This window comes from Epargyreus clarus, unplaced genomic scaffold (genome assembly GCF_041222505.1).
Source record: "Epargyreus clarus isolate Ecla_fem2 unplaced genomic scaffold, WU_Ecla_fem_2.2 ptg000026l, whole genome shotgun sequence".
NCBI classification, from domain to species: domain Eukaryota; kingdom Metazoa; phylum Arthropoda; class Insecta; order Lepidoptera; family Hesperiidae; genus Epargyreus; species Epargyreus clarus.
In genome coordinates this window covers 5,854,888-5,926,976 of record NW_027332233.1, presented here as the reverse complement: position 1 = coordinate 5,926,976, position 72,089 = coordinate 5,854,888, and the positions used below count along the sequence as shown (strand labels likewise).

At 34.2% G+C, this 72,089-nt stretch overlaps 6 protein-coding genes across 14 annotated transcripts in view; 4 read left to right on the top strand and 2 right to left on the bottom strand.

The window, feature by feature from the left end:
* Positions 1-20,726, top strand: part of LOC140752957 (glycine receptor subunit alpha-2) — a 23,989-nt gene extending 3,263 nt beyond the window's left edge. The window contains exons 2-11 of one of the 9 annotated variants that reach the window (XM_073087270.1): positions 11,031-11,094; positions 12,751-12,818; positions 13,175-13,410; positions 14,500-14,582; positions 15,377-15,529; positions 17,057-17,267; positions 17,801-18,008; positions 19,212-19,322; positions 19,680-19,748; positions 20,162-20,726. In XM_073087270.1, coding sequence (XP_072943371.1) covers positions 11,040-11,094; positions 12,751-12,818; positions 13,175-13,410; positions 14,500-14,582; positions 15,377-15,529; positions 17,057-17,267; positions 17,801-18,008; positions 19,212-19,322; positions 19,680-19,748; positions 20,162-20,380 — 1,413 coding nt within the window. In that variant the 5' untranslated portion in view covers positions 11,031-11,039 and the 3' untranslated portion in view covers positions 20,381-20,726. Of the gene's footprint in view, positions 1-11,026; positions 11,095-12,750; positions 12,819-13,174; positions 13,411-14,499; positions 14,583-15,376; positions 15,530-17,056; positions 17,268-17,800; positions 18,009-19,211; positions 19,323-19,679; positions 19,749-20,161 lie in introns of all 9 variants that reach the window. The other 8 variants (XM_073087267.1, XM_073087263.1, XM_073087265.1 and 5 more) reach the window with 8 other exon arrangements.
* A 1,738-nt stretch (positions 20,727-22,464) lies between these two features.
* Positions 22,465-24,766, bottom strand: LOC140752956 (mitochondrial inner membrane protease ATP23 homolog). The gene is made up of 5 exons (XM_073087262.1): positions 24,420-24,766; positions 24,002-24,047; positions 23,848-23,929; positions 23,285-23,509; positions 22,465-22,899 (listed from the first exon to the last, which is right to left on the bottom strand). The coding sequence occupies exons 1-5, from the start codon at positions 24,655-24,657 to the stop codon at positions 22,705-22,707; spliced, it is 786 nt and encodes a 261-aa protein (XP_072943363.1). The 5' UTR covers positions 24,658-24,766; the 3' UTR covers positions 22,465-22,704.
* Positions 24,767-30,651: 5,885 nt separating this feature from the next.
* LOC140753164 (putative protein N-methyltransferase FAM86B1) lies at positions 30,652-33,086 on the top strand. Its single transcript, XM_073087586.1, has 5 exons — positions 30,652-30,872; positions 31,180-31,503; positions 31,707-31,965; positions 32,258-32,473; positions 32,971-33,086. Exons 1-5 carry the CDS (start codon positions 30,786-30,788, stop codon positions 33,078-33,080), a joined length of 996 nt encoding a protein of 331 aa, XP_072943687.1. The 5' UTR covers positions 30,652-30,785; the 3' UTR covers positions 33,081-33,086.
* Positions 33,087-33,686: 600 nt separating this feature from the next.
* On the top strand, positions 33,687-42,080 carry LOC140753163 (uncharacterized protein YdcI). Its single transcript, XM_073087585.1, has 12 exons — positions 33,687-34,287; positions 36,171-36,324; positions 36,744-36,973; positions 37,271-37,519; positions 38,046-38,280; positions 38,518-38,639; positions 39,278-39,425; positions 39,669-39,752; positions 39,830-39,972; positions 40,449-40,661; positions 41,014-41,270; positions 41,726-42,080. Exons 1-12 carry the CDS (start codon positions 33,815-33,817, stop codon positions 41,911-41,913), a joined length of 2,496 nt encoding a protein of 831 aa, XP_072943686.1. The 5' UTR covers positions 33,687-33,814; the 3' UTR covers positions 41,914-42,080.
* A 1,474-nt stretch (positions 42,081-43,554) lies between these two features.
* On the bottom strand, positions 43,555-56,547 carry LOC140753485 (cilia- and flagella-associated protein 65). Its single transcript, XM_073088116.1, has 26 exons — positions 56,229-56,547; positions 55,686-55,905; positions 55,209-55,363; positions 54,891-55,010; positions 54,522-54,804; positions 54,360-54,441; positions 53,958-54,138; positions 53,543-53,649; positions 53,333-53,465; positions 52,935-53,098; positions 52,214-52,381; positions 52,001-52,067; positions 51,568-51,738; positions 50,951-51,139; positions 50,377-50,453; positions 49,665-49,935; positions 49,053-49,289; positions 48,275-48,448; positions 47,696-47,839; positions 47,154-47,269; positions 46,540-46,659; positions 46,034-46,166; positions 45,233-45,370; positions 44,477-44,589; positions 44,014-44,136; positions 43,555-43,700 (listed from the first exon to the last, which is right to left on the bottom strand). Exons 1-26 carry the CDS (start codon positions 56,337-56,339, stop codon positions 43,601-43,603), a joined length of 3,897 nt encoding a protein of 1,298 aa, XP_072944217.1. The 5' UTR covers positions 56,340-56,547; the 3' UTR covers positions 43,555-43,600.
* Positions 56,548-57,369: 822 nt separating this feature from the next.
* On the top strand, positions 57,370-70,040 carry Ack (activated Cdc42 kinase). The gene is made up of 10 exons (XM_073087897.1): positions 57,370-57,739; positions 58,548-58,798; positions 59,264-59,681; positions 60,335-60,536; positions 61,112-61,307; positions 61,863-61,988; positions 62,557-62,633; positions 66,801-67,034; positions 67,491-67,610; positions 67,956-70,040. The coding sequence occupies exons 1-10, from the start codon at positions 57,653-57,655 to the stop codon at positions 69,023-69,025; spliced, it is 2,781 nt and encodes a 926-aa protein (XP_072943998.1). The 5' UTR covers positions 57,370-57,652; the 3' UTR covers positions 69,026-70,040.
* Positions 70,041-72,089: the final 2,049 nt, after the last annotated feature.

The window sequence follows — 72,089 nt, the reverse complement described above, 5'->3', positions numbered from 1 at the left end:
GCGAAGTATCTCACTACAAAGTTTAAACTGGTTCTTGACCCAAATAAAATGTGGATCGGTTTTAATTTGGCGACATGTGTACTTTAGAGAGTATGAAAATTTATGTCATTTTCCGACGTCCCAAAATACATTTAATAAAATTATTGTGGACAATAACTTTCCAGTTTTAATTTGGAGTACATAATGTATTTCTTTTTCCTTATAATCGAATAAGGAAAGATCACGAGTAACTGTTTATTTTTTACTGATACATATGTCTACGTGTGTTAGTAATTATCAATCTTAATCCATATTTTTCTAACACAGTTCGGGCACTGAAATAAATAAGTTAACAAAAATTGACAAATTTCGGCATGTGGTAGGCAAAAGTTGGTTAACTTTGACTTTTTTTAACATTTGTTTTGAGATCCTAATGTTTCCTTAAACTTAACAGATTCAGTTTCTTAATTTTAACGGTAAACATCATGGGAAAACTATACGGTTGTATTCTTTAAAAAGAACTCTCAAAAAACATAAGAATCCTCACTTTGCCAGAGGCATAGAGATTTTTTTTTTGTAAATTGATGTTAAATGTTATAATGTCATTTAGCAATAATTTTAATTTTAAATAATTTTTTTATTATAATTACGTAAAAAACAGCCGAGCAACAAGCATTTTTTTCATTAAAGTTAATAATTTAGGAAATTGGAGTCTTCAGGCGTTTTGATATTATGTATCACGCGTAACATACTTACTACAAATTTGGTATTAATACTCTGCTATACATATAACAAGCATATTGTAATAGGTATTTTTAGTATTTATAAAAATAAAACTTATGAAAAATATAGAATAGACGTGCAGAGAATGCCATAAGGCCACAAGGCATTAAGTTTTCTCTTTTGTTACACTAATTTAAGGTGTTACAAGAAAATTAAATAAATATAAGTGTTTTCGGAAAAATCATAGATCACGCCATGCATAAAATGTTAGTACATAAGTACATTTAAAATGTCAAAATATTTAACTACTTTGTAGAGACAAACATAATGGAAAGAATTTCCAAAAGCATTACAAACGTGGAATTTCAGAATTGATAAAATACCACAATGGATTAAAACAGAATATCCACAAACCGTGTTCACAATTATTGTAATCGTTACATTGGAATTTTGTTTGTGTCCCGAGCGTATTGTAGTTTCAATAAAAAGACGTTTTGGCATATCGCCTTTCATAAGTAAAATATCAAAGCATATTATCGCGAATAGCTTTTAAAAATATTCGTATTTAAAATGACAATGACATAATACATATACTATCAATTTGAAGCAAAAGTCAGCACTGACCCAAACGTATTTCAAAATAGTGAATTTTATCGGTAGTAACTAAATAGTATATAGGTACAGCCCAAGAGTATAGTAACCATATAGGGTACAGCATTTAATTATCGTGTAAAATATAAAAAATAGGTATATGGGCAATTGCCGGGCGCTTCACAGGGAAGCTTCACCCCGTAACTTTGGTAGCACTTTTTTGGTGTGCAATTATCAAAAGGTTGCCCACACCTAATCTAGAAGTACAGCTCGTCCTAAATAAGGAGAGTACTCATTATATTGACTAACAAACATAAGGATTGTGAGGAAGTTTAGCATAGACTAACTAACCTGTGAAATCTAAACAGCAATTAATGGCTTGGTTTATGTTTAGCAGTCTACTACTTTTGTACTTTCAGTTCTTATAATATATACTACTATTATTAACGACAAAAATTAAGCTATTTTAATTCACCAAGAACTTAGCTACTGGACAAACTAAATAAAGGAACTAAATCGTAACCCTATTTGTTATTGACATAAATAAGCCATATTTTTGTTATTTATAAGTTCATTCACATCGTCCTATTACCACCCACATATTTCCCTATGAGATGCCAAAATTACTAATCCGTTAAAAATATGTAACATATATTCTCGTTGGAGTTCTCCACAACTTTTAACTCATATTAATATTTTTTAAATTAATTTCTTTACAAATTAGTTTAAAACTGTTTTAAAATAATGTTATATTTTGTGAAAATTCTTGTACCGAACATTGTGATGAAAACCAAGGAACAGGAACATTGCAAATTTAAATTTTTAGTTTAACGCAATTACAAGTGAACAAAAATAGTTAATACTTCTATGACAGTTGACAGTATGAAGTATTATTGAGTAGTCTCCATCTGTAACACATTCTTCTCTGTGACGCCAGAAGATAACTACATATTTAGGGAAACATGTACAGGATACTGAGATACAAGATTTTACACTTTCAGATCTTACCACACCACTGAAAGAAAATAATTTTCAATCAATACACTTTAAAAAAATTCCATGATAGTAAAAGCAAGTGATAATTAACTATCCTCTGATCTATAGAGTTAGGATCTGAAGATTTTCCAGTTTTTGAAATCAAAATTCATAGAACTAGAACTTTTTTTTTATAATATAGGATTAGCAGACGAGCATGCAGTCCACCTGATGGTACGTGGCTACTGCCGCCCATGGACATCTGTTATCAACCCCAGATAGGATTAGATATTCCTACCTGAGGTCGGCCACAGATGCGCCGCTACCCCTGAGGACTAAGCTGGAACACCTCAGAAAAGTCTGTCTCCCTTACCACACCCTTCAAACCGGAACACATCAGCGCCTAACACTGCTGTTATAAGGCAGAAATAGGTGTGGCGGTGGTGCCGCCGGAGTCGAACCACAAAGGGTTCTACCACCTTCAAACTATGCATACAGATCACAATATCACAAAAATCGAACGTATCTGCCTAAACGTGTATGCAAACGTGTACGCAAACGTGTACACACCTTATCACCTACCTTTCAACATCATTAACCCACCAAAAGCGCTAGACGAAAACTTCATTCAAACAAATCTTAAACGTTAATGAAAAGTCAAGTCAACGTTTATGTTGATTAATAACACATCACCACCCAATTCCCATCTGACAACAATAGACTAACAATCGTTTGAGGGGCGTGAAGCCAAAATTAAACACGTTTATCACGCCTATCTGCGTCACTAATAACCCAAATATAACCGGGCTAGCCATTGCGGTAACTGTGACAACAGAAATAAACCCTTGCTCTGAATACCAGAGTGCAGTGCGTCTGTCGTGGTCCGAACTGTACCCTTACCATGAGTTTTTAAAACATCTCACTATTTTACGTTACGTTTACTCAATCCATTATTCCGTTTCGTTAGCTTCAGTAGACTGAGTAAACGTAACAATAAGTAAGTGCTCAAGTCGTTTTGTCTGCCTCACATGTTCACAAAAAAGAGAGACAAAACATAAAGCGTCATTTTGTCAATTTAGACATTTAATGTTACGTTACTGACACTATAGTTCTGATACAATCTCAACTCTCAAAAAACTCATGGTAAGGGTACTGCAACGAACGCAGCTGACGTATTGTTTCGACACGAGTCGCCAAGGTTAATACTTGGTTATCTGTTGATAATGTATTTATACTTACAACGGTAAACGAAAGTTACAACTCGAACCTAAACAGGCTAATAAAAATATAATCATTATTATTGAAATTGTAGTATGTAGGTACATCATATGTGTATTACTGCTAATTATACTTACATCGTAAATTAGAAACTTTTTATTCAAATTCAGATAATTTACCTATTTGTCTGAATTAATCTTCGATACTGTTTTGATGATTTTGATTCATTAAACCTTCGAACGTTGTGTAGAGATGGGGACAGAAATAAAAATCGTCAAATCCCATCTACTCTCCGATAAATTCAATCATGCTTAAATTTAAAAGGTTAACAATCGAAAATGACAATTTATAGTATAGCCTAACCTAACCTTACCTAATTCTGCATTAAAAGACAATGTTAAGCGATGCTGTATTGTGGATTCAAGAGTGTGGCAAGGAAGCCATACCAACCCAAACCGTTCTACTCGTAACTTAGATCTCAGGGGTAGTATGTACGGCCGACCTCAAGTAGCACTCAAATCATATTTGGAGATGATTACGGAAGTTCATAGCAGTGATAGCCTAGCGGTTAAGAAACTCGGCCTCTCGATCGAGGGGTCCGAGGTTCAAATCCCAGGCACGCACGCACCTCTGATTTTTCAAAGTTATGTTCGTATTAGAAATTAATTATCACTTGCTAAGCGGTGACGGAAAACATCGTGAGGAAACCTGCATACCTGAGAGATTTATAAAAAAAAAATACGCACTTGGCCCGCGCGGTGGACTATAGCCTAATCCTTCTCATTATAAGAGGAGACCCGTGCCCAGCAGTGGGACAGTAATAGGTTGATGATGACAGAAGATCATTGCCGGGAGTAGCCACTTCCCATCAGATGAACTGCATGCCCGTTTGCTGCTTCTTTATTATCTATTATCTTCTATTCTTTATTATTACTCGGGCTTAGTGCATCGAAATTCGATCTGGCTTTCTATTAGAACGTTCAAAAGCAATGTTTACTTTGGTTATCTGAGATAACATGTATAAAGTAACAGCAATATTTTTTCGAATGTGTCAAAGATTCGTGATCTTCGGGGCAGACGTACTGGCTGGTGGCCAATGATGCAGGGTTCCGCCGGCATACGACAATCATGTACTATCACGTGCGTCACACACTACGATTGCCGGTTGCATAATTATAACGCGTGTGATTCCAATAACCTTCAATAATATAATTATAGTATAGATATGAATTAACGCTGATGCATTCTGAACCAGGTCAGAATCAGAGCGGACTGATGTCCTTCTATTTCTGATTAGATCCGTACGAATCTTTGTACAACCGTGTCTAAGGCTGGATATGTAGATAAATACAACGGTAAATGGCGAGAGTTAATAATAAAAGCCATTATCCTCAGCACTGAACAAGATGAAGCAAGGAAGAGAAGCCACTCGTTTAGAACGTAAGACGATTTAAGAAGTCCAGTAGTCCAGTGCAGGCAAAAGTCAGATGATTGTTCAAAAGAAGCTAAGCTACGTTTCGCTTCGGTGTTGCGGAAGGCACGATTAGATATCGGTACTAAATGTCACTGGAAAAAATGTTACCGTTTTGGAAGCCATGTGGAAACATCCAACAAAGAATACATAACCGCACCTTCTACACCAACCCATATTAGAGCAACCGGATTTTATATGCACCACACTTTCTTACTATTCAGCAACTGGACGTAAAATTGTTGTTTCCTAGTAGACTACACACTGTAAGATGTAAAACTACGTCATAAAACTAAAGCACTTTTGACATTGTTGCATACATCATAATATACACAAAAGAAACCAAATAATGGAAAACACGACATTAAAGCGATCATACAACTAAACTCAAAGCCATTATCAATATTCCTACACGAACAGTATAATAGTGTTTATAATAATGATCAAAACGTAACTTAATAATGATCAAAATAATTACATAAAATATAAATAATGCTCTACATTTCAAACGGTACAATCAGCGGCAAATATTTCAACACATACAATTACATGCGTTGGTCACACGTAAAAAGTTATATTTTATGACATACTGTCAACAAAATAATAACTCAACAGAGCTCTAAATATTTATGACTAGTAGGTAAATTTTTCTTCATTAATTTTAAGAACGTCCGCTGTGCACGGATATGAATATATTATTTTAAATAATGTCAAATACTCATTATTTTTATTTTCAACGGTAAAATTAAATTTGCAGACACGCAACATAAATACACGTGAAGATATACCGGTTTCAGTGGCCGTGAAACATACGTGATTGTTCCTCATTATTACACATATGTATATGAAGGAAGGCACGAATAAGTGAGATTACATATTTGAGTCATTAAGCAACCCTTAAATGGCTAATTATTTGAATAAATTTATTTCCATGTGTGCATACGAGTAATCAGTTATTTGAATGGGCATACCTGTATGAAAATAAATAAAATAAAACAATTAAGCTGGTCCTCAGTGCAAGGTTAGTCCAACATATTTTAAATTTGAACTTTTAAATTTGATGTTTAGGTTTTTTTTTTTACTTAGAAACTATTTAAATACATTGCTCTGAATAATTTCGATCATTTCGTGAGTACTGTCGCTCATTTAATGGCAGAAATCTTAGCAAATCCAGTTCCAAAATAAAAAGAACAATTTTAAAAGTTCCTTAAAAAATATTTTCATCAAATTTTATCAAAAGTTTACACTGTTCGACCTTTATTTATTAAATTTAGTAGAACCTTTAATCATTCGATTGCGGCGGCAACAATTTTTTCTGGCCTATAAAGCCAGTGATATCTAATGCTGTTTCTAAGTCGAAATATGTTAATCCATTTATTAAAATGCATTTGTAGCAACATTTCTGTGTAAATAAACGGCAAAAACACTTATTACTTAGTAAAAAAATACCTTGGTAATGTAAAACTTCCTTGAAAACAAGGAAGTGGTATTCATAACCCATTCAAACTTAAACGGTTATGCAAATAAACTAAATGTGTTACATTGAAAGCAATAAATAAAAGTGCCTAACGACTAAAAAAAAAAAAACAAAAAACTAAATTCTTTATTTCAAGTGCAAACAGATGACCTACAACGATAATACAACATAATAAATTTCATTTTAGCGGATTTACAGACATGTTAACATATAAACACTGTGTACATTACATTTGGTCATGTTAGACATGCGATCTCTACTAGTTTGAAATAGAGTGGAATGGTAAAACCAACCAAGTCTGAGTGTGATTTGTGAGAATATATTTTTAAAATAGTACTGCTTTCATAGCAGCTTTAGAAGTGCATACTTTGTGAAAAGGTGTTTTCATTGCAGTTTTAGAAGTGCGTGTTTCGTAGAAATTTAAAGTATCAACCTAATACGGTTTTATTCGTATAGATAAACCGAAGAACTCCCATAAAATTTAGTTTTTTTATGTTGGATGAGTCCCCATTTTTATCCGAATGCCATGTTAGGGTTATGTTTTTATATATTTTTTGTATTTATTGTTATACCGGTCATAAAAATACGCACTCTGTAAAAAAATATCTTTTAACATTCAAGTGTTAGAGAGTGATAGACAAAGAGACAGGCTTAGTAATAAGAACCCATTTTTAACATTTAAGGAAGGAACTCCTAAATAAGTTTCAGTCCGTACCTATTTTATGTGGACACACCCAAATGATACGAATGCCACACACCGGAAATATTTGTATCGCCACATCTACCACTCTACTACGTTATATTACAAAATCAGAGAGCATTCATACATGACCGATTTATAATTAGCGAAAATACTTACATCTGTAAATTATTGAGTTTTTATATGCTTAATGACATCTGCAACCCCAAACAAGACCAGTAGAAATGATGTCTAAATATTTTTTTTGAAAAGTGTAAAAAGGCACGCAATATGGGTCATTTATATGAAAGACTTACGTAATTTAAAATTGTTTTCACTGATACTTGACAAAATAATGCATAAGACACCACATAACCATATTAAACAGAGTAAGTTCTAATAACAATTACATTAGCTTTGTCAAAGTTAATTTGAAATTGATGGAGTCTCATAAGTTTTTGTAAGTAAAACTATTAAGGTTTTATGACTGCAACACGAAGAATGAGAAGAATAGATTCAAAACAACATCGATAATAGCTTATGCATGACTAAACGTAGGATATTGTTAGGTTTTCATGCATTCAACCACTCTTTCAAACTCGATTTAGCCATAGATTCTTAATTGACTCTTTGCTATTTACGGATACGGTCTTAGACTGAAAAGGATTAAACACAAAGCGCAGTCACGCTAAAATACGCGTGATGAAAAAGTTTAAATTCATAACAAAGTCACGCTAATACACACTTGATTTACACGGGAAAGGAAAACATCGTGGAACCTGCATGACTGAGAACATAATACTTAAAAAAGTTCTCAAGGGTGTGCCGAGTCTACCAATCCGCACTTGTCCATCAGGTTGGACTGTGCCTAAACCCTAACTCCTCCACTATCTGAAAGACCCGTGCCCAGCAGTGGAACAGAACAGTTTGACGATATAGTCACGCCAGCAAAATGCATGTTCCTAATGATGTACATATTAAAGAAGTTATAAAATATGTGAACATATATTATTCACATTGTTGCTCTACCTTGAACAATAAGTTAACCTTCCAGATTGAGAAAGTAGGTACATCTTTCAATGTTTCCATGACCATTGGACTTAGAGGTAATCCTTAGTACCTTCACCAATGCACACACTTCACTCATCGTAATTGTATTTAGTATCGATCGAGAACTGTACAATAGAATAGGTACGTAACTCGGCTATTTCTATAAACAACACAGATTAAAATAAAATATCTTTATATAGACGATGTTTTACGGTTTCATTTTTTATTAACTCTGCTCTAATTTAATAAAATGACATTACAATTACAAAATAAACGTTTTGTAAATATTTATAGTATATACTACTTGTAGTTTTAATCTCTCATAGCTATTATTTAGTGTAATCCTTTTTTGGCCATATTATAAGCAACTACAAAGAATACAAAGAATACAATTTGTATTCTATTATTATTGATAAGTGTATCGCTGCTGGATTGCCGAGTAAATGAATAAATAAATAAAAAAAGGTGGCGAGCAAATAACGTTATGGTAACTTGAGGTAAAATTATTAATAATAATGATCACTTGCTTTAACGGTGAAGGAAAACATCGTGAGGAAACCTGCATATCTGAGAAATTTTAAAAAGAAAGTTTTTAAGGGTATACGATGTCTCCCAAGTCGCACTAGGCCAGCGCGGTGTCCGGCGGCCTAATCGTTATCTTTCTGAGAGGAGAGAGAGACACGTGCCCAGCAGTGGGACTAATGGGTTGATGATAATGTTGATGATAAGGTAAAATAATATTAATACTTTAATCATAATATGAATCCGATTGGTGTCAAATCCTTTCTGGTTACACTGTATCAAGTTTCATTTTATTTATGTTATATATACTTTTCAAACTTTTAGTAAAATTTGGTATATAATCTGTTTGCATTTGTAAGTATAGTGCTTACATACATACTTCATTTAGAAAGGAGATTTGTTAAAAGGTTGGATATTGACGCAAAATACAAAAATGTATATGAAAGCAAAACGACAAAGTATTCACCTACTAAAACTTCTTTGTCTTCTTGTATTCCATTAAAACCTTGGCTTATACTTACAGCACACTAAAACTTCGCCTATTCAATCATGTTCCGGAAACCAGCTAAAGTTTGGATACGAACTTGATTGAAAAACCACCAAAAGATAATTTGCTGTTGTTTGAAGACAACTTACAGTTAAACTAGATACGTTATAATCCTTCTAAATAAGGAAATATAACGATTAACTACTTATTTACATATAAATAATCTTACCTGTTTCTTATCAAATATAATAATACATATATATAAATACATAGAGATTATTGTCTAGAAAATCTTAAATAATTCCTGTGTTTGATCCGATATGCCTACGTTATATCTTTGCGGTATCTGTGTATATCCGATTTTATTTATTTTATATATTTACGGTATTTGTTTACGCTTAACGTACAATTATCTCATTGTTATATTACAAATACTACCAGTAACGTTATAAAGATTAATTGCATATTAATGTAATCCTAATGACAATAGTGCTATATTCTACGAAATAATGTACCTACGAGTATACCATGAGTATTAAATAGATAATAAGTAGTTATCGTTTAAGAGTTTATCTCGAGAACCTTAGTAGATAGAGCCTATTATTAATACTGAATCTCTCCAATGTTTGCTTACCACAAATAGACATTTGACAATTTCTTCCTAATAGTAATATTAGTTTCGAAATTTGGTTCATAAAACAATTAAAGGAACATGCAATGCTAATAAATTTCAACCAAAAATTTAAAGCTATTTTAACTTTGTTATTTCTTTCTTTTAAATTTCCTAAAATATGATTTAGGTACTTAAAAAAATCTATTATGCTTTTAAGTACCATGAAAGGGTATTTTAAAATTTTTATATTCAATTTTTACCCAAATATACATCAAATCAATATTTTATACGACCGATTTTATTCACCCAAATATTAAAGGTAAAAATAACAAACGTGGGTGCTATGAATATAATTTTATTTATACCCGGTGGGGGTGTGAGCCTCCGTTGTTTGCAGTAGCCGCGCCGTCTCCGCCGCCCAGCGCCAACATCCGCCCAGCCTTCAAGTGTCTATGTCGATCACAATTATTGAGTCCGCCCTCACGTAGCGGTGCCTCTGATATATAATAATACTTATACCAATTAACTAACTTCACGTTTAAGTCTGAAAACGTTTAACATCGTTAGTTTCAATAAGAATTATGTTCAGTATCTGAAAAATGTATAAACGACTACATCTTAGTCATTATTATCTAGAGTATTTTTTTCGTTATAAAGCTTTAAACCTACCTCTTATAAGGATTAATTCATATGTTTAGCCGTGGAAATAGTACAAACATACCTACATAAAATACCTTCACAATTATGAGTATAACACATGTAAGGATCATACTCACGCGGCCCTACCTACTTCTGTAGTTGACTGTATGTGTGTGTGTATGTCTGTGTTAACTGTAATAAAATCATCATTAACTTCCCAAATCTTCCTTTGCCTGGAGTCTTGTCTCAAAAGAGTAGAGACTGTAGAGTATTCAGTACCTTTGTTAGGTATATAATTTTCTTTATGTTTTCCGTTACCATTGAAACAAGTAATAGTTACTTATTTTGTAATACACAAATTACTTTGTGAAATAACTAGTAACGCAATACCGTCTGGATCTTTTTTCTTGGCGACAATTTATTCTATTTCAAAAGGACCACCTTTTTTATTTTGCGTTAATGAATTTATAAATCTACTTAGTCTACAAAACTTTTACTTGTATATCTACACCCTTTGTATATGACACTTATATCTCGAGAAATTTTAGTTACTTAATCATTCATCTCTTTCCAGTGATTAACTTATTTCAACCTTTTTCCAGCCAGATCCTGTACATGGACCAACATGCGTATGACCTGCCACACAACTACAGTAGAAACATTCCACCCGGTAAGTTCTTTCACAAGATTAAAGTAACACACAAGCATGAAACCCATCTGATATAAACTGACCATTGCTGCGCATGCACATGTTTAAGCAGCTTCGTATAGGAGAAGTATTCCTCCTGGAGCCGATCACAGATGCATTGCCAATCCTTAGCTCTAAGATCGCCTCATATGTAAGTCAGACGGCATCCTCAACCTTCTAGTGAAACATAAGTACCACTTATATAAGGAAGGAGGAACCTTTGCTGGTTCGATTCCGGCGACACCACATCTATTTCTGCCTCATAACAGCAGCGTTAAGCGGTGCTGTGTTCTGGTTTATAGGATGTGGTAAGGGAGACTTTCTACTTTTCTAAGGCGTTCCAGCTTAATCCTCTGGGGTAGCGGCGCATCTGTGGCCGATCTCAGATAGGAATATTTATTCTATCTGGGGTTGATTACAGGTATTTAAAAAACACTAGAAATAAGAGTGGTATTGGTACGTCTCCTGTGGAGCCATATTTATTCTCCCTTTCATTAAAATCCGTTATGTAAATTTGAGAATCAATATGCCAAAAATAAGTGTCTGTTTCGTAAGGGACGTTATATTTAGCGAGTTATTTTGCAACGCAGCTATGACGTGGCAAAACTCCAGCTATCCACTTATGACCGGAGGTTATTCAGCAAAATGTGATGACGCTTAGCCCATCATTACTCAAGCCGTAATCTTCGACACCGCTCATTATGACGGAATCTAGTGTTGTAGCGAATGTGGGCTTAATGACGGTATCGAATCTTGTGTTCATATTCGCGTGTTGTTTCGCTCGAGATTCGATAAGTCTGCACTGAATTTGAACGGTGGTAAGACCTAGTATAGTGACGGGGAGGTGTCACTGCTACCTTTATGTCTAGGTTAAACAGTTCTTTTGTTTCGGGAGAGTGCTGTAATCGCAGCTGGCTTATGTATTAGTCGACCATCTTATGATTAAAAATATATACTTAATTACTGGCAGTAGAACTTAACAGTAGAGCTTAACAGATACTTTTGCGCCATGTTTGTTGGTGGTAAACTAACGTCCAAAGCCAAAACAGCCCTACCAATTGCTGCCCGGTACCACTATTATATTCTGATTTAACTACATCGAGTAGTAAATCAACCTGATTTACTTTATTCGATCAGTGTCTAGTAGTATCGGTAATTTTGTACATTTTTTCTCTTCACGTCAAAAAGTAAAATACATTACATTTCATTATAAAACCTACTAGATAATGTACAAGTGCAAAAATTCTTCAGTTATACCCATGCTTTTTGCTTTTTTACTGCACATTGGCTATAAATCAGTCCTATAGTTTTTTCTAAAATGACCCTAAGGGGCCATTGATTACATATATAATAACGTACATTTTATGTCACAATATATAACATTTAACATTTCATTTAAGTCTTATTCTTTTACTTATCACTACAATGAATTCTCCTTATCGTACCAAGTAAAGTTTATGTAGTAAGGGCGGAGTGGTACAAATACAATAGGTACATAACGACGCGCGTATCGGAGATATCTCCGCCGGCCCTAACCTGATAATTCTTGCTAATATGCAACAGCTTACATGAATTCTGTTAAGCTTTCAGATTAAATGTATCTTACTGGAGTTTCATGATATCTTTTGTGTTTTCCAGCTAAAAACACGACGGTGTACGTCGGAGTTAATGTCAACAGAGTATCGGGAGTTGATGAAAATAAGGAGGTAAGTTCGCATTTTAAAACAACTTATTGCCGTTGTCAACTCATTATTGTCCCGGGTCTCCTCACGAAGTGAGAGAGGTTTAGATCATAGTCCACCATACTAAGTGCGAATTGGTAGACTTCCTTAGAGACGTCATTCCTGAGAGATTTTTTTTTAAATCTCTCAGGATGTAAGTTGCCCCACGATGTTTTTCTTCGCCATTACAATATAATTAATATAATTTTGTAAAATCAGAGGTTCATGTCTTGCGAATAAAATCCTTTGTTTAAAAGTTTGTTGTTTGGCTAAATATTTAAAATATTGTAATGCAAGTTAAATCCATGTCATCAGCAATAATAAGTCAGCAATTTATGCAGGGTTCATCTTCACAGGAGATAACCCTGGACGTATTCCTCCAAGTGTCATGGGAGGAACCTCGTCTGAAAGTGCCAGCTGGTAAACCTTTGATCGACCTGCCATGGGAGTTCCGCCAACTGATATGGATGCCAGACCTGTACATCTGGCAGCTGCAGACCATGAGGATCCTCTCCGTGCTGCAGGAGATGGCCTCCCTCAGGCTCTACTCGAACCACACCGTCTCAGTCAGTATTGGGTTCGTCCATTTTGTTTTACTACTTTTGACACCAATATTAATACCAATTCCAGATTTTAGTTTCCATATAATAAAAAAATATATGTAGCTATATATGGCATCGAATTTTGAAATATGTTCAATCTCTTTCCGTCGTATGCTCGTACCTAACCCTGGAGCATTTCTCCTCAAAAGTTCAATAGTATTTTTTTATGCATATGACTTTTAGGAATCATATTACCTCAGCCCTTTTCTTAGCAAAAGATAGGCAGATGAAATAACTTTATTATTCGTCTCAAATTTCGCTGTCACAAAATGGTAGAGATAGTTTTCATCTACTTATTATAATGTTCATACAATCATATTGTTAGAATGTATTCAGCCGCTAGAAATAACCACCAATGTCGCATTGGTATATTGTAATCTACTGTAATGTGCCAGGTATTCATATTAAAGTGCAAACATAACGTAACATAAGGTACACCGGTTTGAGCATGTATAGATTAACTAAAACAGATAAACATTCTGATGTGTCTTAATGTAATAATGTAGGTATTTGCATTATTTTTAACATCTTAAAACAAAATTGTAACTAGTGACAATATTGCTAATAAGTCTTCCCTTGACTTGGGACAAAATAAATTGGTATTTTACAAACATGAATATACCTAATAATAACTAAGCATTACAATAAATTCTAAACTGAAATAAAATAGGCCCAAAATTAACGCCTATCAAAGATGTAACTGATCTAATAATTATATTCAAATATTTATATTGTAACTTTAAAACACACCGCAAACGAACCCAATCTAACCAGAACACAGGTTCTTATTTGTCTGTGGTGTGTCATAGTGATACAAATACCACTATGATCAAAACTGTGTGACGGTATTGTCGCTGCTGTTGAAATACGGCGAGATTTGCAGGAGATTTTCGGATACGGATAGGTAATTTTCTTCTCATTTGCCTGTGCGATCAAACCCTAAAATGTTTCATCTTAACCAAATTGAGTCGCTTGGTATGTGATTTCAAACGTGCGTCATTTACAATTGTACCTACGCATTTCATGTCTATCAACTATTTTAAGTGTTTATTTTCTTTTTTCAGTGCCACAATAACAATAAAGTGCCAGATGGACTTCGTCTTGTATCCTCTGGACGTTCAGAACTGTGCCATTGATTTTAGTAGCTGTAAGTTTATATTTTTATTTAAAGCCAGTGATGATATGATGGATAGAGTAGACGTTAATCTATATTGATGAAAAATCCTCACTAATATGTACGTCCCTCGAACTGAATGATTTGCATAATAACACGTCCAACCTTCACCTCAGTTATTATTGTATGTTATTAATAAACACCAAGATTCTCTGTCATGATAACTACACGTAATAAATTAGATACTGCTTGATGGTCAGTTATAAATCATATATGTGTGCGGGATATAATCTGGGAGTTGTTTATCAAATGAATGTTATGGTTCACTCATATGCTGTGATTTATTGGAAATATATTGTATCTGTTATAATATAAAGGCGATTGTTTGGAAGGATCTTGGTTAGATAGATTTTATAAATAATTGTTAAATTAACATTAAAGTATCAATAATTATTATTATTCAATTATTTGTATAAGTTATTACAAAGTATACTAGGTACTATTATAATTTGCATATGAATATATCAACTTAACAATATAATATAAACAATTAAAAGTTAAAACATACACCCATCGATCAATGCTTACATAAGCAAAAGGATGCTACAATGTGCTACGAGGGGCTACGAGGTATCCTGCTACAAAGTGCTACGAATGACTTACACACAGCTCAAAGACCTAATCTACTTATATTCTGAAATTATCTAGAGCTGCTACTTATATTAAAAACTTAGAGCGCCTTTATAAAAATGAATCGTACACTATGGAATTATCTAGAGTTGCTACGTAAACTTGAAGTTCGTTTAATCAAATTTTATCACGTTTAGACAAATACACTACAGAAGACGTGCGGTTCGAGTGGCGGGAGGTGGGGACATGGCTCGGCGTGGTCGGCGAGCAGCGCAACCATTTCCGGCTCCCCAAATACGTGGTCCAATTCGTCACGGACAAAAGTAATCATATTCGAAATTTTGGTGAAGGTAAATGTAAATTTATTGCTTTGCGCTTAAGTTTGCGCCCCAATATTGACTAATCTTTACCGACCCACTAACCGATTCGTCCCACCGCGAACGAGGCTGCAATTAAATTAAATATCTCCTTAATATTTCAAATAAAAAAAATAAAATGAGAATGAGCAATTCCATATCTCATATTATTAAACAAGATATACGAATAAAGACCGGAGCGAGCCATAGATACAATTAAAATTAGCTTAATTAATGTCACTTAAGACCTAAATCCAAACTTCTAGATCACTCTGAGACTACAAACAGGCTAGTTTTCGAAGTTTAGCAAACGAAACGGAACATTTCAATGTCACCGACTTTTTCTTACATTCATATCTCAAGTAACTTTAAAATAAAGTTAACTTATTTTAAAGTTACTTTAGATTATTACTTAGTTACTTTAAAATAAAGTTAACTTATTTTAAAGTTACTTTAGATATGAGTAATAAAACTACAAAAGCCACCTGAAAGTTCGCTATCGTTATTTTTCGCGGTGGGAAAGTCGCGCTGTCGCGTTGCTGTCGCCGGCATGCCCTCGCAATGCTTGTGCCCGACGCGGATGTTCATTCCATTTTCCTTCCTTTTGAGATTTTGTCTTTATAAACGGTACACTAAAGTACCCTTACATCCGTGACCAGCGCAAACGATCTTGTAAATGTCTGGTTGTGCATGCATGCATGTTAGTAAATGTCCAGTCTGTAGTTGTAAGAGCCAGTTTACTCGTAAATATACAATAATTTCAAGGCATGATTTAAAATGGATGATTGTATTTCAAGCTATAAATCAAGAAAATGTATTGTATCTGCAATGTAGTGCGTACATGAACTTCTCTATAAAGGTCCTAAAGTAACGAATAATATGTATATAGACATTTTTTCACATATTGGCGCAACGTACAAATTAAAAAAAAATCTTATAATTTGAAATGCTGATAAACGTAGCATGCTATGTTTGATATCATATTGCTATTGTTGCCTGTAAATCTGCTTTGGTGTATGTAAAGTTTATTTGTACAAAAATCTGTATTAAGACAAAAGAAACCTTAGCAGTAAATCGCAAAATTACTTCTAAAAGCTTACCTTAGTAGGTTAGTAGGCGAATTACGTGTTAGGTAATGTTACTATAATTGTGCGACCCCTTAATGCAATTTTAATTGCATCTGTTTCCTATTTCGTACAATAAAATCACTACCTCCGTTGAATTTTCCCATTAAAACACTTACATGTTCAATTAACTTTATTTACTTCGATTTAGCTCGCGTTTTTTTTTATTACCAGTTATAAAAGTAAACATCAGAAAATTTCAAATCTTTCCATTTTTGTTTACTATAATATTACTAAGATAACAGGTCAATTTTAACCAATTGACATGCTCCTATTTTATCTTTTTACTTTGTCCTAAAGTTCTTGATGTGATGTTGAATAGTTGTAAAGCAATAAATTAGGTACATGTGTCAACAATCTTAGAATACGAACAACAAAAAATACAGTTTAATTAAAGAATTCGTTTCAGGTGAGCACTCAGCAGCTAGGTTACAAATCAAGCTGTCTCGAGAGCTGCGGAGCTACCTCTTGGAGAGCTACCTACCCTCGTCGCTCTTCGTCATCATCTCGTGGGGCAGCTTCTGCGTCATCCCCGAGATCGTGCCCGGCCGGATGGTCCTGCTCGTCACGACGCTGCTCTCCCTCGTCACTATGTTCGATACAGTCAGGTAAGTTACCTATCCTCGTCGCTCTTCGTCATCATGTCGTGGGGCAGCTACTGCGTCATCCCCGAAATAGTGCCTGGTTGGATGGTCTTGCTCGACACGACGCTGCTCTCTCTCTTCACTATGTTCGAAACAGTCAGGTTAGTTACCTGTCTTCATAGCCCTTTGTCATTAATTCGTGGGACAGCTTCTACGTCATCCGAGAGAGCGTGCCTAGTTCGGTCAGGCTCGTCACAATGCTGCTTTCCCTGGCCATTATGTCTCATACGTTCAGATAAACTGTTTACCATCGCCGTACTCCGTTATAGTATCGCAACTTCTCTGTCGTTTCCGATTTCGTCCTTCTAGGCCACGATATTCACTGACTAGTATCTAAATACATTTATGACACTTATATGTATATGATGTTCGTATCTGTTATTTATAGGATCTCAAGCTAAATTTAACAACAGATATCAAAATCATTAAATTAATATTTTTACTACCATTATTTTTAGCACGATGTTTTAATTAAAAAATATATATATGTTTAACAGTACCAACTCCCCTGATGCCCTGGAGCTGAAGTGCATCGAGGTGTGGCTGATATCGTGCACGCTGTTCGTGTTCCTCGCGCTGCTGGAGTACTTCGTGGTGCTGTTCGGCATCCGGTACGACAAGAGCTGGAGCAAGCGGCGCCAGGACCTGCGCCGCGCCGCCTCCGCCGTGCAGCTCGCGCCGCCGCTGCATATGAATCATGCGCAGGTTTATACGCTTCTACTTACTTATTTAAAAAAAAATTAATGATTGAGGTGTACTTTCAAATGTCATTATCCATCATTTTGCAATACTATGTATCGTATAGTGCCGTAAATATAATATCCTATCGTGGATACCGTAGGATACGGTATAGTAATGCAATACAAGGCACCACGACACGATTCAATGCAATGTTATACAGTAAATACCATACAGCACAATACAATAAAATATAGTTAACATTACCTTTAAATATCGTAAGATGATGTATACTCGTAATTTTGTAAGTATAGGTACATATAAACAGGTAGATAGAGTCTAATTAGAAAGTACATTATATATTTCGATATCACACGTATGCAATAACATTAAAGTTGGACAAATTCATTTAAACTACATAAATATAAAAAGTAATAGTTCAATTTTTAGAACACAAGAACCTACGTTCTAACACTCTAATTACACTTAATTACAAACGCGGCTTGGGCACACTTAACACTAATGATCTTACAGTATAAAGAAAGGAAACAGGTAAGTTAAGAATATATTATTGTATCGTAAAAATATTCAAATAAAAGTATGTTTTATAATGAAATTCATCTTAATTAATTTACAAAAACAAACAAACGAAAAAAACATCCATTTATCACAAAGACGCCCTTTCGTCCGTAGTACTTTCTGTCTATTTCATTTGTTTGTTAGTTCGAATTATTATAATAATTAAAATAATGTCTTCTTCCCGTGAATGTCCTAGAGTCGTTAATAATAATAGTGACTGGATTGTTAATAGGAATAATTAACCATATTAAATACCGGTAAAACAGTGATCTATCACATTTTGGCACATCCTTCGACTTTAATATTTCAATAGACATTATGTTTTATTTTTTTACACAAAACATTTATTCTATTTAGAATTACCCACATAATTTAATTATTAAGTAGCTTTAAACACGATAACATACTCATATTATAATCTCACCTATTAGTAATTTTACCTAACCAAGGGATTTTTAAGAAAGCATGTCTACCACATTTAAATCCACGTTCTAGCTTTGGGCAGATAAGCACAATAAGCTCTACTTACATGATTTAGTCTATCAACTGTTTGCTAGTCACCGAATACAAGGACTGAAAAAGCCTAAAAAACAAGGAGGATATAGGCCCGTAAAATTCTGTAACCATACATGCAATATTGCCTTCTTACAGAGGCTGAGCACGCCAGTGACGGGAACACCGCAAGGTGGTGTTTTCACCCCACAATTAAGTGTCGAAGATGAGGGTCTGAAACAACAATTTTCACATCAGACTATTCAACGGGTAAATATTTTTATATGTCATCAAAAACACCGACGTGAATAACTTGTTTGCCGTCAGCATAATAAATGACCTCCATACTCATCAAGTCACGGCAAATACCGCCTTGTTATTAAAAATAGCTATTAATTAATATCCATGGGAAAATGAAACGATCGCACCAAAATCATACCCCTTTGCATGATAGGTAGTCATTTTTGTTGCAATTAACGATATTTATTCCAAAAATATCGATAGTTTTAATACTACTTAGATGTGTGTTCGTTTGTGCTTTGACGCGAAACACAAGGAAATAATGGCTCTCAAACACGTAGGCACTATTACGTATATTGTTTTTAAACTTAGGCCACCAATTTTTAGTTAACCGGCAAGGATAGGAGAAAATGGAGAGATAATAAGGTTGGATGTGAGTCAAGATCGCTTAAAAAGGTAAAAATTGAACTAAAAACACTGCACTGTGTGGCTAACGCTAGATGCAGTAACAGTGGTTAAAAATCACAGATAGTGGTAAATTGTTGTTTTAGTTAAAGTGATGTCCGAGTAGATCGTAAGCTGGTAAGCAGAAAAATTGAATTGTGATAGATAGACACAATAAAACCCTCAGTCCTTGTTGTTGTGCTAGTTTACCCGTTTGAAAATGTTGTTTCTACAAAATTATTTTGTCTATGTCTAGGAAATACCTACTGCTTGTTTTTATGTATTAGAAATCCTATATAGATATGCATACGCACCGATGCTTCCGACGCCTCACTAGTAGGTACGTTACCCAAACTGTATTGTCCTATCCTGTTACCAAATAAGTTAAGATGAAAAGATATTATAATATAATTATTTATCCACAGGACTCTCCCATCCTGGAAACTCTACCGACAAGCAGGATGTCGAGCAGTTTTTTTTCGCGGATTGGTGAAATAATTGACAGCGGCGTCATGTTTTGTGGCGCCCAACACGGGGCGCTCGACAGATATGCCCTGATTGTGTTCCCGATGTGCTTTGTTCTGTTTACAATAATCTACTGGACCACATACCTCAGTGAAGCGCATCGAGCGATGCACAAGTGAAGTGAAATATAAATGAGCTTAATGATGTTATAAACTGTCATATTCTACAAGAATAGAAACTCTGTGCCTAATTGATAAGACTATTGTACATTGTGCTTATTTGTTTTAAAAAGTAAAATGTGACCACACGTCACATATGGTACGTGGTACCAAAAATAAGACATCAATGGTGAGTCAAAGTTATCGAAGTATAAAATACTATTAAGACATAATGTAAAAAGGAGTTTACTGAATGAAGTGTTTTATAAATAGTTTACTTATAAAAATATTCATAGTTTTTAATTTATATTCTCGAGTTTTCTTTTCAAGAAGACTACGTTTCTCTAAGTATAAACACCAATAATATAGACGCTTGGTTTTAGAATTTTATATTGGTTATAATTATACAATATTCACGCTTATGCTAGGCTTCATCTGTAGGATATTGTTAACATACTCGTACATGTTTTATATTATTAAGGCAACTGAAATAAAATTGTTTTAAAAATATAGCAGATAACTATTGGCGATAAAAGCAATGGTGGGACCATTTGCACTGTAGTTGTATAAAATACAAATATACCTATTAAAAAGCTTTGCATAGTGTGGAAATACCAATAATATACTAGATATTATATACGCCTATATGTAAATAAGTGCCTTATATTAAATGTATCAATATTTTAAAGTTTTCAGCTATTGAACAAGAACCGATGGCCTCACGTGAATACCTATTAATGGTAATACAATAATTATTTAATCAGGAGCACGGTAGTGCTCCTCCAAGTCGAGCAAATTCAATTTTAAAATGGTTTTTTTCTATTTCATGCTTTAAATCCCAGTTTCCACAATTTTAATCTATATAAATCTGCGTACTTCTGTAAAGAGAAATAAAAAGTCGATATAATAATACATTTAATTTATTCATAATTTATAATATTTCATCTTTTACGTAAAACCTATTTACAGTCATTTTACAATATGTATTCTTAAAAGTGATTTTTGTTTTATTTTCTACGTAATGTTTGAATGTTTCAATTCCTTGCTTACTATGAATTACCCGAGGCCATTCCTTTATGCAAGTGGTCTCAGTGACAAGTGCTAAAGACTTAATGGATCTCGGAGATAAAATTACGCCATTAATGTATGTTCCGCAATAAACAAGGTAAACAATTAACTTTACATGAATATAAATATTTAAAAACTCATTATACCTAAACCTACTATTTTTGTAAAATTTAGTTTGATTTAAAATAATATGTACTTAATATTACTATGTAAAATATTGCGTCCAAATGTATTTTGTTAAACAAATTTATTTTTTACATACGCTATTGGCCTAACAAGCCTTTCGTTTCACCATATAATAATATTGTATTTTTATTTAGTAATAAGTAAATTTTAATTTATTTAGATTTTAAAATGTAATTATTAAGTTACCCTATTATTCCTTCATAAGGTAATACTTAGTCCCTGCTTTGCATAATATCTTAAATTTGGTAGATAAGGTTTTAAATTGTTCTAATACGTAGATTGATCCCTGTAATAATAGTCCCTATTTTTTATTGAAAATATGCCGTCCCAATGTATGTGAAATGCGGTCTATTAAATATACCTAATTTAAGTATTTATTTTTATAAATAATTAAAAGCAACTAATCATATCACAAATGTTACCTACCGTTTTACAATTACAGTTTTACAATTTATGGACATCATTCTATGACATCATGTCTCACTTTTCTAGTCATTATAGTGAAAATTTATTGTAAAAAAATAAGTTGACTTGTATTATAGCGGGCCTTTATTTCTAGTATATTCAAAACTTTTTATGTGGTTGCAGGTCTACTTAATTAAATTTTATTTTATGTAACATTTTCTTAGGAGCGCCACTTAAATCATTATCAGGCAGTGCTTAAACCAACTGCCCCATTTTTTTAAGCACAAATATTTTTTTCCTTTATCTACAATAATTGGCAGTATAGTTTCTTAGCAGATTTTCAGTTTAATCGAAACTTAATTAAGCAATTATACTAGAGTATAGTATATCAGTCAATTAGAAAAACAATGTGCCTTTGAACCAACTTGCCTTACATTGCCTTGTCTACACTGCAGTTGTGATAATTTTGCTTCATAAATGTTTAATGTCAAAATTATGGGACAGTATTAAAGATTTTCTATTAAGCAATATATATATTTCTAAAATGTAAATATAGCTGAGATTTAAATAATAAAATAAAAGACATTATTTTAAATCTTTTTCAATGGATTTTATTTACTTCACCTTAATTATGATACACTATTTATTATCTACATGTTTTGTGTCTATGAATTGTTTCTACAATGTTATGAATATCCATAGTAGGGAGACTCCTTGAATGCTCTATACATGTCATCAGAGTTTCTCCTAATCCTCCGTCCTATTGGCTCCATGTCATCGTAGCACTTAGGAAAAACTTTTTCAATGACATCAACTGCCTCAGCTTTTCCTATTTGTCGTACAGCCATTACGGAATACAAGGCTTTCGTTTTCACACAGTCCTGAAACAAATGTTGAAAAAAATCACACATATGATCAAAATAATACTCAAAACTAGTAATCATATTTATATTTCTACTATTTTTGGTAACAGCAAATCACCAACTTTATTAATTAAAAAGTTTGAATAACATTAAATATAGACTTATACACACCTATATTTTACAGTATATACGTAGCTACCCTAAATAGCCAAACTACCTATTCTATCCATGTGTAACTATCCTCGTTAAACTGCTAGTCCGCTCTGAATATAGAAATGAATCGCATCACCCTAGCAAATTGTATGACTACACCTGCTCGGAACAATTGCAGGGCGGACCAGCAGTTTGGCGATAACTATACAATACTTAAAGATTAATAATTAAAATAAGGAGTATGTATTACCTGGTGAGCTTGTTTGATCCTAGTAAACGAAGCATCTCCTTGGGACCAGGCACTTACGAACGAGCAATGTGTGAGGTTGGCTGCACGAATCTCCGTGCAGGCCAGATGTTCCATGTTCCTGAAGTCTAGCTCGTTGCGACAGTAGTCAAACATGTGTATCATCTCATGGGCAAGGACACCTTGCACCATCCCCTTCCTTGTTGACACATTTTGGCACACCACAATCTGGATTAAGGCAGACATTATGGAAATTAATTTACAGATAACATCTCTCCTTTGGAAAGTTAGTTATATATTAGTTATATATAAATTAAATAAAATTCGAAATGACAAGTTTTAAAAGTCACCATTTGAATCATTTAAATTAACTGCCATATGTTACAAAATATACCTTACCTTATGAAAATGAAAATTGAATGGAAGTATATTTGATTACTTTCATTCCCATTTAAATATACTTCCTGGTATGATTGCAGGAACTACAGTATTGTACAAATATGAAACCGGTTTTAGGTTTTTAAAGGTATTTCTTATTTTTTAAATAGCTTATTTAAGAAACTTACTTGATTCAATTCCGGATCATAGCCTCCACTCACTGAATAATCACATACTTCGCAAGATATATGTCTTCTAATATCAATGGGACTGAAAATAAAAACACATTTAAATATTTCTATTAAAGGACACAGTTAAAAGAATATATTTAGCTCAACTAACCAACCAGAACTCTTGAGCGCTGACATCATAAGTTTCACAATTGGACCTGAAATAAATTGTTGAATTGGTAAACTATAAAGTAATCGATTTGGAATGAAAGCAAATCTATTTTATAATGTACCTAATTAATTCATAACAAAGTGCAAAAATAAAAAAAATATTGGACTATAATCTCATTATTTACTGTTTCAAAAAGTGACAATGAGTGTCTAATACGCAAATAACTTAGAAAAATCAGAGGTGTGTGCTTGAGAAGTGAACCTCGAAACCCCGGCGCAGAGGCCGAGTTTCAAACACTATAGCATTTTAGTATTATAACAGATTTTGTCACTGGACAGTTCTAAAGTCTACCTTACTTAATAACAAAGTTTACAATATATTAAAATAAACCAGAACGTAAGTCATGGGATTTACTAACTTTCTTTAACACACGTATAGACATTTTTCTCGCATTTGAGCTTTTCAATACTCTCTTTACCCTCTTTGCCTATGAGTATATTCGTAATTTTAGGTTTGAATGTCCCTCGTCTCTCCGGATATAGATCATAGCCCCAAGATTCTTGTTTTTCTCCCTTGCTCGCATCACTTTTAACCTCACTTAACTTCGTAGTGGTAGTAGCTGTAGCAGTGCTTTCTTTTACATTTTCTGTCGTCATTTTTGTCAACAATTTATTTACATCACAATGAATAAACTCCGATTTTAATGGTATTTTTAATGCACTGTATCACGGTTGATAACTATGATATGAGATAAGAACCACCTGATAATTTTTTTTTTTTTTTTTTGTTTTTGCGATGGCTTCTCGGTCTTATGACCATTTTGCCAATGTCAAGTTGATGTACGTTTAAAAACGGGGAAATTCAAAATATAAAAAAAGTAAAGATCGATTAATTTGGAAAAGGACAAGGATCAGGGAAGTTTAGGAAAATATAGATAAATAGGAAAGGAATATAAGTATTAAGTAATTATCAAAGGTTGATATTGTTTGTAGATAAATAAGATGCTAAGATTGAATATATTTGTGGATTATCAAATATTAATAGGGTAGTAATACAAAGAGGAAAAGGAACACGGAGAGAAATAAGGCTTTGCAACAAGGAAGAGCGGTCATAAAGTGGACAAGCAAAAAATATATGATTTAAATCCCCCTCATCAACACCACAAGGACACATTGCGTTATTAACAATACTAATTCTAGCTAGATGTTTGGGAGAACAGACATGACCCAGTCGTGAACGTATCAAAATAGATGTAACTTTTTTACCAAGTTTAACCCTAGAGAACCACGGTTTAGCTGGAATGTTAGGTTGAATAAGTGCATAAAATCTACCTTTAAATTTACAAGTTTGAAACCAAATTTCATTCCATGATTCTCGAAGGTAAACCTTAGGCAAAGTGAGTAAATCATAAGTATAATTGATGTATGGACAAATATCACCACATTCTATAGCATCAGTCGCAATCTCGTCAGCCCTAACATTTCCTTTGATACCGCAATGACTAGGTATCCATGCAAATGATACCTCAGTATGATTAATGGAACAATTTAAAAGTAATTTTCTAATTTCCATAATTGGAGGACAATTTTTAGCTTTAAGTGGAAATTTAGCTAAAGCCTGTAAAGAACTTAAAGAATCAGTAAATATGACGGCTCTCCTTAATTTCATGAGTAATACATACTCCAAAGCCTTCAATAAACCGAAACACTCGCCTGTAAAAACAGAAGATTCTGGTGGTAATTTAACTTTCTGTACAATCTCATACTGCTGATGATACACACCCACACCCACGCATCCAGCGTTTGACTTTTTTGATGCATCCGTATAAATAGAATGCCAGCCATTCCAATTAGTTGCCAGAACGTTATTAATTTGTTTATCTATTTCTTTACTGTATTTATTTACACCAATATTGGAACATATATTTGGAGATATGGTTATACACTTATAGTCGTATTTATAAACAGGTAAAGTAACTGACCGGAATGTTGGAGATGATAAAGATTTAAATTTTTGATAACTATTAACAATACAGGTTTTATGTTTCCAAAAAGTTGATTTATGAACATTTTGTGACAAAATTTGTAATATAGGAAATAAGGGATGTTCAGAAAACTGTAAAGATCTAAATATGAAACGATCTGATAAGTACTGACGTCTTAAACGCAGAGGAGGATCATTACATTCAACTTGTAAGGCGTTTATTGGACTCGACTTCATACAACCTGTTATTAATCTCAGACATTTTGATTGAATATTGTCTAATTTTTTCCAACCGTGTAAACATCCAGGCTCTAATAGAAATGTACCATAGTCAAGGACGCTTCTAATTAATGCATTATATAATAGCTTTAATGAATAAGGGTGAGCGCCCCACCAAACTCCCGTGAGACACCTTAAAATATTAATATTACGTTCACACTTAGAAGCAATATATTCACAGTGTGGAAGACCAGTAAGCTTCGAATCTAAAACTAAACCAAGAAATTTGGTTTCTGACTTTATCGGGATTTCATCGTTGTCAAAAAGAATTTTTACCGCAGGGATGCTTCGTTTTCTAGAAAAAATGACTGTAGTACTTTTGGGGGCAGATATGTCTAAACCATTTAAAACTAACCAAGACTTTAATGAATCCAGTGAATGTGAAAGTAAATCACAAGCAATGGGAATTGAAGCATTATTGGTGTATAAAAGAAGATCATCTGCATACTGTAACATTTTTACGGGACTTATGATGGAGTGTACTATGTCATATGTATAAATATTGTACAAAAGTGGACTGAGAACAGACCCCTGTGGGAGTCCCTTCCACACAAGTCTTTCAATACAGGCGCCGTCATTAACAAACAATTTAATTTTCCTCTCAGTGAGGAGGTTTAAAACAAAGTTTGTGAGCATCTCCGGAAGACCTAAATTATTCATCTTTTGGCGTAACACTGGAAGAAGGACACTATCGTATGCAGATTGAATGTCTAAAAATACAGCTACAAGTGACTCACTATTTGTGAATGCAAGTCGGATATCGGTACAAAATATAGCAATGCTATCTAATGTACTTTTACCTTTTCTGAAACCAAATTGAGTGCTTGAAATGAAGTTATTATGTTCAATGAACCATTCTAAACGATTTTTTATTAAATGTTCAGCTATTTTTGCTAAAACGGATGATAAGGCTATAGGTCTATATGATGTAGGTTGTTCAGGGGGTTTGCCCGGTTTCAATATAGGAATAATTATCTGTGACTTCCATAAAGGCGGAATTGTGCCTGATAACATTACAGAATTAACGATATCTAAATAATAACTACGCATAGATTCATTAAGATTTACAATAAAAGAATAGGGTATAAGATCTTCACCCGGGGCAGAGTCCTTAAGATTTGATAAAACATTATTTAATTCAGACATTGTAAATGGGGAATTAAGACCGATTTGCTCATCGATTGAACTATTAAGATGCTGAAAACATTCCGCTTTTTCAGGAGCATAAGGTGGAGCTAACTTGTCCATAAAATTAAAAGCAAGTGTTGTCGAAAGATAAGTGAAATTGGATTCTTTGTAGACTGAACGGAATCGTTTAATATTTTTCCAAACAACTGAAGATCGGGTGTCGGGTGAAACTAATGAGCAGAATGTTCTCCAACCGTTAGACTTTTTCTTTTTCAAAAATTTATGTGTATTATTAATAGTTTCAGATAATATTTTGAAGTTCTCAGGTGTCATTTCACAGCTATATTGCTTTTCAGCCTCTTTTCGCTTTTTAACGGCCTCCGTACATTCTTCATCCCACCATGGCGGAGATGAAATTTGGCAATTTTTTGTAATGTCATTTCGTTCGGGAAATATTTTATTAGCTGCCCCTTGCAACGTGCTTACAAAAGCATCATTGCAAAGAGGTTCGTTATTATAACATACTTTAGGAAGTAACGTGAATTTAGAATCTGTATAATTTTGATAATCTGCCAAATTTGTTTTATTTAATCTATATCTGGGCCGAATCATATGTTTTTGTGACAAGTTATGGCTAAACGGTAAAGGCATGTTTATTAAAATTGGATAATGATCACTGCCGTATGTAAGAGGAAGTGTATCCCAGGATAATACCGAGGCAAGGTTAGGTGAACATATGGACAAATCAACAGCACTTATATTCTCAACGGGACTAGTACGGCGTGTAGGCTTACCTGTATTTAAAATACACAGATTATTACTGTCTATTATTTCTAACATTTGTTCGCCGTAATAGTTATTTATGGCGCTGCCCCATGTTTGGTGATGACAGTTAAAATCTCCTAAAATTAAAATTGGTTGCGGTAGGGTTGGTAATATTTCTTTAATTGTATCAAATACTAGTAGGGAAGGATGAGCAATGTAAACTGTCACATAACATACATTATCTATAGATATTGCGAGAATTGGAATATCATCATTAACAGGGAGAGAGACAGAAGAGAAATTTACAGAATTTTTGACAAGGGTGGCTATGCCACCATAACCATCTGATCTATCCTTTCGGAGACATGTGTATCCAGGTATTTTAAAGAAACTACCTGGAGACAACCATGTCTCCGAAAGGGATATAAGTAGTGGGTCATATTTATTAATTAAATAAGCAAGATCAGTTTTCTTGCTTATTATGCTTCTGCAGTTCCACTGCAGGATTTTGGATTTGTGATCCATTATCAATTGTGATTTGTTTCATAATTTCAACCAGAGCAGCAGCGTTGTTCGGTGAACATGTATTATTTTGTAACAAAAGATTTATTAAAGATACTATTATTTCATTTACATTTGTTTGTTTATTTACATCTACATTTGTGTTAATTAAACTGCCATTACTGGGCAATGGAATATCATATTCTCTAATCATAGATTGATGTGTAACTTGATCATATCCTTTCTGTTGTTTAGGAGGGGAGCGAGGTTTTAAAAATACTGTTTTCTTATATGAAGATCTATTTTGTTGGACAGTTGAATGATTGGCATGACTTAACTTATTTGAATCCTGGATAACATATTGTTGCTGAGGTGTTTTTAAAGCATCTGAGTAAGACTTTGGGATAGGAGGATGCAATTTTGATGCTTCTGCATATGATATACAACTTTGAGCCATAGTTAATTTTATTTGTTTTTGTCTAACAAATTCGGGACAAGACTTGTCAGTTGCATAATGAGCACCAGTACATGAACAACATAGCGCACAATCATCCTCAATATCACACGAATCACCAGTGTGGCCTTCACCGCACTTAAAGCAGCGTGGCTTGGAGCGACACTGGGTCTTTGTATGACCATACCTACAACACTGATAACACTGGATGGTAGGGTAGGTGTACAGTTCAACAGCAAGGGCATTATAACATATATAAATATGTTTTGGTAAAATTTGACCATCAAAAGTTAACACAACAGTTTGTGAAGGTTTCCACACAGGAGAGCCATCGACCATTACCTTATAATTAAGACGTCTAATTCTTATTATTTCTCCACAACCAAATGGTACTGTTATAGATTCTTTAATATCTTCAGGCGACCATTCTACTGGCACACCTCTAATCAAACCCATTCTAGTAATACAAAATGTTGGAATAAAAGCTTTTAAATTATTTGAATTTAAACTGGAGTGTTGTAGGAATGTATTAGCATCAACATGGTTTGAGAATGCTAGGGAGATCTTGTTCCTGCCAATCTTTTTAATGCTGCCATTGATAATATTTCTAAAGGAGAATTTTTGAAGGAACCTTCCAAATGAAACGGGATGAAAAGTAGTTGGATCATTAGGGGACAGAAGATTACGTTGCACATGAACTATGTATGGTGAAATATCTGAATTTAAAAATACTTCACGATATATTGTTGTGGGCTGTATAGGATTTGGATTTACAGATTTTTCTATTGTACCAGATTCAGGTTCAACTGTTTTGTTACGATGTGATGAATTTTCATCACTATCACAGTTACAATCGTTCTTTGTATGTGATTGTGAATGACTGCTTTTCCTTTTTTTATTACAATTTTTACAAATTTTCTTATGTTTCGGACGCTTGCGATAGCTTACATTTATGGAGGCATCTGTATCTACACTAGAATCATTGTTGGAAATTGTAATATTACATGCAACCGGAGGAACTGAACCCCCGGGGTCCGGGGGTTCGTCCATAGTAAATAAAAATATGAAGAAACTAAATAATGTAAAAACTTACCAAGGAATATAATGAAATAAAAGAAACTAATAGGCTAATAGAAGTAGTTAAGAAAGATAATTTTACAAACTCCACTGATCAATGTTTAAAATTTAAAATTTCTGCTAGAAAATGCTCCCGCCGTCTTCAAGATTTCCCGCGCTTTTCCCACCTGATAATTTATGATAATGATAATGATATACACAAGTCTGAAGTCACAGATTATAGATGACAATTAATGAGTAATGACAGATTGATGCTAGACAATTTAGTTACAGATTATTACAGAAAAATTAATAACTATTTAAATTTTATTTATTTTGAAATCTGCTGCGTTTAAATTCACAATACTCAAGAATATACATTTAATTGTTTTTTTTTATTTCATTGGCTGAATAAATACTTAATATCTTTCTGTTTCTGTACTGTTGAACAATGACAATGACAATGACAATTACAATTACAAGTTGCCTGCTCAGCTGGTGCTGTCAAAAGTGTCAAAACAAAACTAATTTTAAATGAATATAAAGTTAAAAGTTGTAACTTTATTTTAAATATCTAGAAATAGATCTTAATTCCATATTTAATTATAAAGGTTCATAATGTCGAATAATGATGCACAAATTCTAGGCGTAATCAGAAAATTAACACAACATTTTCTTAGAGGGTCCTTACAATTTACAATAAGTGTAAGTGTCTTTAACTAATCTTAAAATAAACGCACTGCTTCTTCTGAATATTCTCTTTATAGTTATTCGTGGGGTCCACCTTCCAGTATATTTGTATCTTGTATTTATGCGGCAATTCTTATTTAATAGTCAGAAATAGCACTGACATATAACCGAATAATAACAAAAAATAATTCAACCTGAGGCAATGCTTTATGTAGCAAATTTCTGGGCATTAGAGGTACATACCAATTTGTTTCTCCAAAATTTACCATTTAGTTTCTACTGTTTCCAGTTTGTAAAAAAATATTTTTCAATCTATTTGCAGGCCAATGAAGTAGATATTTTGACGCCAAATGTCCAAGAAGAATTTTTACAGTCAACAATACATCTAGATAGATTAAAAAAATATCCCTTGAACAATGATTTTTGTCAAAAATTCTTTAAAAAACTAATTTCGTTATTGGAACCAGAACAAGAAATTCATGATGAAATATACAGTTTCCTTTGCTCTGCAATGGAAAAGGCCTCAATCAATAATGAATTCTGTTACCATCATTATGTTATTGATAATAACATTGACTCTCTAATCACAATTAAAGAAACAAAGAATATGGTTGTGAATGGGACAACTGGAATGAAGACTTGGGAGGTATTTTTTTAATACTTAATCTTTTATAAACATTTAACTTGGTCCAAAACTGCTATTATGAAAATAAATAAACAAGTTTGGCTATATACAAAAAATAGACATTGTATTTGATTTTTTTTTTTATATTTCTATTAAGCTCTACAAAAAAATCCATTAATATCATTTTTTTAATTAAAAATTTGGAATTTTTTGTATATTTTTAGGCAGCATTTATGTTATCAGATTGGGCTCTCTGTCACCAAAGTATTATAGCAGACAAAAAAATCTTAGAACTTGGATCAGGAGTTGGTTTTACAGGTGTAACAATTGCTAAACATTGTGACATCCAATCTATTATATTATCAGATTGCCATCAAGAAGTTCTTAGCACCATAAGGGATAACATAAGGATAAACTTTCCAGAATATAAAGAAGAGGAAACTTCGAGCATAACAGTGTTTAGTGGCAAACAAAAATCTTTAGGTATGACAACACCTTCACGATAATTTTCTATTCTACAGTTGGGTCACAGCTTCACAAAATAAATAATAACCATCTTTAGTAAACATTTCATGTGCATAATAGAATTTCAAGAAATTAAGAAATATTTGCCAAACCTTATTAAGTTTTTAAAACACAGTTTGGATCATTGCGTTATGTATTGCAATGCAAGTTAGGCCTTGCTGATAAATTCAAATACTACATGAGAGAGACAAGACTAATTTAATATAACTTTTACACTTGGATAACTAATAAAATTTGATATTTTTTACAGGTGTAACAATTTTAGATTGGAACTGTGTAGAAGAACTGTCAGATGAAATTATACCAGATATTCTAATTGGTGCAGATATAGTATATGACCCCACAATAATACCAGCACTATGCAATGTTATAAACACTTTCTTTAAGAAAAATAATAACCTGGAAGTTTACATAGCTAGTGTTGTAAGAAATGAGGAAACATTTACAAAGTTTTTGGAAGCATTAGGTAAATAGCATAGATTACTAAAGATTACTCACTCCTAACAAGAAAATGTACCCAGTTTTGAGAATTGAAATAGTTGCGTAAAAAAGTTTTGCCACGTCTCCCTGCTAAAATGTCCCTAAAATATTTGAAATAATTATTTATTTATTATGTAAATTACGCAGTATTAGTTATTTATTCGTAAATTTTCTCTAAAAATGTTTTTATTTGTCAATAATTAAAAAAAAATAACTTACTAATAAGCCGTTTGTGGATTCATTCAATTTCAAGGCGGCGAAGTATCTTTACTAATCTATGGTAAATAGAAAAAGTTTTTTTAATTAATGTGATATCAATGTTATTTTGAAAATTTAACTATGCATTCTTCTTTATTCAAGTTTACCTGTAAAAATGTATGCAATTAGTTAAAAAAAATCTTAGATAGTTGGCTAACAAATTTAATGCAAATTGTTTTAAGTAATAAATACTCAATTCAAAATTTACTATATATTTTATTGCAGATAAGTTGGAGTTGCAGTACTTCGAAATTATCATATTGAAACCTGTTTATGTTGAGTGGGATTGTAATATACAAAGGAGGTTGCTAAAAAATACAAATAAAAATACATAAAATGTGTTTTTTTTTATTTATTATTAATCTACTCTATTTTTATTAGTCTGAAATAAAAAGCAGTCTCTTAGGCCCACGTCAGACATAGCACAAACATTTGAACACAGTGAAGCACGCACGGGTATTTAAGTATTTGTTCAAAGCTTGCTTCAAATATTCGCAATTTGTCATTTGGTGTCGGTTGTTCGAGCGCACATCAAAGCGTTCAAACTTCAAATATGTGCGGAGCCTGCTACACATGCGCAAAGTCTAGTTGTATTATGTCTGGCTCCGGCATAGATAAGTAATATACTAATCTATGGGCTCCGGAGTAAGACAAAAATGCTCTGCTGTGTGAAGTTAGCAGAGCATTATTTCATTCTGATTTATCTCCGTGAAATCGCCAGAACTATTCCTGAAAACTATCAGGAACTATAGAACTCATGTGCATGCGAATAGAACTCTCATTTTTAGTGCTCTGCTGGCAAATGCTGTGCTAGTTTCACGGACACCGCACGCACTCGGGAATGTCTACAGAACATTCACAAAATAATGTCCCGTCCCGTACAGGCAGAATAAAATCTTGCAATCCTAGTTAAATGGTATAGTCTGTGTTTTGTACTTTTGGCAAGTCAGTGTCACTGTCAACTGTTGAATGTTGATATTCGTATGGACCGTTTTATCTTCAAAGTTAAAGTAAAACATTGAATAGAATAATTCGGTGTTATTGATATATTTAAATTGTTTGATTCAAAATGGAAAAAGTTAAAGCACCGACAAGAAAGAGGAAAATACAAGAATCAAATGAAGATGCTGAGAAGATTGTACCTAAAAAAAGACAGACAAAGAAAACAGAAACCGGTGAACCTAATAAATTAGTAGAAAAGAAAATACCTAGAAAAAGGGTGAAGAAAGACGCAGCGGACTCTAATGACAAGCTTTTTAGCGACTTAGTTGACGGCAACGTACAAGTTAAAGCCAAAGAAAGTGATAAAAACACAAAAACAAGATCTAAAAAAGAAATAATTGAAACTGATGATATTGATGAATTGGAAGATGTATCAGATGAGGTATTTAGTGGCTGGGACGATGTTGATATGCTCTCACATTTTGAGGGGATATCACAGAGCCTTGCTCGTAAGTTTGTCACGCTGCTGACTGAAGGGTGCACTTTGCCCTTTATCGCCAGATACCGAAAGGAGGCTGTGGACCATTTGCCACCAGATCGGTAATTATATTAAATTTTGTGATTATCTTCATTGATTAGCAAGAGCATCTTTAAACTAAATCAAAGCTTTACAATAGTTTACTTGTTAATAACATGATATTTAAAGCAATTTTTATGATGATTGGGCTCTTTAAAATCCCTACATACATAATGTTTATGTTCATCATCAACGCATTAATGTCCCATGGCACGGGTCTCCTCTCATAATGAGAAGGATTAGGCCATAGTCCACTGCGCTAGCCAAGTGCGTATGGGTAGACTTCACATACCTTTGAGATTTTTTTTTAAATCTCTCAGGAATGCAGGTTTCCTCACAATATATTCCTTCACAATTTAGCAAGTGATCATTAATTTCTAATACGCACATATCTTTGGGCACGATTACGATTCTTACGGCGCCAAAATTTGAATGCGGATCCTTATAGATCTCGACGAGACAAGACGAAAAGTAAGAATAAAATTTTTTGATATCTCGCTTAGTTTTCGAGATATCGATATTTAAAAATCGAAAAATAAAAAAAAAATATTCTTTTAATGATGTATTTCGATAGATTTTCGGAAAAGAAAACGAAAACAAAGAATAATTTTTTTCAATATCTTGCTTAGTTTTCAAGATATTAATAAATACATTATTAAAAATATTGGAATTTTATTGAAAAAATTTTTTGAAGATATATTTCATCCTTTATTATGATTATCACTATTATTATGATAATAATAATAATAAAAAAACCTAACCTAACCTAACCTAACCTAAACCTAACCTAAGCTAACCTAACCTAACCTAACCTAACCTAACCTAAACCTAACCTAACCTAACCTAACCTAACCAATACCAACTCAAATTTCAATCACCTCTAACTTCGTTGTCCCTTGCCCGATTTCTAATTATTTTATACCATCGTACTCGTCTCAACGATACCTTTTCGCACATACTACTTCCGTTTCTCTCCGTTTTCTAAATTTTTAAATATAATTTTCTCCGTTTTTCAAAAATCAATTTTTGGTTTTTCTCATTTTCCTCCGCCGTTTCTTAACGAATTCTCTTCATTTTTCTTCTACCGTATTCTGCACGTCCTCCCCTATCCGGAGATACCAGTCGCACCCGTTTCCGCCGCGCCGTTCCTCGGCAATTTCACTTTTAAAACGCAAAAAATCGAAATTTTCGAATAATTTTTGAGTATCGATATCTCGAAAACTAAGCGAGATATCAAAAAATTTATTCTTACTTTTCGTCTTGTCTCATCGAAATCTATACGGATCCGCATTCAAATCTTGGCGCCGTAAGAACCGTAATCCCCCCTATCTTTGAAAAATCAGAGGTGCGTGCCTAGGATTTGAAACTCGGACCCCTCGATCGAGAGGCCAAGTCTCTTAACCACTAGGCTATCACTGCCACTGTTTGTGTGTTATGTAGTATTACAGTATGTTTTTATTATATGTAGACTATTTTCTTGTCTATGTATCTCCAGCATTTGGCACTCCATCAGGTCCCGCTAATATCTACACATAATCCTATTTTTCTGTACAATATTTCAACCGTAAAGATGCATGTCTACAGAAATATACATTCGCACTATTTGTATCAATCTATATGATATATCACATAATGTTCGTGACACATATAATGTTTGTTGATATAATAAACCATAACAATGTTTATATCACGGCGTGCGTAAATGGACGTTTTACGCACGCTTCGCGTGCGCAAAACCCCCATTTCCGACCCCGTAATATAAAATTTTATACAACACGCGGACGAAAAATGTTTTTCTGACTCGTGTGATTGCAGTCCTCGCCTGCGGCTCGGCCTGCAAACTCACACTTGTCAGAAAAAAACTTTTCGTCCTCGTATTGTAATGTACTATTACTTGACCTTCTAGACTCCAGGAGATGTATGAAAGTTACCAAAATGTAATCCTGTTCAAGAAGAAGGTACAATCTGTACTGCAAGCTTTGAAAAAATCAAAAAAGTTGACACCGGAGGTTGAGAAAAGTATTTTGAATGCTAAATCTCTGTCCGAACTTGATTTAATTGTAAGTAAGGATTTTAATTATTATTGTTTTAATATTATGTATTGACTGATCTTACTATTTGCACTGGCGGGATCCATATTTGAGAGTAGTTCTTTTGAATTATTTGGTTCAATTTTCTTTAGTCCTCCATTATATTATCATTTTCATCTTCGTCCCATTACTGTCCCATTGCTGGGCATGGGTCTCCTCTCAGAATGAGAAGGATTATGTCATAATCCACCACGCTGGCCAAGTGCGAATTGGTAGACTTCACATACCTTTGTAAACATTTTTTTTAAGATTTCTTAGGTTTATGTTTGCCTTCACGTTTAAAGAAAGTTATAATAATTATACTATGCCTACATTCAAATCTCATATATTAATTTAAATGTACTAAATCAATATTATATTCACAAGAATTCACTTATATTTATTTGCAGTATGCACCATTGAAGTCCCATACATTATCACTAGCTGAGCGAGCTCGCAGCTTGGGCATTGAAGCTTATGCAATTAAGGCACTGAATGGTGATTATGTTGATTTAAGGACACTCTGCAACCCTGCCAATGAGGAGCTTGCAACACTTGAAAAAGTAGAAAGTCATATAACCCATATAGTGGCTGATATTATATACAAAGATACTAGAGTTCTTCAACATATGAGAGAAGTGTATGTAAAATATTTTCTAAGTTTTTATCAAGTGATTTTAATACATGTAGTATTAGCAAAATCATTCAAATTAAAACTTCATGGATATTTTTAATCAAATGGGGTTTGTCACTTACTGACCAAACTTTGAGCTTTAAGCTTAATTAACCTAATTCTAATGTCATTTCACATAGAAAGATTATTTATTTACCTTACTTGTGTCCTTTGAACAAATATCCCAAAGAAGTATAATATATTACCATGATATATACCATACCCTTTGTTTTTAGTTTCATAAACTACTTTAAAATTTTGCAGGAAAACAGAAACAAGGTTTACTTTACAAAGTAGCCAGACAAAGAGTTCTACAAAAACAAAGAAAGACGATGACAAAAAAAAACTCGACACCCGATCAGATCCTGAGACATACAAGATATATTTTGACTGGAAGTGTCCTGTCCACTTTGTGAAGTGTCATCAAACATTAGCCGTGAACAGAGGGGAAGATGAAAAAATCCTTTCTGTCAAAGTGATTGTACCTGACTGGTTTTATAATAGGCTAGAAAGGTAATTGTACTGTGAGTATAATCAGTTCCAACATGTAGGGGTGCACGATATGCACTGGGGCACTTTGCTAGTGTTTGCTAGTTTCCATATCTCAGTTGTCAGGACGGAGTAGTGTTCAGTACTTGGACATAAAAAAGGTTTTACAATACTATTGGCCACATAAGGAGGATTATGTATGTATAGTCCGTGGAAACTGCAAGCAGGTGTAGTCATAAAATTTGGTTTGGCAAAGCGATTCATTTCTATATTCGGAGCAAACTAGCAGTTTTATACGGACTATACATATGTGTATATTTTGGCTCATGCTACACCCTAAATAGCTTAATGGATTTTAACACATGATATAAATTTTAGTAGCATGAGTAGCATGCAAAAAATTTATGATTCTAATGTCTACTAGGATCATAAATTTTTTATAAATAACAAAGAGGGGTCTTTTGCTTAGTTCAACATAAACAACATATTTACATAAATGAAAAAAAGAAAAAAAATACATAGTAATTTTTTTCTTCTTTTCATGTTTCAGGTTTTGCCTAACTCTGTGGAAGAGTGGCGTTTGGGTGCGCAAGGGATTAACCGATGCATACAATCGACTGATCAAGCCGTGGGTCTCTCGGCAAGTACGATCCGAATTAACTGTCGCTGCGCAAAAAGAGGCCATTAAAACCTTTACAACTAATTTGGAAAAGTATCTGCTGACTGAACCGGTTAAAAATAGGAGAATTGCCGGATTAGATCCTGGGTTTAAAGCCGGCTGTAAGGTGGGAAAGGATAACTGCATATAATATTTTTATGTACGAGAATTTAAGGCCAAATATCGTAACTAGCATTCCAAGTATTAATTTATTCAATATATTCAAGATTTTGAAATGCATTTTCGATGCTCTGCTTGTATGAAATATATTTTTTTCTAAACTTATTCTCCATAAATTTAGAATAGATGAAATCATTCACATAGACCTTTTGAATACTATTGTAATATATAATTATTGTTGTAGGTGGGAATCATTGATTGTAATGGAGAAAAACTGGATGCTTTCACTATATACCCAGATTTGCATCGGCAGAACCAAAGTGAAATGGCAGCTAGCCGGCTGAAATCATATTTAGATAAACATAGGTAACAATAACAAATTTTACCAAATTATTATTGAAATGTGTACAACACAAAAATGTAACACACATTTACACTTTTGTGTGGTACATTTTTGACATTATTTCCAATGTTAATTCATATATGTATTTTATTATATTAATGGTATTTATTTAGAATGTTTAAAAAGTTGCAAACAAATTGTTGTCTTTCTCTTATTCTTCATGGGAAATGTTTAAATGAGTAATTAAAATTAAGTGTGATGATAATTATATATAGCTTTTTATAATATAGAAGTAACAGACGAGCATGCAGTCCACCTGATGGTAACTCCCGCCCATGGACATCTGTAATCAACCCTAGATAGGATAAAATATTTCTACCTGAGGTCAGCCACTGATGCGCTACCGCTGCTGCTGTTATTAGGCAGAAATAGATGTGGCGGTGGTTCCGACGGAGTCTAACCACAAAGGCTTCTACCACTTTCAAAAAGCTGATAGATCAGACGAAAAAGATCTACGAAACTACGAACTACGAACGATCTACGAAAAAGATAGACACTTATTCAATTCTGCCCGTGCGAAGCGCGGTCGGGTTGCTAGTAGTGTATAAATTTTGTATAGATAGTTAAATACATGTTGCTTCAAAGAAATTATGTTTTCCAGCGTGGAATTAATTGGTTTGGGGAATGGCACGGCTTGCCGAGAAACAGAACAGTGGTTGAAACGACTAAACATATCTGAACACATTCCAGTGATCATTGTACCCGAACAGGGCGCTTCTATTTATTCCATCAGCAAGGAGGCGCAAAAGGTATTCTATAAACTTGAGGGATTTTATATTATGCATAGAGTATTATTTCGTGTCTGAGATGGCGAATCTATGTATAGTCAAAATATGTCTAGCTCTAATGTAGTTTCAGTGTTTCTTTTTTGTTTCGATGTCCTTATATATGTCTGTGTCTTTAATATTGGTGTAATTTTACAAAACAAATAGTGAAATCCTTAATAACACACCAACTTTACATTTTACAATTTTGATCTTTTGTTCTTACAGGAACATCCTAATATGGATCCGAATTTAATATCGGCGCTATCTATTGCAAGAAGGGTTTTAGATCCTTTGGGAGAACTAATAAAGGTCAATATTTTTTCATAAGCATTTTTTACAAAAGCGTCCTCAAAATAAATCTTAAAATAATTAAAATGTGTTTATAGGTGGATCCGAAGAATTTAGGAGTGGGATTGTATCAACACGATATTCCTCCTAAAATGTTGGAAACTGCATTAGACAGTGCTGTGGAGAAGGTTGTGAGTCTTGTGGGAGTTGACATTAATACTGCGTCACAAGCTATGTTGAGGTAACTATCCACTTTTTATAGGTCTTTGTTTATATACAAAATTTATGCGATTGTTTTAGAAATTAATTCGTATGTATGTGATTCGCGATTTATATGACGCGTGATTCCTTGAGCGCAATTTGTGTTTACTTAAAAAAAAACAGTTCCTTTTTCAATTTCAATGGACGTTATAATCTATTTCTACCTAATTTATTATTTTCTCGTTATTTCTACTTAATAACAGCAGTGTTAGGCGCTGCTGTGTTCCGGTTTGAAGGGTGTGGTAAGGGAGACAGACTTTTCCGAGGCGTTCCAGCTTATTCCTCAGGGGTAACGGAGCATCTGTGGCCGACCTTAGGCAGGAATATTTAATCCTATCTGGGGTTGATTACAGATGTTCATGGGCGGCAGTAGCCACTTACCATCAGGTGGACTGCATGCTCGTCTACTACTCCTATGTATATTATAAAAAAAAAATCATCTTTATTTGATTTCAGGCGAATTTCTGGATTAAACGATGGTCGTGCTAAGAAAATGATCGCATACCGTCAAACGCATGACAGATTCACGAGTAGAGCGGAAATACTAAAAGTGCCAGGAATCGGGAAAGTCACTTACCAACAGTGTGCGGGCTTTTTGAAAGTGTTGGGAGGTCCAGAGCCCTTAGACACCACTATTATACATCCGGAGAGTTATAACATTGCGAAATTGTAAGTAATTTGTCACTTTATAATTTTTAAACATTTTACTACTACTGTAACGGGATTCATGATATATAGACGGATGAATCCATGCAACTGGGTCGATATATGGGCAATAAAGAGATTAAAACAGCGTATCGTTATTACCCATTACATATTAAAATGTTTGAATTCCGCGAATATTAGCCTAAAATTATATATTTACTTACATTTCCCGCTTAATAAAACAGCTATAGAAACACGATTGTGAACCAATAGTAAACTTATATACAGGATGTAACTGAATACTAAATTTTGGTCTATTTTAAATTGCGAAGAAGATGCAACTAAGTGAGCAGTAAATTTATTTTGTACATTTCAGATTCGCCAAGAAAATAGGAGTGAACATAAAGGACCTCACGAAACCCCATTTCCCTGAACAGGTGGAGAGGAAAACTCTCGGTATTGACACTGTTGCTATGGCCAAAGACCTCATTACTGACGTTTGTACATTAGACCTCATCATTAGTGCCTTCAAACAGAAGCCGTATGAAGATAACGTAATAACTTTCTGTCGGCCAGTTTACTCTATGGCAGTGCAAGCGAGCGACCAAATTGCGATAGGAACTACTTTAACTGGTAAGTTCCTTGAGGAAATTCGTTGGAATATATTCATGTCGTTCGTCAGGTTTTTGCTTAAATAAAGTAACTAAATAGATACAAAATCTATCTACTTTATCCATCTATCAAATCCACTTATTTCATCGTGTTGGCGTTGAATGACACCACTCTGTCTCTGGATGTCCTAGACGGTAACATTGTCCAAGAGATTAAGTCCGGAATACTGACAGCAGTCTTATTGAGTTATCCAACTTGTAGTCACTAATGCTTAGAAAGTATGGCAAAAACCCTCTTTGTAGGGGAGGGCTACTTTGAGGCGGTAGTTGCGTTTTATATAAAAGAGCGACTACTAGCGCTATTACTACCATAAACTATTACTAGAGCTATTACTACCAAAAAAAATAGCAAGAAAATCAAACTTATTTTAGCTCTACCATCTTGTTCAATAACTAATATATTCTCCAAACTTCCAGGCGTAGTCCGCAACGTGGTTCCCTTCGGTTGCTTCGTGGACTGCGGCGTGGGGGACAACGGCCTCATACACCGCAGCAAGTTAGGTGGTCACCACACGCCGAAGCTGGGCGACCGCGTTGCCGTCACGGTGATCGCTACACCCAAACCTAAGAAACTTCAACTACAGTTGGACAGGATTCTTGACTGATCTCATACTGTGATTTTTTATTACACACTAGCTGTGTCCCGGTTTCGCCCGCGTTGAAAAGAAATAACGCTGTTGAAACAGCGGCGCAGCTAGTTCTAAAATATAAGTAGCTTAAGTCAAAATCGGTTCAGCCATTTCAGTGATTAGCCAGAACAAACAGACAGACAAAAATTTGAAAAGAAAAATCTTGGTGTATGTACCGTATGTATATTCATATGCATGTAGGAAAAACCGGTTATTTCAATATTAAAAACAGACACTCCAATTTTATTTATATGTATAGATAATGTATGCTACATATAGAGTAAATTTCCTTACAATTTTCGTAGATAGTTACGAAATAATAACTCGTTATTTACTATTAGTTTCAAGGTGAAATGTAGGCAATTAGTCTGATAATTAAGTAAACATAGTCAATAGTTTCAATAAATTGTAAGATTAAGCCTTGAAAAACAAATTTCTCTTCACACCAAATTCTGTCACCAAATTTATTTAAGGTAGGTTTAACTTGTTCAATAGTATTAAATAATAATCTTTGTTCTAATATTACACTGATAAAATATGATTGATTGACAGCGTAATAACTACAAACCTTTGAAACATTGCAACCTTGACAATCACATAATATGTGCACATTATACATTAGGTCTAATAACATATTGTTAGAAATCTTAATAAGATATAAGTAATAAAACATTTTAATTAACTAAAGTTGATTATGAACCAATTCGAAAGTAGTAATTTGTGAAAATTATAAATCGACTTCTTATTATTTTTGAACGCACACTACTTGTAGATCTACATTAAGCTCAATAATTTCGAGTAGCACGTTATATTGACCCATATAATGGGCATGAAGAAAAATTTTGAACTCCCCTTATACAATGTAGGTATATGTCTACTGATTTCAAATATCGTATTATTTCGGCAATAAATTCAGTATTCACGGAAATAGCATTATTAAAACAAATTTTGAATTGCGTCTGCGCGTAACGTCACGATATCCCATAGAAAAGTTCAAGCAATACGGTGACACGCCAAAAAACTGACGTAATTTCGCCCCGATTAGCGTTTTAGACAAGATGGCCGACTGCAGTATTTACTTTTATTTTGTTTAATGAATCCTAAAGTTTTTATTAAAACTGGGCTATTTTTCAGAATGCTTTCAACATATTGTTTTTAAGTAAATCATTTATTCTTCGATTTTTCAATACTGCTATCATGCCCATTCTGACACTTCTGATTGTGACTTTATTAAACGTAAACCTTACTGTATGTTGTTATAAGTGTGATAATTGTTGTGTATTATTCTATGTGCCAAGCGTATCTTAATTGTTATTATAAGTGTTTTCGAATATTAAATATGAGTTATGCATATAAGACTTGAAACATTCAATTAGGGTTTTATTAAGACTTATTTCTCTAGTTTTAAAGTAAAACTGCGAATCTGTGTTAATTTACCTATGTTTTTTTTGGGGCCGAATACATTAATGTATCAATAAAATATTGTTGTTTGTTATTTCTAGAATTATTTGACTGAATAAAAACACTTAGTTATTATTTTGAATGTATTGCTTTATATTAAGAAGTTGTTTATATTTATAATATATCTTGAAATAAAACAGTTTTCTGTCAGTAACATTTTAATAACACAACATAATCACGCAAACGAATAAACGATTGTAGATCATTCTGCTTCTAAAATCGAAACCTCATGTTTCGATTTCAGATTGTAGACGTGAAATATTGCCTTGTTCACGATAGCGTCGCAAATGCCTGATGTCACCCTAAAATAATCAAACGGTAAGTGAATTGTTCCATTTCGTTTTATAGATATTAATATTTAGATATACATTTTATAATTTTGTGCACAAAATTATATGATAATGCCATTACGTGTGCGGTGTGGCCCTTATATATTTTGATGTCTTAATATTGCCTACAATTTAGTGGATTTTTAGATAACAAAGTCGAGGTTGGTCACACTAGTAAGGTTAATTAAAAAAATAAAAAATACTCACCTACCCACGACTATTTATATAAAATACAGTATTGAAATTGTAACTAAATATTTAGGTATAATTCAATATTTTTGGATACCTTCTACTAAGTTTTGGCCTCGTATCCTTTTCGGTTGCTTTAACTAACTGGCCATAGGTAGGTATCTCTTCTTTCGAATAGTATTCGATTTGCTGTTTAAACATCTTACTGTGTAGAGCATCCCTTTAATAAAAAAATAACATATTTTCTCTCTAATAATTCGTATTCAGTTATGAGTGTCATTACATAAAGAAGTAGCAAATTTACATACAGCCCACCTGATGTTAAGTGGCATCTGTTAGTCACGAACATCGGTATAGTTGAGTCTTTCTTGAGGTCACTGAATGTGTCTCCAAATCAAAACAGCAGCGCTATATTGTTATAAAACAGAAATTGGTGTGGCGATGGTGCCTTTGGAATTAAACCACGAAGGGTTCTCCCACCTCGTCATCTATGATTAAATAGTTACCACCAGGTGGTCTGCATGCTGATTTGCTATCAAATAAAAAAATACTTGACTTACCATAGTATTCCATCTATGAGTCTGATGATATCAGTTAGCGGCATATTATTACCCGTACCTTTGCCACTCGCAGTGTCATTCATATCCGAAGACAATAAATCATATGGCGGGGGCTACAAAAAATATATTTTATATTAGCTGACTCGGCAAACGTTGTGTTGAGAAATAAATAAAAAAATGTTAACAACCCTTATCACTTAGGGGTGTGAAAAATAGATAGTAGCCGATTCTCAGACCTACTGAATATGCATATAAAATTTGGTAAATATCGGTAAAGCCGTTTCGGAGGAGTACGGTAACTAACATTGTGACAAGAGAAATTTATATATAAGATTTAAATAAGAACATTTCATAACCCATTGGCATGCAAAGAGATAGGCATTTTTTAAAATGTGTAGTTGGTATTCTTCTATTAGTTAATGTAGCCTGGACTAAATTTTTATACTAAAGAGCCTATTTCCTGACACGGGGGTTTGTGCACGCAAGCGGTTCTGGTCCACTTGACACTGGCGTCATGTATGCTTTTGCTTTCATGTCCTGCGTGCGTATATAGGCGCCGCGGGACTGCGAAATCGCAGCAAGTGAGTTCACGCATGCTAGTGTGATACGTACATGTGCAATGTGCATAGCCCCGTGTGACAAGAAAAAGGCGTTAAAATCTGTAAAAGTATTAAATCACTTATATACTTTTACACCATATTCTTATGAATAAGTTTAGTTCAAAAATATAGTTCTGTACTATTGGTAGTAACAAACCCTATCCCACAATTGTCTTAGCAGCATTCTGGTACAACCATCCCGTTGTCCCTTTGAAGATATGGATACCGACGTGACCAAATAAAATGGCTGGGGTTTCTTCAAATCCAGGACGTAAGGTGGCTCGTCGTTTATACCCTAAAGTTTATCAAAATAAGGTAAGTAACACATAATAAGTAAGTCACACATAATACCATGTTATGTTAATAATAAAATCAATTAATATATTAACACACTAGCAGAACCCGCGGCTTCGCCCGCGTACAAAAATAGAATATGACATACAAATAACTGTAATTGCAAATTTGTACCTCTAAACATTTTAACGATAAAGTAGCTTTAATATTTCATTTATAAAAGCTTTATTTCATAATTTTTTCGTCACTGTGTATCTCAATTGGTCAAGCTTTCTTCAGAAACATACACTAAAACTTTAATTAGTGTATGTTTTTTTCAAAATAAAATATAGCCTATGTTACTCGTGGATAATGTAGCTTTCGAATGGTGAAAGAATTTTTAAAATCGGTCCAGTAGTTTCGGAGCCTATTCATTTCAAACAAACAAAAAATCAAACCTTTCCTCTTTATAATATTAGTATAGATATACGCAACAGAAAAATGTTACATAAGATACATCGAAAAGTTGGGATTACAAATATATAAATATGCATACCTCTAGAAAACTTTGATACCGTGTTACAGAATACACACCATGTGGCGCCATCTCTTATTAAGTAACCATAACTGATTCACCAAAAAGTTATTTAGTTTTGTAGGACTACGACGTGATACATGGACTAACCGGATGATATGTTCCCTCTTCAGTGATAATGAATTCTTGGTTACACTTTTCAGTTTTATTTCTTCTCAACATCTCATTTTTCTGATAACGTCGGCGTTCAGTAAGATCTAAAATCTCGCATGTTATGTTAGTGCTGTGAAATTTGTTATTTATTTCGTTACCAGTATATTAAACTAACGTCATTCCCACAGTATATTTTTGAATAATTTAGAAAAATACACATATTTATACATAAAACCAATATGGCGCCTAAACAAGAAGCTTGCTGGTAGAGACTAGAGAAAACTTCTATTATAAATCATAAGTCGTTTAAGATTTATTGCTTTTTATAGACTGGCCGCGAAACTATGTAACTTTAGAGTGGCGTCAAATATATTATGAAAATGTAAGTATCGTTTATTTAAATAAGTAAGGACCAGTGGCTGAAATGCTCATTATTTCTGTTTTTGTTAATAGTTTACACAGATCATTAGTACGAAAGAAAACTTAATAAATACGAGGTTTACGTGAATGTAGCAGGTTCTTGCAGTGTATAAACGGTCATTGTAATCCATTCGCAAGACCTTGGCTCGATCACTCCCCACCACGGCGTCATTACAATGTTAATAACATTGGCAATTCTCTCCCTGTACGAATACAAGTTATTATGAGGGTGGTAGAACCCTGTGTGCTTTGAATCCCGCGGCACCAATGCCACTATTATTTCTGCCTAAGTGTTAAGCGCTTCTGTGTTCTGGTTTGACACCCTTCAAGGTAAGTGAGACATACTTATCCGAAGCATTCTAGCTTAGTCCTCAAGGGAAGCGGCGCATCTGTGGCCGATCTCACGTAGGAATCTAATCTTATCTGGGTTTGATTACAGATGTCCTTGGGCGCCAGTAGCCACTTACCATCAGGTGGATTGCTGTATTCTGCTACTTGTATATTCTAAAAACGAAAATGATTTTTCCTAATAGGCATAGTTGAAATTAGTAAATCAAATCAAATCATTTTTTTTTTATTCAAAATAGGTTCCTTACAGAGCACTTTTTGAATGTAAAAAAAATAATCTACCACCACTTCACAAGGTGTTTCGTTATGGAGAAGAAGCGTACTAAGTTTAAATAGTGAATATACTTACGGTAACCAAATAAATCTAATAACGTGATCTGTATCATTGCAGACGGCTATTATCTCTCTTGAAAGAGAATGCGTAGACATTATTGGAAGTGTTATATGTTCCCTGGATAGATAAACCTGCAAAGTATTTTGTTTAAATACGTACCTAATTAAGTATTATAATTAAGATATAAATATAATTGTGTTAAATTAAATACCAACCGACAGGTCAAACATACATACAGTGAAACTAATCAATAATATTGAGGACTGTTTAATAAATCAATGAGTATAAATAATAAATAAAAGTAATTAAGAAATATCAGTCCTTGCATAAACTCGCAAGCTCGTAGCTACGGCTTCTACGGCGTAGCTCCTAATCTGATTCCTACTCAGACTACTTAGATTCCTATTTAGATAGGTAAAGTATATAAATATTTCTACTGTGTGTCGCATTGCCAGAATCGGCATTTTGTACATCGGTGTTTTGTACAATCCAAACATAATTTCTAAGCACCGTTAAAAATACAACATTTTATTTATTAAAAAATAAACTAAGCTTACAACTTCATTCTTGTAGGCAGATCTTATGACTCTTTCAACGTAGCTCGGAATATCAAGCCTCGTCTCTATACAGTTCGGCAAACCGCCCTGTCCTTTTACTAATATTTTTACCGTGTCATATCCAAACGAACAATAGAATACAACCTGAAATAGTAACTGAAATGTTGTATTTTGAGCAGAAATAATAAAAGTTAATAAACGAATTTCGTCACATATTTTTGCTTTGTGAGGTAGTCTCAATTATTCGATAAACATTTTCATTACATATTTTTAAGCCCCTTTATTATCCTGCCTGTTAATATCAGATATTTTTTCTGCGTTCTTGCAGGCAGATTACTGAATTCGTTCTTGGGACAGATATTTTTGCTATTGTGCCCATAGTCATATTATATTTGTGCTCGTGACTATAGGTACGTAAAATATTAATGGATGAGAATTTTAGGGAAAACTTAAAAACCCATCAAGCCCAAATGGGCTGTATACTCGTAACGTGGCAAAGAATGATAAACTTACAAATTACATACATACTTACGCTCCACAATCGGGTATCGTGTAGGTATAAAACATAAAAAGATTCACCTTATAATCCACCATTTCAGTGGGCATGAACGCAAACGGTATAGCCAGTTTGTCCGAGGGCGGCACTTCGGCGAAGTATTGTAAGCAACGAATAATCGTATCGGGGGTAATAGTATTGCCTCTCAGGAGACGCCACGTGGTGTAAACATCCGTTGGATTATATAACCATAGAATCTTTAAAATGTGAAAGATATTAATAATGATGCGAATGTATGATCATGTATTTGAAGGTGGTAGAACCCTTTGTGGTTCGACTCCGGCGGCACCACCGCCACACCTATTTCTACCTAATAACAGCAGTGTTAGGCGCTGCTGTGTTCCGGTCTGAAGGGTGTGGTATGGGAGACAGACTTTTCCGAGGCATTCCAGCTTAGTCCTCAGGAGTAGCGGCGCATCTGTGGCCGACCTCAGGTAGGAATATCTAATCCTATCTGGGGTTGATTACAGATGTCAATGGGCGGCAGTAGCCACTTACCATCAGGTGGACTGCATGCTCGTCTGCAACTCCTATATTATATAAAAAAAAAAATGTAACGCTCCGTGGTTCAAAAAAATATGACATGAATTACTCTTCACCGGTTTTTTTGCTGTAGGTACCTACCTACTTTAAATTGCGTAGGTATTTAAAGCCTTGCGTAGGACAAACTACAGTCGTATTCAAAACGTTATAAGTTAGTAATTAAATACCTAATCATAAAGCTATAAGAAATCTTAATGTTGTAAGTTCGTTTACTACTTATATTTAAAAAACAGAAACTATACATAAAAATGTAGATACCCGAATAACTGGGTCTAAATTATTTATTGGTACTCTTCCACAATCTAAAACTGCTAAATATTCTTCTTCTTCCATTCTTCGTAAAGGCAAAAGAACGCCTTTGGTGATGATATTCGCATAGATGTGAATATAAATATATAGAGTTCTTTGGTTAGGCAAAGTCATGACGTAGCATAATGTGTTCAGGCCTTCGTGCGTATAGCTCAAGGTCATGTGGAGCATACTTGGAGTATTGGGCTAAAAACGACAAAATATATGAAAGTAAATATATTTTTAGTAGTTGCTTATGGTTAGTGATCAAATCTTGATCCAGGTTTTTTTTTGATATTCGCCTGTAGACACGCTACGCCATAGCATGTATTGTGAATTTTTCAATATTATTAAAAAAAGTCAATATTATGCGAACCGAGCTCGTTGGCGGAAAAAACGCGTTTAGTAATCTCTAACGCCTACAAAAAAATAATTTGTCAATTTCTAGTAGGTACTTAGTCAGAAATTACGATTCTCGGGTATATTGATTATTAAAGGGCATAAATCTATACGGGCTCATTTTTTCCAAGATCAAAATTTGTTTTCACCACTTTTCCATATCCGAAATATCTCTATACTTACAGATACTATCCCTTGCATAGGAGACAACTCGACCAAGGCTCTATGCGTGCAAGTATGCCTCATCTCGTAAGTAGATATGCCAATTTGAACCTCCACCATCTCACAATCGCAAATCTTCTCCCTACGCAGACTCCAGGGAACGAGGACCGCGTAAACACAACCGAACACGAATATCAACTTGACATGACCTGACCGTACGCATAACTCTGGTGCATATAAGTTTACACTCAAAGGTTTGTTGGGTCGGCAGTCCACAAGAGCTTTGTTGAATCTAAAATAGAAATTATTGGACCATGAGCATATTTCATAATTTCATTTTTAACCAACTTGGAAAAGGAGGATGTTATTTTTTTTAGTGCTTAGATTTCAATCTTGATGATGCTCATATATTCTTAATAATTAGTACCTTTTAAACTACTGATCAAAATCAAGATGGGTAAAAGCCCATCCAAATTGGATTGGAATTGATCAGTAGTTTTTAAGAAAATTGCGAATATACAAACTGACATAAATACATAGCGGTCGAATACAGAACTTCGTTTTTTAAAGTCTGATAAATATGGGTAAATTTGGTTTGCCAGCTCATAAATAAAATTTTAATTCACATGCGCAAATATTTATCTTGTACGGTGTTTTGTAGGCAATTTTAATGTAAATAAATGGTGTAGTAAATATTTCAATAGAATGTAATAAGTAAATAAATGATACGCACTCATCCACATTGACCATATTCCATACACAGTGATTGCTTAGGATGACTGGGCATTTTACAGATATCGTACGTTTTACCTGCAAAATAATAGAGGCTAGCGTGCATTGTATCGTGACGTCACTTGCAGGCACTGCTTAAAGTAAATTTAACAAATTACATACTGAGATACGATATGTTATTCGTAGATAAATTATATTTGAAAATTCAATTCGTCCCATTAGAAATTTCAAATATTTTTTGAGTGAGCGTGATTCACCAGTCTGCTTTACCTTTGATATTCAACTTTTGATCACACCGGAGCAACTTTTACATTACCTACGCGTAGCCTAGTACCGTAATAATGTGATTAACCTTTTATGATTGGACTTTCATATTGGGGTGACGAACCGCGTGGCGGAGCGGTCACCATACCGGTCTGACGCGCAAAGGGTCCGGGTTAGATCCCCGGCCAGACAGATATCTAAATGATTAATTTAGATTTCTGTTTCTGGGTCTGGGTGTTTCTGTATTCGTCTATGTGTGTGGGCTGTGAGTGTAGAAAGCGTTTATTATTATTATTATTCAGTCAACATACCTTTATAGTAGGATATATGCCATCATACCACACGATACATATAGTTTTCTTAACAGGTTGTATCTCTTCGATCTCATCGTATTCAGTGCGAAACAACACCGTGTACTTTATATCTACCTGCCGCGGCCCCGCGCCACCCGCGATCACTGTTACCTTCACTTCGCAGTGGTTTGAGGGCTTCAGGCTGTTCTGAATTGATTTTATACATTTGTAGGTAATTTGCTTTATAAATATGTGCAAGGAATTTGTTTAATAAAGTATAGTCCGCGCCAAACCGCTAGTACGCTCTGAAGTTGTTGCGAGCAGGTGTAGTCATACAATTTGCTATGGTGACGTGATTAATTTCTATATTCAGAGCGGACTAGCAGTTTTACGCAGACTATAAAACAGTAAAACTATGAATTTATAAGATTAGATACTCGGACATCTCTACGTGGCTTGCAACTTAAATGCGTTTTAATAATGATTTAATACATAAAATAATCATATTTTGATGTATCTAAATCAGAATTGGGAAAATAATCTTATTCTTTATATCAAAAAGTTAGGCTACATGACGTTTAATCCAATTAATTGAATACACTACATTAATTAATTCAATTATCTTAAGAACTTACTATGTCAGAATCTATCTCAAACTTTTCATTGCTGTGATCATCCCCCATCCCTTGGGTGATGTGATACAACTTAGATGTGAAGAAACATGAGCCATAATTGTAAAGCGTTAGTGAGCACGGTACGTTTGTGCCAACCACTGCATCATGGAGATTCGTTGTTTTTGGCAACACCTTTAATAATTAATTTAATCTAGATATTACTAGATGTTACCTACTTAGTTCATTTCTAATCAAAAATAATCTAATTAATTCCAGACTTATGCTAAGCGTTTTTAACTGTAATGTCCTTATCATTGGACCGAGGTATTCAAGCATGGTTACACTGTTATAAATTCTGCCGGCACGTGAAGCTTACTAATTACTATAACAGGAAACCCCTAAATATTTTAAAGTTTCATATTTTGTAACAAAAATAAAGGTTTTGGATAATTACCCTTAAATCGGGGAATTCAGAAAATCCTAATATGCTAATGAAAACTTCAGTTGGTTCTCCGACCGGTCTGCAAAAGAAGATTCATTTTATTACTTATACTCCTCTAGTTAAAACTTATTAAAACTTCTACTCTATATTTTTTGAATGAAAATAGGAAATAATTATGCTCAAATCACAAGAATTACTTTTCCATTGCTAATACTTCGCACTCACTTGCCATCAATCAAACAGATACATGAACATGTCACTGTGGTCTCGTAGACCATATCGGGAACCTTCGGGAAGAACCACCAGTGAAAATGGACAATTTCTCTCGGAGGCAGTACTATGGATCCTTGGTTATCAGCGCCCAGCCACGAAACATTGTTCAAAACTCTCATACTAGAAAATGAGTAGTGTTAAACTTCATGAAAAAGTAAAAAAACTGTAGATAGTTGTGATCGAAACTATATTTCGTAAGCAAGAAAGTAAGTACTATCTTTGAATATTACCACACTGGATCGATAGTATCCATCGTTGCGTCACGGTTCATGACGAAGATAGTTACCTACGTCACGAGAACCGTGTATTACAAAAGCAATACTAATGCGTCATAGTTCGTGAGTTCGTGACGTAAGACGTGCACCACGATAGCAATGAGGACACTCCAACGCAGTAAGATATATTGGAGAGAAGTGTTACAATTATTGTTATGTATAGTAGACTTCATATAAATTTTACGAGTTCTTCACATGGATTTTGGATGATACAATGGTAGTAGGATTGGAGCTATTTTTTTTTTTATTTATTTTGGTTTCGTTCAACGCCATTTACTATCAAAATAAATAAAAAAAAACATTTTGACAAAAAGTGGAGTTAGCTGATTTGCGAATTAAGGTATCGATATGCGAAATATTTTCCCAAATTATACAATAAAATAAATATTTTCAGTTACTGTATCTCCATCCGGGTTTGGTTGTGTAGATATGCGGTACAATAGTTAGTGCACCCTGTGATAGTCGGTTGAAATTCAAACATCGCATGTGTGGCCGGGTTGAAGCCATGCGACATTACCTCCACTTGGCTTATCTCAGCATTACCAGCGAAGCAGACTCGTGTCTGAATAAATTTATGTATTGAATTATCGAAGTCACTGTGCAATTGATGGTAGTTGATTAAAATGCTTAGAAATTTTCTACTGTTCCCCGTTTATATTTATAAATACGATTCATCTACAATAAATATTTTCCATCTTAGTAGGTAAATACTATATTGACAAATATACCTACTCGTAAAAATTTTAAAAGCGTATCTTATTTTAGCTATTATTCTATTTTTTGTATCGTCACTTACTTTTTGCACCCTATTGACAACGAGGTCCCAAGTTTCATAGAAATCTCCATAAGATTTTGGCTCCAAAGCTACAGATATGATTTGCCAGCCTCGACCTTGCACTATCCCGCACATTGGCATCACGACGAAATTCCTTGATAACATCAAATATCAGAGAGTTTATAAAGCACAAACATGTAAAGCAATAAAACCATTGAAAATACAACATACGTTTTATTTGGAGCTTCAAATTTAAAAAGCATTGGTAATTCTAATTTATTCGACAGCAAGAAGTTCGTGAACGTTGTTCTTGATGGAACTGTTGGTGGAAGAACAATCTGAAGAAAAATAAATATTAAGCAAAAAGCAATCTACAAAGCAGCAATTTAAGTTCACAGCAAAGTACTAAGACCTTATGTACAACTTTCGCATGCGAATGTGTCAATTTATTTTGCTAAAAAAATGTTTACTTTACAGTGTCTTAACATTGTAACCAGCACGATGAAACTCGAAGACCTTAAAGATAATAAAAAAATAATAATGTCCTGTGCTTGAATATCGTATCCATCTATTAGTCTGAATAAAGCTGTTATATAAAATGTACCCCAGCGAAAAGCATTTTAGCCAATTAGCCTATTAAATTGACCTCAGTAGCACAATCCCAATCCGTACTCCACTCCGTGCAGGGATCCCACGTGTTACCAATGCATGGTATCCTGAACCACGTGTGTCTAATTTTCGCTATGTCCGGTTTGTCGTCATCCCGCTTCTTGTACTGATATTCACCGCACATCAAGTATCCGTATGCCTCGTTGTGTACTTTAGGCCTGTAAATATATACTTAGTATAATAACTTAATTCATTATCAACAACACAACTTCTACTTACAACACGCACATTATTAAATTAAATGAGTTGTAAATACGCATGAAGTTCATTTAATATTTTTATCTAACCTTGTCCGACTTAGACATTTTAAGCAGTTTATAACTAAGATCTATTAGGCTATATTTCAATGCTTTGATTTAGTTAAAACTTTTGTTCATACCTGAATCTGATAGTGAATAAGATTGATTCATTGGGAGGAATAACAGCTGCAACTGGATCTACTAGAAAAACGTTATCTGGATCTAAAATAAAAAATATATATGAGCTGTGATATTACCATAAAATACTGGTACATATTACAGTACATATACATAATTGAAACCTGAGATCCAGTTTATATAACCATCTTCTAACTCATGATTAGTGACACACAGAGTCTGCGAAATGTTCAGAGTTACATCACGAACACTTCCAGTGCCAAAATCCAAATATCGTTCATACGCAGACGCGGGTGGTATATAAGAAAATCGGTTCAAACTATTTTCCATCAAGTGAGTATAGCGACTTTTACGCTTCCAACTCTTTTCAAACACATGATTATCAGTATTAAACATGGGATTCACTGCTAGATCGACCGTCGCTATAATGTTTAAGAATAATGGCTCCTAGAAATAAGTATTTATTACATGAATTATCATGATTATTATTGTTATAGTATACTTAGTGTGGTTTACCGGAGATTGTGATTTACCTGATTTAGAACTAAGCACACCAATTCGCCTGTATAAATGCCAAGAGCAACGCCCGAAAAAAGTATGGTGGTAGTAATACTTTCATATGCATGAATGACACCACAGTTGCCTGTTAAAATCTGCAAGTTTTAAAGTTAAGTAAGTTAATCTGTATTGTAAAATTAACTAGTGTGAGTTGAAGTAACACTGATTTAGTAGTGCTTTTTATATGATGCATTCAAAAGATAAAATTATAATTTATCGACCAGTAATATATATCGCGGAGTATCGACTTTGAGCATAATAAATATATGTATTATGCTCAAAGTCAATATTACCTGAAAAAATCCTTGTCCAGACAACGGCAAAAGCCACTGATAGGCAGCATCTACAGCTGATTTATTAATCATTTTTATAGTTCCTTTTCGATATTCACTTTCGTTTTTGAAAATCTTAAATACAAGCTGTTTCTTATTTAAGGATATCTTAGGCCCTGTAATTGAATAATCATTAAAGAGGCAATCAGCGTCAGTTATATACATCAGTATGTAAAATAAATCATCATATCGATACCTTAATTCGCAAATCGGCCAACTCCACTTTTTGTCAGAATGTTTTTTTTTTATTTATTTTCATAGTAAATGGCATTGAACGAAATCAAAATAAATAACTGATTTGGGAATTAAGGTATCGATATGGCAAATAAATTGGACTTATTGATCGTGTATTTTAATGCAACAACGTTGAATCCACCTACAACCGATGTAAAGAACAGAAATACTCCTAATTTAAAGTTGTTAATTAATTTTAATTACCGAAGCATTTTCCAGTAACAGTCAGTCTGTAAGTATTTCCAGCTGTATCATCAACAATGAAGTAGTCTGTAAAAGATTGGTCCGGTATATTAGGTTTGAAGATGATCTTCACTTCGGCAGTGTCGAGTGGTTTGACGGGCGTAGTCGTTATGGAAATATTGAATACTTGATCCACGCTGTTTAATATGTACATCAATGAGACTCTATACGTGAGAAAGTTCTGAAAGAATAATAAAAGTTTTAAAAAGAGTAGTGACACGCTCTTGACTGATTTTTATATTTTAGCAAAGGATATAACGACTACTATTTTAGTGCGGTATAAAAATAACCATAGTAAAATTTACGAGTCAGAAAAGGCGCACATTTCGGAATTGTAGCAAGTACCGATTGTATTTAGTCGAATAGATTTAATTATACTATTTTATAGAAATAATACAATTTTATAGAAATATATAATTTTATAGTGGAAATTGTAAAAGAATTAAATTCGAAAAGTAACGTAAACGAAGATTACTAATCTATGACGAAGATAGACAAACTTACGTTGGATGTGTTTTTTATATTGACACATTTTTCTGTTACAGTATCAACTGGAACACAGCCGAAATCAACTTTTTTCGTTTCAGATATACTTTCATCTGATATCTCCAACATAATAATTGTTGCGCTTGCGTTAAATTATAAGAATTTATTATTAATGTAATGTGCGTAACGTAAGTGACGAATAACGGTCATCAGTGTCACCAGTCTCCATAAATTACAGTTTTTTTTTTATGTTATGCCAGATTTAGATACTTGCGAACAATCGGCCGAGTAACTAGCTGAACAAAGGCGACTATGCAAACACCACACACGAGGACAGATGCTGTATCCATTGATTCTCACAAATAACAATAATATGTGCATTATAAGCATACAGTCAGTAGTGGGACGTCATACCCTCCGGGTCTCTCATATGCTAAGGCAATGCTAACATAAGGGCGGTGGGCATGGAATTTCGGGTCTCGAGGATACCCTCTTTGCCCGGGCAGATTCTCAGGTGGTGAATACCCCCCGGATTCATGATATTTATTCATAATAATATAATGTTATTTAAAACATAATAAAATAATGAACAAATATTAAAAATGTCTATCATCCCCCTGTTGAGGGGGGTGATTCGGTACTTATTGCGTCGTCATACCGAGCGGACGATCGGCCTCCTGATGGTCGGAGGTCGCCAGTCCAGGGAGTTCCCGCGGGAGCGGGCGCCCCCCAGGTGGTCGATCGTGTATATATATAAGCATACTCAACAAAGGATAGACGTATTCACACAATACTCGTCCGTGCTTGGCGAGTACGTAAACCTGGCACTAAAATTAAAAAGTCATAAATAAAGGTGTTTTATACACATAACAAAATTTACATCGTAAAAGTTGATGACAAACTAGTATTATATATTATAATCTTGTTTTTATGCATATAATAATACATAATAATTCTATATATGCCTAATTATGGCAGAAATATACATAATCTCAATGTAGACTATCCTGTACTGAAAGAAATATCATTTATGAAGAAAGCTAGTTAAATACATATCTTGTGTAGCCATTACGAAAAAAGCTAGACTGTAAATAAAACAATTACTTGACACTCATAATAAAAAAAAACAAACTGTCAAGTTCTGTTTGAAGTCTGACTGACGTACAGAAGTTTGCTTGCTGTTAATGTAATTCAGGAAAAGAATCGTGGTTGTGGTGTAGCTTGTATCGTGTTACAACAAAAAAATCGTAAACAGAAAACATTGGTGGCATCGTTTTTCAATCTCACGGCTTAATTTTAAGAAATATTCTGCGTGTGTTATTAATTTACTCGTAAAAACTAGTGTTTTTCTAAGTCGCAAGAAGTAAATCGCACTTCCTGATTGAGATGTTACCTTCGTACAGATTTCTAATAAATCCGTTGTTTAGTTAGAGGAGCATACGATGGATTCGGGCACGGACTGGTTATGTGAGATCTTACAGAATGTGCAACTGGAGCAGTTTTATTTACCGATCAGAGATCAACTCCAGGTGAATAAGCATACTTGTTTTGAAAAATTATATTAATGTGTGGCATCTGATGAATAAAAGTATATTCAAGATGCATGTAGGCATATATTTATTAGTATATAATGAGGAATATTTAATCATTTTATGTACTAATAAAATCTATTGCACTTGAAAAGTAATGTAATATTATTTTTGTTTTAACATTCTTGTTCATAAATTTCAATAGCCAAATGCTTCACTATATAAAAAAAATGTTGAGCTAAATAAAAACAAATGACGAAAATGTTACAACATCTATCATGCATCCTTTTTTAATAATATGTTATGTTACTCTAGTTTCTTATTGAGTAAATGATGTTACTTGGTAAAGAATTACAATTATTAGTTGCCAAGGTTCTTCTTTTGTATGTTTTTCTCTGCTTACTTACTTACTTACTTACAGATCTCCTTGAACTTATTTTTGTTAGTATGAATGTTTTGTTACTTTAAATCTGATGTAAAAATATTATAATTTTAGAGGAAAATCTGCCTTTAAACCAATGTACCTTATAGACTTTTGACTGTACCCTTGCATATTGAGTCAATACACGAAGGACAATGCCTTTCCTCTTGCATTCAATTATGCTCGCCCTAAATAATAACAATTTACCCAATTTTTTTGCTTATTAAAGATGGAAATTTAACAATTCTAGTAGGCAGTTATTCTCAAATTTTGATATTTGGTAGGCAAAAGTAGGATTATTTATTTAAAAACAATAGGCATTAATAAATAATTTACATAACATATTTAAACAATAATAAAATTGATGGTATTAATCAACCTTTTTAGATAACACGACTAGCCCACTTCGACTATGTGCATGCTGAAGACCTGGAGAGAATCGGCATCAGTAAGCCTGGTGTACGTAGGCTATTTGATGCCGTAAGGAAAAAGAAGCTGCAACTATGGAACAGGAAATTCTGGAACAAACTTTTTGGCTCATCCAGTTCCCTCTCACGAGAGAAAACTGACATAGCACTGCGATCACCACCACAGACAGAAAATAGAACTACGTGTATAATATTGGAAAAAGACATTGTGTGCGTATAAATCTTTGTTTGCTTTTTTAGGTTAATTAGTGTTAAGTAATTGTGTACTGTACGTGTTCAATAGGGTTGCCACCTTTTTTTTTGAAGAAAAATAGTATTTCTTACAAAATAATTGAAAAACTGTACATAATACTTTTGAGGAATTTAGGATAATATAGTATATTAATGTTATAATATTTTCACTTTTTTACTTTTGCTGTCTCACAATGATATTAGAATAAAAGTAGCTAGCAGCACCAACAACTATGCCTCTACTAATGAACTGACTTTGGAGGGTTATTTTAAGTTGTGACATCTGAATTAGAGATGAAATGTACTTTCTAATGTACTATATTTCTATTAATTTTTATTATATTTCGTCTAAAATATAGTTCGGCAACCCTATTGTTCAAGTATGTCCTTGATTAACAAATAAACAAGTTATTATTAAGAACATGTTCATATTTCTGACTGCAGGTTGCATAATGAATTAGGCAATGGATCGTTTGGAGTAGTGAGGAGGGGTGAATGGAGGGTATCTGACAGTCCTAATCAAATGGTGCCAGTAGCAGTCAAGGTTTTGAAAGCTGATGCATTTTCTCAACCGGGCATTTATGATGACTTCCGAAGAGAAGTCGAAGCCATGCATAGCCTAAAGCATCCAAATTTAATCAAACTTCACGGTGTTGTGTTCCATCCACTTATGATGGTCTGTGAATTGGCCAATATGGGAGCATTACTGGATTACATAAGGGCCCAAAATGGAAAAGTGTCATTGAACTACATATCGAAGTGGTCAGGCCAAGTGGCAGCTGGCATGGCGTATTTGGAGAAAAATAGATTTCTGCACAGAGATCTTGCCTGTCGAAATATTTTATTATCTAGTCTAGATTTGGTGAGTACAGATTTATTTAAAATATAATTTGTTGAATGTGATTTATAATTAAGAACATAAGAATATTTATCATGTGTCCATATGTGTCTTAACTAATGATGTGCCGAGTCGGCCATATTTGATATTCGATTACTTTAGTACTTACTCATAAAAAAAAGAATCGAGTTAGCACTCCAGAGTAGTTAACATGAAGTCTTTAGTATTACAATTCAGTAGTATATAAGTTATTGTTCTGCCACATTATAGCTAATCTTACCGCTAGATTAACCTCGCTGTTGCTTGATTAACGGTTGTTATTTATAAATAAATAAACAATTAATTTAATGTTTCGCCTACCAAAAATCTATTTTTGACAAATTTTGCTAGACATGTTAAATTTTGATCAAAATTGGTTGACGAAAATTGGCGTTAGAGTTTAAATAAAAACATCTTGCAAGTAAGCAATTAAGCATTTATTAAGTAAAATGAACTCTCATCTTTTTAGACATTAAAAGCATAAGCATAGTAGGTACGTGAATCCTGATCAGGCGTCAGGATTTACTTCTTGCGCTCTAACGCCCTGTCGCTCTTAAATTATGCGTTCTATGTGGTTGGGGCTTAGAGCTTCATACAAAAAAAACGTAAGACTCATTATAAATCGCACCTGTAACCAGGTGAAGATCGGCGACTTCGGCCTAATGCGGGCTTTGCCCGACGCGGACGACTGCTACGTGATGAGCGAGCGGCGGCGCGTGCCGTTCCCGTGGTGCGCGCCGGAGTCGCTGCGCACGCGCCAGTTCTCGCACGCCTCCGACGTGTGGATGTTCGCCGTGGCGCTCTGGGAGATGTACACGTTCGGCGAGGAGCCCTGGATCGGTGAGTTGGTGGTATAACATGGACGGTGTAATGGGCTCAAGTATAGGCGAAAAAGAGAAATTCTTGAAACAGGGTGACAAAAATCATAGACTATTTATTGCAGAAGGTATAGGATGAGTAAGATTTTTGAGACCTCGAATAGAATTTGAAAAGTATTTCTATAATACACGTTAATGGAATTAAATTGAATCAGATGCCGCCCCTCAACAAGCCGCCTTCTCTGCTTCCGTCACGCTCAGCTAAATTTTAGCTGAAATTTATAATAAACCTGTGTTTACATGTTTGGGTTGGTTCTATGGTTAAAACATTACGCGAAACACCTTTTTTGACTTTTTTCCATAATACGCTTAAAAATCTGGGGCTCCTCAAGAAAGTGCAAAAAAATCTTTGCTTCGAAATTAGCAATACGTACTCTCACTTGATACTCTTCGTATAGCAAGTGTCAAATCGACTTTTTTTGTCGCCAAGGTTAATTTTAAAAATAAATTAATAAACTAAGACTTAATTTGATGATGCATCGTCACAAAATCAAGACTTCAAAAGTCTAAAGTTAACGTATTTTTGCATGACGCAAGGTCTGAACGGCTCGGAGATCCTCCGTCTGATAATGCGCGAGGGGCAGCGCCTGGGCGCCCCGGCCGCGTGCCCGCCCGACGTGTACATGCTGATGGTGCAGTGCTGGGACATCAGCCCCAAGGAGCGCCCCACCTTCGCCGGCATCCAGCGGTACATGGACACTAACAAGTTCGAGACCGCTGTCGCTGGACTTAGGTGAGTGATTATTGGTTCTTGGCCTATTTTAGTTGTTGTAGATCAGTGTTTAGACATCTCATTTTGGGAGTCCGAGGTTTGAATCCTAGGCGTTTTTTCAAAATATTTGTGTGTTAGAAGTTTATTATCAGTTACTTTCATTTGTGCTAGAGGATGCCTGAGAGATCTCATTAGTTCCATATCTTAATGACGAAAATATCGTGTAATTTAATGCCGTAAATATCATACGTTTTAATGAAGAAATTATGTTGTGAAAACCTTAGTAAATAGACCTTTGACAACATAAATGTTGTCAGAGGTCAATCAAGTCAGGCTTTAATAAATGTAGAAAAACATTGTCAGGTCACCTTCCTGAAAGTTGTTCATAGACATTTTCAAGGGAAATCATCTCTAAATTTATTAGTTACTGTGCATGTCAGACCAATACTATAAATGTACCATACAAATCACCACAACATTATAACACAACACCACAATGCAACTGCACGTCAAATAGCTATTGTGCACACACTAAACTACATAACGATGTATTCACATGTTCACATGACCGTTCAGCTATAGGAAGCAAGGTCAGATGACAATAGAGGCGGGCGACACCATCATCCTGATAGACAAGCGGCCGGAACTGCACTGGTGGAAGGGACAGAACCAACGGACACTGGAGGTCGGCTTGTTTCCCAGGTATTTGTTTATTTTACTTTATTTAGTCATATTTTGAATTTGAAGGGATGAAGTAATTCTGTAATCATTCACTAAATAAATAAAACCAACACCGATTGACTGATTCTCAGCTTAAATTAGGTGTATAAAATTATAAAGTTTTGTACACATTGTAACACATTTTCTGTGTTACTTATATAAATTAAACGTATTTGAAAAGTCATATTATATCATTGAATTATTGAAAATTGATATATTAAATAATAGTTAAATGATTAGTTAATTGATTGATGTGAAAATCTTTACACAACAAATTAATTTAACTTATTTCTTTGATATCGAAATATGCCAAAAATGTTTGACAAGAATTATATTGCCGATCTTGACATATTGCTGACTTCTGAGGTATTACCGGAACAGTATAGAGCTCTAAAAAAAGCCATGTAAGATCTCCCGTAAAACCATGTGATACATTGTGCGATTCTTTTAGTCTTGCAAATATCCCTAGACAACGGTGATTATCTTATATGAAACACTTTCGTTTTGTTTTTTTAACAAAATCCCGTATTAAGTACTATTTTTTTTTCAGTACCCTGGTCACGACTGTGAAGAGTAAGAATGTTCAAGCAACGAAGAAATCTCAAACGCTATCGCCGGGTCAAAGAGGTGAGTCTCAAATAAATTAATCAGTCAGTATATCAATGCAATGTGTTTTATCAATAACAATGAATTCGATGACTTATGTCATGGAGCCGATACGAGGTCATTCTGAGCCACAAAGGGTAAGGGTTCGATTCCCGGCGACGCAGACAGATAAATGATGAATTTTCAATCTGGATGGTATTCGGTCATCTTCGTGGGTGTCTATGGCACCCGTTTATTAGTATTTATTACAAGGATTCGTTTGTGGGGTAAGTGGGTAGAATTTGTTATCACAAAATTATTATATTTTGGTCTTATACATAACTACATATTATATGGACAATAACGTCATTTACAGTAATAACTTAATTTAAAAAAGTAATCTCTTTATGATATTTATGCAACAACAATTTACTTCATGTTATAAATATAATTATTAACACAACCATATAACCCATGTAATAATATCAAAAACGTAATTTGCAATTCCCCAAGCGTGCTAAGGTTACTCAATATGAATGGTTACTTTTATGGCGGTCTTTGTATGGCAATGGTGGCCGATATACGTCAACTTTTGCTTTCGTCAACGAAAGTAATAAAGTTGAATAATATTACTCTTTTATAATCAAAATAAGACGTGTGTTACGTCACACGTGCAATATTAATATTGCTAATATTGTTGTAAGTGAATAAAGCGAAATTTATTGTACTATTGTATTTACACTATTACAACACAATTTAAGACGTTATCGATATAGATGTTGGTACATTATATATTTTTGATGTAATATCAGAGTATATTTTTAAAAACAAAGTTTCGTGCGTCTATGTAACACATAATTCGCTGCTTTGCAAGAATAATGGCGCAAGTAAATAAGGTAATTTTCCAGGAGAGCCAGTTTAAAATTAAACAATGTTTTGTTTCGAAATCTTTTATTTAAATGAGAATTAAAATAATGATAAATACAATTATAAATAGTTATGTATATAACCACAGTACTGTTAGGATACATTAAAGTAGTAAATATTTGGGATTAAATTGCATTTTTATTTTTATTTGATTGTACGACCATATGTCTCATTGTAATTTTAATTTAATGCCAAATTGTATAATTATATGAAGTGCAATATATTATATGACTCTTAAATAGTTGAGGTATTAATATAACGTTTTCCTTCACTTACCTAAAATTTAAAGCTCATAGACATCGTAGCAGGTTAGGGTCAGTTAAAACATTTTGCACATAAATTCTATGAATCAGCATAACAACAAAATCTAGCAAATAAAATAGCACAGCCGTCCGAGCAGCCCGGATGTAGGGGCAAACTGAAAATCAGCGCCATAACTCAGTTTACCTGCTCGTGGCACAAGCTGAGTTTGTCCCTTTTCGGTCGTTGCAACACATATTATGGTAAAAATTGAATTGATGTTTTTTATTTTATTTTTTTATTTTTATTTTTCTCTTTTGTTTTATGTTATTGTTTTTGTTTTTCCGTTATATTTATTTTGTGTTGCAATTTATCGGAATAAAAAATGTTTCTTTCTTTCTTTCTTTCATTTAACGGAAAATTGATTTTTGAGTTGTGCCATTATTCTTGCAAAGCAGCGATATTATTTTTATGATGCACACGGTTATTAGCGACATGTATGTTGAGCTAGAAACGGTGAAATAACTTTGATAACATATCGATTTGAACGTGGTAAAATTAATCGAGGTTCGAGGACACCTTTGCCTAGCAACTGCATCAAACGCTGCAGTAGCTTCTTTGGAGGGTATGATGAGAAAGAGACACTTACACGTGGGATTATAACTTTGTCTAAGTTAAAGCCAGGGTGGCAATGCTCCTGTGGACTACTTCAGCTGGCCTATTTGAATTACATACATACAGGGGCGGTAGAGATCTCTTACCATCACGGGGACAATATGCGGCTTTGCTACATCTCTATTATGAATAAGGCCGAATGCTTACTATTTTGATACTACTGTTTTAAACAATTGAAGGTGGTAGAACCCTTTGTGGTTCGACTCCGGCGGTACCACCGCCACACCTATTTCTACCTAATACAGCAGTGTTAGGCGCTGCTGTGTTCCGGTGTGAAGGGTGTGGTAAGGGAGACAGACTTTTCCGATGCGTTCCAGCTTAGTCCTCAGGGGTAGCGGCGTTTCTGTGGCCGACCTCAGGAATCCTATCTGGGGTTGATTACAGAAGTCCAGGGGCGGCAGTAGCCACTTACCATCAGGTTGACTGTATGCTCGTCTGCGACTCCTATATTATAAAAAAAAATACAAATATAGTTTAGCTCTGGTTTTGAAAAGCTGTATTTGTTTAAAACAAAAGCTATAGTTTTTAAATGATATGTTAATTAAATATTTAATGTGTGGGCAAAACCACCGTGACATAGTCACGGATAAGCCTTAAAACATATAGTAATGCGTCGTACGTAGCTCGTAGCGTAGTTAGCATTAAAATCGCTAATCTGTGACTAAGTGGAAGATCTGGCGTGCACGTGACTAATACTATTACTATTTATGTATGTTTGTATAACGTGTCATGTAAGGCGAGGTGGTTAGATATTGCGGGTAACCAGTCATAGATATGTATTACAAGAAAATGTAAAGAAAATTTTAATTTTCCTCATTGTCATTTATCATTTTCATTTTTTGGCATGTTATTAATTCATAGAAAAATGATTAGCCTGAACTCGATTTGATATTTTTACGTACGTTTTTTTGTACGTGCCTAGTTGTTAGGAAGTCGGTCTTTCATTTGCGGAATTCCAGCCACGCATCTCTCTTTTTTTTCAAATTAATTACATATTACTAATAAGTAGTAATCATTACATATTAGTAATAATTAAACGGCAAAGGAAAACATCGCGAGGAAACCTAGAGTTTTAAAAAATATGAGTGCGAGAAGAAATTTGTATTTGGTCATCACGGTGGACTATGGTCTAGACCCCCTCTCAATCAAAGATACCCATGCCCAGTAGTTGGATAATCACGGATTGACTAAGATGGAACATCTAGAAAAATTCAATGCTATTCACTTTGATATATAAAATGTTGACAGCGTTCTCATACATACACTGTATCATTCAATTAACATGCTCTACGTTATATAGTAATTGCCAGCAAGTTATTTATCGCTCATACGCGTCACAAACGTATAATATATTGATATACATATCAATCAGTACGTCTGTTAGCAACGTAAACACAGTGTAGATATAGGTGTGTGATGACATTGTGATGTGATAATGGTTTGGTATGGTTGTTATGCGAATTAGGTGCGGTGTGCAAGTTCAAATAAGTTTATCGGATAGGTAAGATAGGTTACCTTAACATTGAAATTTTGTACAAAATTGTAAAATAGATAGATGCTCTTATCAGTGGTAGAGTGATGAGTAAGATTGAATTTAATTGAAATCCGGCTTTCACCTTTTTTGGGAGATATTCCGAATCTACACGTATAAGTAAAGTTGAGTTCTTCGACGTAGTTTAAAATTCTCTGCATTTGAATAATAAAAATTAAATTGTACCATAGTAACACACAACATTTTTGTGATTCTTTTATCAGTCGGACTGATGTTCTGGGTCGATATTGGAAATGGAATGCTTTTTCTCTTAACATTAAGTAACATGGCTAAACTTACACTATCTTCTTTAACACACTCTTCCAATCAGACTACAGCAACATGCGAAGTACCTCGAAAACTTGGTATTTTAATTAGGGGTGGTATAATTCTTTAATGGTTTGACTCCTGAGGCACCACTGCTACACCTATTTTTAGCTAATGACAACAGTTCTGGTTTGAAAGGTGTGGTAAAGGATACTTGTCCGAGGGGCTTCAATTTAGTCCTCAAGGTTGATTATAAATATCCATATCCGTTGCTACATACAAGCAGGTCTACACACTTGTTTGCCACTTTCACCATATTCAAAATAACTATAGTTTAAAAACTAAAAACCACGCTAAAATCGCACAAGGAGAATTGTTAATCCTGATTCCTGACGATACTGATGAGAGGTGAATGGGATAAAGTTATTTAAATCGTGTACTGTCATCGGTTCTTGATAATTTTTCAAAATTTTAACCATTCGAAGTGGGTAAATTCGACTTCAAAGATTCCGTTACATACATACATACAGGTCAAGCTAATAAAAGCGTGGTAAAAACATTACTTCCAGCCCCAACCCAGTCCCCAACGGCATCTCCATCGCTGGGCGTGCAAGACGACTCAGCGGTGGTGCTCCGCAAGCGCCGCACCATCGAGTCCACGCAGCCGAGCACCACGCGCGCGGGGAACAGCGCCAGCAAACACTTCAACTACAACAAGCTCATCAACGACAGGACCTCGTTGAACCTGAGGGAGCGGCTGCCCAGGCACGTCAGGGATAACTATTCTAGGAGCTTGAATCAGGGTGAGTGCTATTGACTGACATCATGCTGGCGACAGATGATATCTGATACATTATATTATCATATATCAGCTGTCGTCAGCACAGAACTACGTACTATCAGAAATAAATTAACGAAAATTAGCTGCCCAAAACAATCTGGGCCAGCTTCCAAGAACATAATCCATAGTTAAGATTCACTATGATAAGGATCTTACCATGAAAGATCAGTAATTACGTCATATTGTTATTCTTCAAGATAAATGCTTCATATTATCTATCGGAGGTTTTTGTCACTGTCCTATTGAAAAATATTGCTATAGACTTATTCACATATTTTTAGTAGTAGATAGTAAATCCAACTTCTTTTAAAGACGACAAGTGACGTCACTATCGAACTTAAAACAATTGATAAGAGTACAAACAGTTATGTGATTGTTTATGTATAATAAATTATTATTATTTATTTATATATTACAGTGAAAGAAGACTTATTGATCGACTTAGATCTGCCGCCGTCTACGGGTCACGGCTCGCCAAAGAAGTCGAACCCTAATAACGTCTCTATATTAGATCAGCCAATTGATGTGCCAGAAATTGGTAAATATTACTATAGTATCATTTATATTATTAGCCATTTATAAGTAAACTTCATTAAAAGATAAAATGTTTATAAATTGCAAAAAAATCCTTTGAATTTACTAGTTTTATTACTTTTATAAAAAAAAAGATGTATTTTCAATATTTGATTCTTATACAAATTAATCCAACTGGGTTTACTCAAGGCTAAAACCGTTTCTGTGGCCGACCTCAAATTGGATTCTAATTGTATGACCACTTTTCATAGGATGCATTACACGCCCGGTTGCTACGTGTATATTATTATTCATAAAAATACGTTTTTTTGAGTTTTCAATTTAATTGCATGATACATATTACTTTCAGCCCACGAAGCAGATTGGGGCCAGCCCAGTTTAGACAGTCTCTCAGCGCAGTACGCGACCACAACAAACGTACGAAATGTAACGAATCTCTACGGTGCTAAATCACTAGACAGCTTAGACGTATCTCCTAACAATCTCCAAGTGCACGCCACCCAGGCTGATCCCTTCGACACCACGCAACTGTGGGTCACAGAAACAAACGAAACTCCAAGACCCAGATCTAACTATGACATACAAATAAACGACTCTCTCATTCAATCACAACCAGAATCTCATTTATACTCTAGTGGTAATTTCTCCGGTAATAACGATATAGCTAGCACGTTTAATAATTCGACTAACACAAGAATGAATAATAGCAGTACTCCTAATAATACATATGGAAGCGTTTCGTCAATTTACTCGAATAGCAACGCTCGCTTGACGGAACAAAACCCAGCGAGCGCAGATACGGATATGACGAGATCCTTGGCCGAAATGTCGCTGGACGACCGGATTTCGGAATCCCTGAATCTCAGATCGAAGAACACTAACAGCGAGAACATTTATGAAAACTTCACCGTTCAAGACGCGTCGACTTCGAACGTGTACGGGAGCAACTCGACGGATCACAGCAGGTACGGCGACTTCCCTATCTACAGTAACTTTGATATTAATTCAGCGCAACAGCAGTTTATCCTCGAGACGAAGGATTACTATACGAAGTTCTCGACGCCGGCCGGGAATCGCACGAGCGACTATGAAAAGAACATCTACGTTCCGAAGTATGAGGAAGAAGGTGAGAAGCTTCGCAACTTCAGCGATTCGGTGGAGAACTCGAAGAACTATTCAGCATTAAAGTACCAAAATGTTGACTATGGGTACGGTTACGCGTATGGCGGAGCGTCTGGCTCGAGGCCGTACGACGAAGTTAACGATACCGCGAGTAATATTTACAGTGAGATCGCTGAACCGGCGCCTAATCTATACAGTGCCGGTACGTACACGAACACGTGTTTGTACGATGAGGTGTATGACCCCTCCCCGCGCCCGCACCGCCCCGCTCCCCCATTACCCTCTAAACCTAAGTAAACATCAGTATCAACAAATAAACAATTAATAGATGCTATTATATAGTATTAGTGTATTTGGAAATAGGCATGATGACAGATTTTAAAATTCCCTTCCATGATAGGTATTTCAAAAAATAATACGAGTATTATTTTAGCAATCAATTAACTTTAAACGCAAAATTCTATTTCATGCTACCTAATTTAAATGGACGGAGATGTCGTTACGTCATGGTGACGTCACTTGTTTTATTTGTGTCTATGCTTCACGATGAAATTCGACTGTATATGTATGTACATGGCAGGATTTTGCGGATTTTATTCTTTTAATTTGTTGAAAATATATTTATGCTCTATATTGAACACATTATATTATCTCTGAAATATTTTATTCGTTAATATTGTTATCATGCCTGTTTCCCATGGCGCAATGGTCAACATATTGATCACAAAAGTAGAAGGTTTCAACTTTGGTTGTTGGCCAAGCAGACGCCTAAATGATTTTTATTTGTATGATGTGTACTTGCCTGATTGTCTGACTATGGTATGATAAAAGGGAACTCTAATATGGGTTACGAGTGTAGAAAGTGGTTATTTATTCAAAATTTAGTCTTAAAATATATATGGCAGCATCCTATGTTCACGTTTAAGACGTAGGTAATTGGCACTGGCCCGCAGACATGAAGTAAAACTTTATTTATTCATGTTCTGTTTTTAGGTGTTTTAAATTATATCAACTTTCTATAGCTGATATATGACAGAGGTTGGCAAAGAATTAAAATGAGAACTCGCGGGGCGTTTTTGTTCCTGAATGTTCTAAGTATCTGACTTTTGTTTTGAAAATGACAACTATTTTATCTTTTACCAAAGTTTTCATATCCTCCGCGTTTTTAAACGCATACGCCTTAATATTCCACTGCAATAAACTGGGAAAACTTATTATTTAAACAAAGTTTTTATTTATGTGATTTTAATTTTGGCACCTTATTTTCCATTTTCATCCAGTGACAAATCGATTTTGATTGCGTTCTAGATGCATCGTATGGGTTTCAATGTTTTGCTGTCCCTTAACCTCTGAATTAGGGTTTTTCAACACCGTCTTTCACCATTATATGTAATTTAGTCTAAACTATAATTCGAACTAGTTATAATCCATCGGAACCATCAGATCAGATGGTACGATCAATTCAGATGGAAGATGCCCTCCATCAGATTTCTGCGTTTTGTGAGTCCTGTGAATGCTCAAATCTGTTTTTAAGGCTAGGAAAAGTCCATGTTCGTAAATTTAAACTAAAGGTAAATGGTGAAATTCCATAGTGAATAACTAAAAATGCCATAGGGAATAACTAAAAATGCTGAAATTAGTTGTGGGGCCGATTTTAATATAACATAAAATTGTATAGGTACCATAGTTTAACTAATAAGACATCGGGATTCTCTTATTTTAATTATTTAATGTTACTGTTTACGTTCACGTATATTATTTCCCAATACCTGATCTGCAGCTGACTTTTAAAAATATTTTTATCTTTTACCAAAAGGTAGTGTTGCGATATTATTAAATTTAAGTAACTATTTATTCTACGAGATGAGTGACACTAAAACTAATATAAATTGAATGAATGATAAAAGAATATATGTGTAGAAGAATTTTTCAGTAATACTCATTTGTAATTTTAAATTAATCTGAAACTGCAATCTATAGTTACTACATTTGAGTGCCATCTTGCATGTTTACGGCTCGAATAAGATTGACTTTACTGTATGTTTTATGTAATCCAAAATTTCGGGATCTTTTGTATATGTATCTTACTCGCACATTATAGGGTAGGAGCGAGAAGTAAATAGAAATGCTCCTTTTGGATTACAATATTTATTGAAAGTTACATCTTTGACACCATTATGACATCTAGATCTATCGGCTAAAACACGATACGGCGTAGCATTGTAGCACGATTTGAAATCTTAAAAATTGGCGACTAAACCCTGTGTTATTTTTCTTAAAGTGACTTCAAATTTTCACGAAAATACTAAGCCGTTTATTTCTTTCCATAATTAATAATTGAAATAATTTTGAGAAAATATAATACAGAATTGCGTCACCAATTGTAGAGACGTCGTGATTTTCACGTGACTGTCACATAGTAGATATCCACGACGTGTCGCAGCGTATGTGTGTGTTATAGTCTTATGACATACTACTTTTTACATTATATTATGTAAGATAACATATGGAATGTAATTAACGATATTAGAACAAAAGTATAGTTCTTGAAACTTCGAAAAATTTTGGTTTAAAATTTTCTTTGACTACTCCATTGTTTTTTCTATATTCAGTAGGTTTAAATATGTTTTGAAATACATCACATGGTGCCTCACCGCAATGTACCTGCTAGATTAGTTGATTACGCAGTAAAATAAGTTATATTTTAGACTTCGGCAAACATCTAGTTCGCTTTGAAGTTGTAATGAGTGGGAAATAAGCTCAAGTACAACGAGGAATGCTTTATTAAGACCTTTTTATTATTTCAAGCTTTATTTAACTTTTTCCGTTGTGTGGTTCTAATCTTGCAACTATATTTTAGACCAGCTAACTCCAACATATTAATGATAATGCATAATTAGTTAATTAGTCTTGTGACGTCATTCTTAATGATGATTGTGAACCAATTATATTTTATGCACCCCCGTGACATGGGTGTCAAATGTAAATTGATTTTATTAAAAGTCTGTTTTTAAAAACTTTTTAAATACAATGTATATTTGCTTCTTAACGTTATAAATTATTTATGATCAACTTCGAGATTGAGTTGATCCGATGAACACAGATGCTGGCTACTGCAATGCCACTACCTAAAAACTCTCGTATTAAGACTTGTTGAATTCATCTCGATAAGTGCAATCTATATAGCTAGATGAGTTAACGATTATTAAAACACATTTAAAAAAATATTTATTTACCTTTGCGACCTCAGTTGATGTAACTTGAGAGCGTACTAAAAGTTTGGCGCCACCTGTAATCACATCGCTTCTATAGCATTCTGGACGATATTTTACGAGTTGTGTAAGATACACAATTAAAAACA

Excerpts from the sequence above, each read along its gene's own strand:
- LOC140753485 (XM_073088116.1), bottom strand. The coding sequence starts at position 56,339 with ATGTTGGAGATATCAGATGAAAGTATATCTGAAACGAAAAAAGTTGAT. Across the intron at positions 53,466-53,542 it reads TTTGAAGCTCCAAATAAAAC|GAATTTCGTCGTGATGCCAA; the intron begins GTATGTTGTATT and ends GATGTTATCAAG. Across the intron at positions 46,660-47,153 it reads ATTAGATTTATTTGGTTACC|GGAGAGAATTGCCAATGTTA; the intron begins GTAAGTATATTC and ends GTATTCGTACAG.
- LOC140753164 (XM_073087586.1), top strand. The coding sequence starts at position 30,786 with ATGTCGAATAATGATGCACAAATTCTAGGCGTAATCAGAAAATTAACA. Across the intron at positions 31,966-32,257 it reads TGGCAAACAAAAATCTTTAG|GTGTAACAATTTTAGATTGG; the intron begins GTATGACAACAC and ends TATTTTTTACAG. Across the intron at positions 32,474-32,970 it reads AAAGTTTTTGGAAGCATTAG|ATAAGTTGGAGTTGCAGTAC; the intron begins GTAAATAGCATA and ends ATTTTATTGCAG.
- LOC140753163 (XM_073087585.1), top strand. The coding sequence starts at position 33,815 with ATGGAAAAAGTTAAAGCACCGACAAGAAAGAGGAAAATACAAGAATCA. Across the intron at positions 40,662-41,013 it reads AGTTATAACATTGCGAAATT|ATTCGCCAAGAAAATAGGAG; the intron begins GTAAGTAATTTG and ends TGTACATTTCAG. Across the intron at positions 41,271-41,725 it reads GATAGGAACTACTTTAACTG|GCGTAGTCCGCAACGTGGTT; the intron begins GTAAGTTCCTTG and ends CCAAACTTCCAG.
- LOC140752956 (XM_073087262.1), bottom strand. The coding sequence starts at position 24,657 with ATGACGACAGAAAATGTAAAAGAAAGCACTGCTACAGCTACTACCACT. Across the intron at positions 24,048-24,419 it reads CTATACGTGTGTTAAAGAAA|GTCCAATTGTGAAACTTATG; the intron begins GTTAGTAAATCC and ends AATTTATTTCAG. Across the intron at positions 22,900-23,284 it reads GGATCAAACAAGCTCACCAG|GACTGTGTGAAAACGAAAGC; the intron begins GTAATACATACT and ends CATTTGTTTCAG.
- Ack (XM_073087897.1), top strand. The coding sequence starts at position 57,653 with ATGGATTCGGGCACGGACTGGTTATGTGAGATCTTACAGAATGTGCAA. Across the intron at positions 61,989-62,556 it reads GAGGTCGGCTTGTTTCCCAG|TACCCTGGTCACGACTGTGA; the intron begins GTATTTGTTTAT and ends TTTTTTTTTCAG. Across the intron at positions 62,634-66,800 it reads GCTATCGCCGGGTCAAAGAG|CCCCAACCCAGTCCCCAACG; the intron begins GTGAGTCTCAAA and ends CATTACTTCCAG.